The sequence below is a fragment of the Staurois parvus genome, unplaced genomic scaffold (genome assembly GCF_062004578.1).
Source record: "Staurois parvus isolate SC_StPar_1 unplaced genomic scaffold, SC_StPar_1.0 ptg000454l, whole genome shotgun sequence".
Taxonomy (NCBI): domain Eukaryota; kingdom Metazoa; phylum Chordata; class Amphibia; order Anura; family Ranidae; genus Staurois; species Staurois parvus.
This window is the reverse complement of record NW_028318250.1, coordinates 923808-995896: the sequence shown is the minus strand read 5'-3', so window position 1 is coordinate 995896 and position 72089 is coordinate 923808. Positions and strand designations below refer to the sequence as shown.

Genomic DNA, 72089 nt, shown 5'->3' with positions numbered 1-72089 from the left:
GGCAGTGTCTGCATTTTTCTTTACAAACTCAAACATTTACTGTATAAACTGAAAAATGCTTGAAGATTTAGCTTTCTTGTGAATCACTGAAATAATAGTTGTATAAGCACTGTTTCTGAGAACTGCTTCACATCTGTGTTGCATGGAGTTGACCAACTTCTGCCACCTATGAACAGGTATTAAAGCCCAGGACGATTGCACTACATTCCACAATTCCTCTTCATTTCTTGGTTTTATCTCAGAAACAGGATATTTGATGTCACCCCACAAGTTTTCTATTGGATTAAGGTCCAGGGATTGGGTTGGCCACTCTATAACGTTGGTCTGGAACCTAGATGCTGCTTGCTTACTGGTGTGTTTGGGGTTGTTGTCTTGTTGGAACACCCATTTGAAGGACATTTCATCTTCGACATAAGGCAACATGACCTCTTCAAGTATTCTGATGTATTCAAACTGATCCATGATCCCTGGTATGCGATAAATAGGCCCAACACCGTAGTATGAGAAACATCCCCATATCATGATGCATGTACCACCATGCTTCACTGTCTTCATAGTGTACCATGGTTTGAATTCAGTGTTTGGTGGTCGTCTAACAAACTGTCTGCGGTCCCTGGACCCAAAAAGAACAATCTTGCTTTCACCAGTCCACAAAATAATGCTCCATTTCTCTTTAGGTCAGCCACTGTGTTCTTTGGCAAATTGTAACCTCTTCAGCACATCAATTTTTCAATAATGGGACTTTGTGGGGGCTTCTTGCCGATAGCTTGGCTTCACATACAGTGGATATAAAAAGTCTACACACCCCTGTTAAAATGTCAGGTTTCTGTGATGTAAAAAAATGAGACAAAGATAAATCATTTCAAAACTTTTTTCACCTTTTAATGTGACCTATAAACTGTACAACTCAATTGAAAAACAAACTGAAATCTTTTAGTGGGGGAATGTAAACATAAAAAATAATGTGGTTGCATAAGTGTGCACACCCTCTTTTATAACTGGGGATGTAGCTGTGTTCAGAATTAAGCAATCACATTCAAAATCATGTTAAATAGGAGTCAGTACACACCTGCCATCATTTAAAGTGCCTCTGATTAACCACAAATGAAGTTCAGCTGTTCTAGTAGGTCTTTCCTGACATTTTCTTAGTCGCAAACTACAGCAAAAGCCATAGTCCACAGAGAGCTTCCAAAGTATCAGAGGGATCTCATTGTTAAAAGATATCAGTCAGGAGAAGGGTACAAAAGAATTTCCAAGGCATTGGATATGCCATGGAACACAGTGATGACAGTCATCATCAAGTGGAGAAAATATGGCGCAACAGTGACATTACCAAGAACTAGATGTCCCTCCAAAATTGATGAAAAGATGAGAGGAAAACTGGTCTGGGAGGCTGCCAAGAAGCCTACAACAACATTAACCCCTTGGGGCAGGCACCATCCGGCCCTTTAAGGGTTTCAGAAGCTGGGAGGCGGGGCGGGGTTTAGGGTCATGTGACCGCCGTGACATGCCAATCACGGCGGTCACATGATCGGGAAAGGTCCCGATCGAAAGAAGAGATCGGGACCTTTCCGTGAGTACCAGACATGTGTGCTGGGAGCACGCAGGGCGCACTCTCAGCACATATGTTTTTTTAATAGAACGCAAATGTGTGGCCGCTCGGCATACGCTGGGAGGCTGCACATTTGCGTTCGGCTGGCGCCAAGAGGTTAAAGGAGCTGCAGGAATATCTGGCAAGTACTGGCTGTGTGGTACATGTGACAACAATCTCCCGTATTCTTCATATGTCTGGGCTATGGGGTTGACTGACAAGACGGAAGCCTTTTCTTACGAAGAAAAACATCCAAGCCCGGCTAAATTTAGCAAAAACACATCTGAAGTCTCCCAAAAGCATGTGGGAAAATGTGTTATGGTCTGATGAAACCAAGGTTGAACTTTTTGGCCATAATTCCAAAAGATATGTTTGGTGCAAAAACAACACTGCACATCACCAAAAGAACACCATATCCACAGTGAAGCATGGTGGGGGCAGCATCATGCTTTGGGGCTGGATTTCAGCAGCTGGAACTGGGACCTTAGTCAAGGTAGAGGGAATTATGAACAGTTCCAAATACCAGTTAATATTGGCACAAAACCTTCAGGCTTCTGCTTGAAAGCTGAACATGAAGAGGAACTTCATCTTTCAGTATGATAACGACCCAAAGCATACATCCAAATCAACAAAGGAATGGCTTCACCAGAAGAAGATTAAAGTTTTGGAATGGCCCAGCCAGAGCCCAGACCTGAATCCAATGGAAAATCTGTGGGATGATCTGGAGAGTGCTGTGCACAGAAGATGCCCTCACAATCTGACAGATTTGGAGTGTTTTTGCAAGGAAGAGTGGGCAAATATTGCCAAGTCAAGATGTGCCATGCTGATATACTCATACCCAAAGAGACTGAGTGCTGGAATCAAATCAAAAGGTGCTTCAACAAAGTATTAGTTTAAGGGTGTGCACACTTATGCAACCATATTATTTTAGTTTTTTATTTCCCTCCACTTAAAAGATTTCAGTTTGTTGTTCAACTGAGTTGTACCGTTTATAGGTTACATTAAAGGTGGAAAGAGTTCTGAAATGATTTATCTTTGTCTCATTTTTTTACATCACAGAAACATGGCATTTTAACAGGGGTGTGTAGACTTTTTATATCCACTGTATTTGTCTTCAGTTACAGTACTCACAGGTAACTTTCGACCTGGAGCTGATCACTGGCTGAGTCTTTGCCATTTTGGCTATTCTTCGATCCATTCGAATGGTAATTTTCCATCTTCTTCTGCATCTTTTGGTTGCCATTTTAAAGCACTTGAGATCATTTTAGCTGAACAGTCTATCATTTTCTGTACAACTTTATGTTTTCCCCTCTCCAATCAACTTTTTAATCAAAGTACGCTGTTCTGAACAATGTCTAGAATTACCCATTTTATGCAGATTTTTAGAGAGAAATGCACCATACCCAGCATGTGCAACATTTCTTCCATAGGTTCACCACCACGGATTTATACCAAAAATGGTGATTGATCTGGTTGGTGATGTTGGATTGCTATTATTTTGAACAAAACTGTAAGTATGATATTAAAAAAATCCCACACTTCTCTTTTAAAGCAGAACTAAACTGTATCTGAGCACCACAAACTTTATTTTGTCAAGAATTTACTTTGAAAAGCACCCTTCTAAAATTTCCAGCCTTGGTCTTGAGTAAAGGCAGATGATTCATGTAGCATTCCACTTCCTGGAATCTATCTGGCCTTAGGTCAGGCATTCAGACAGAAGGGTGTGCTTGGCAGAGAGAGACCCTCCTTCCTGCCTCCAGATGAAAGAAAAAAATGCCCATGAAGACTCATGGGATATAATATACTATACCTTCCTATCTATTTAATAAAGCTAATAGCATACAGATTAAAAATAGTTAATGTTGATTGAGAGAGTTTGGTTCCTCTTTATAGTGTATGTTAATCTTAACATTGAACTTCTCTTATTTGCTCCCTTTGGTTGCTTAATATACCATTTAAAGTATTTTTTGTTATACAGTATCTGTTTACTAAATGCAAAAAGTACCTGATAATTTTGCCAGAAATCTTTTGAGCTCAATTTCCTGTGCTCAAGGAGGGGTTATGGGCATACATACTGTATTTTGTGAATAATGACTCTCTCTGTGGTTTGCTGGAGCCTCAAAGAAATTGCTTTATAACCCTTTCCAGACTGATACATGTCAATTCATCTGTTCAGCAAAGCTGTTCTTGAATTTCTTTAGATTGTGGCATGATGTGTTGCTTTTTTTTTTTTAGCGTGCTTCACTTTGTCAGACAACTTCTATTTAAGTGATTTCTTGATTCAACAGATCTGGCAGTAATCAGGCCTGGGTATGGCAAGTGAAATTTCACTCAGCTTTCGTAAATGAAATAATCACTTAAAAACTACATTTTGTATTTACCTGGGTTATCTTAGTGTAATATTAAAATTTATTTGAAGATCTGAATCATTTAAGTGTGACAAATATGCAAAAGAAAAAAAAATCAGTAAGGGAGCAAATACTTTTTCACAGCACTGTAAGGAGGTGAGAGAGATGGGGAGAGGCTTGTGTTCCTTGTAATGCATCAGAAATTAAGTAGAAAGGGCTGATAAAACATTTTGGACCATGTTGTCATGTAAAAGAAGAAGAAAGAAGCACATTATACTTCTGGCATACCAACAGTTATTTTTCTGTACTTGCTGCATTTTTAAAGGGATAAAACATGGAAAATAAGCATGTATTTTGGAGATGTAAAACATTTTTTTTTGTTTGGTTGTATGAAATTATGCTTTATGCCCTAATTATTCCACCATATCACCTAAATGGGACTTTTCAGGTACATTAAATTCTATCTGACATAAAAGAGGGAAGTGAACATTGTTCATGAAATGTATTGAGAAAAATTGTATGTATGATGAATCCCAGCCTCCTTCACAACTTGTGACAAATAACTGGTCAATCATACACTACGCTATCACTGATACATGACAGCACTCCCAGCCTTGCTCTGCACAATGATTTTGAAGCTCACGGGACCCCAAGGTAAGTGGCAGCAGACTGAGAGTGATTGTCACTGGGTATAGTTAACAATGCAGATAGCCCTTTAAACCCCAAATCAATCAACAGAAATGCAGAGAACAGCAACTCCTGAATCCATTTAAACTGCTTTATTTCTATATCATAGTGAGTAAAAAACTAACGCATTTCGGCAGATAGCCTTGATCACAGCCACACCCCAAATCACTCAATGCCACCAGATAGCTGATTGGCCTATCAACCATTCATAACAATTTCGACCTTAATAAATGTCTGAAATATATACTGGGGTTGATTTACTAAAACTGAAGAGTGCAAAATCTGGTGCAGCTGTGCATGGTAGCCAATCAGCTTCTTTAATTAAGCTTTGAAAAAATCCTGGAAGCTGATTGGTTTCTGTAAAGAGCTCTCTCCAGTAAATCAACCCCACTGTCACCACAGACAGGAACATTACAGAGATCTACAGTACAGCAGTGCTTTTTAAAGAGACAGGGATTCCTTAAAGTGATTGTAAAGGCTCAAGATTTTGTAACCTTCATGCATTGTATGCAAGAAGTTAAAAACATTCTGTGTGAAGCAGCCCCCCCCCCCCCCCAAAACTTTCCTGAGCCTCATGCCGATCCAGCGATGTCCACGAGAGCCTCGGTTCTCCAGGGACTCCCACTTCTGATTGGCTGAGGCAGCAACTATTGGCTCCCACTGCTGTCAGTCACAGCCAGGGAGCCAATCAGGAGAGGGAGGGGGTGTGGCCAAGCCATGGCTCTGTGTGTGAATGGACACACAGAACCAAAGCTCAGGAGCGTGTCTGCTTGGGTGCCATCATAGCAAGCTGCTAGTTGTGGGGACACCCAACAAGAGGGAGGGCCAAGGAACGCTAGCGGGGGACCCGAGAAAAGGAGGATCTGGGTTGCTCTGTGCAAAATAATTGCATAGAGCAGGTATGATATATTTAAAGAAAAAAAACAAGACTGTGGTATCACTTTAAGTTCTGCATTTCTGCATCAGAGATAATTTTACGATTTTGAAATATAGTTTAATAAGCAAGTAAATCAATGCAAACTAAATACCTACAGAAAAATGTATTACTGGGGAAAAGACAATAATGCAAGAGAAACACAAAAAGGGTTTAAAAGTGAAAATATTTAACAAAGGCCTGGTTCTGCGGTCAGTAAAGTCCAGTCAATGAGCAAGATGGATCAGTGGCTCTCACACATGTTGGCTGATTGTAAAAAGGTGAGCTCTAGACTGCTGATACAGCCCCTCTTCTCTGGTCCATGAGAAGGATGTGGACAGAAATGACCTAACCAATTAAAAGGTCTGTGGAGTGGCCAATGGGATGTCACAGTGTTTAAGACTATACAGCTGCCCTCCTTCAGATACATTTTTCTACTTTTATTAGTATCTTGGAATACCTACAGGTTACATTTTGGTAACTTGTATATTATTGCCTAGCATGAAATTACTGTTTGAATGAATACAAATATGATGGGTTCAGCTGCTCATTTAACCTAGGAGATAGAATGAGCCCAACCCACCTCTGATAACTCCTAGGATAGTAATGTTTGAGCTTAAAATGCTGCTAATTAACTGGCACAGGACTTCAGCTCAACTATTTACCACAGGCAATTAATCTGATACTAATAGCTAGGACAGATATCTGCTTAAAGCGGAGCTTCAGTCGTCTATGTAAAAATTACAAAAACTGTAGCTGCTGACTTTTAACCTCTCTAGCGGTCTGATTATGTCAGTATTTTTGTGCTCAAAGCGGTACATTGTTTTCATTGGAAATATGTTGTTTTTTTATTGTAGGCCTGTAATTCTTAGGAATAACTCACTGAAATCTGTCCGAACAAGAGTCTAGTAAACATCTCGGGTATGAAAAAATTTGAAACATGAAATCATAAATTATAATATAATAAATAATCATAAAAAATAATAATAAAAAAAAATGTATTCAATAATGTAATCAAACCAAAAACACTAAAATTTGAAATATAGCGCCAAGTTCGCACATCACTGAGCTCAGTCGCAGAATCGTTTTCAGTGTCTGATGACGAATTTCCCCACGAATCATTATCATTCAATTCTGCAAGTGGTTCTAATTTACTATCGCTGTTCTCTAGCTGGTCTTAAACCGCTTTTGACCTAAAGGGACGCTTTTTGGACCCCATGGACGTTTCTCAGTTTCCAGGCAGAAAGAACGGTAAAAATACAGGCAGGGCACAGGACAAAGCACTAGGGACAAAATATATGTGAAATGGTTTGATACAGTAATGTAATACTATCAGATTTTAGTGTATTGAGTGAATGTAGAATTTTTACATGTTTGAAATTCCCGCCGGTTCCGTCCCCCGTACGTCCCGACGCTCGCAGGGACCGGAACCTGGAAGACGGATGCCGGTATCGGCCAGAGAACATGGCCGGGGACGCTGCAGGGGGGACATCGCGGGAGTGCAGGACAAGGTATTATTATTATAATACAGTGTTTATATAGCGCCAAAAAGTTTGCTCAGCGCTGTACAATCCAGTGGGGGACAGTACATGAGACAATACAGTAACAAAACAATATACGAGAGGTTCGAGGGCCCTCTTTCGAGCTTACAATCTAGGAGGTAAGTGCTGGAGGGATCCCAGAGCAACGCTGCAGTGCAATCCCAAGTGTAGCTCGGGGTTACCGCTTCTGGTACTGAAAGCTAACCCCGAGCTACACTCAGGAATACCGCCAGTGGGGTTAATGAACAGCCACGCACCTGTCCTGCATTCCAGGGTTGTGCTCGGCCCAGCCGTTTTTACCCTGTGTCTCTCTCTCTCCCTGGCGCTGGCATCATTACTATGGGCACCTGGCTGTCAAAGCTTGCGGCTTCACAGCCATGTGAAGCACTGCATACTGTGAATGGTCCCTAAACACAGTGGGGGAGGGGGAATCTTCCACTTCATATCACCTAGGCAGTCAGAGCATAAGTGGGAGCGAGTATCTGTCCAAATTGGGTACTCGCTCCCCCCTCCTCCCCAAAAGCTCTATTTGACAAACAGGAGCGGGGAAGGAGGCTTTAAAGTACAACTTCCCCTTTTGGGTATTATTAATATTAAAGCCGATCTCCAGGTTTCTTGTCACCTTAAATAATTAGTTTGGACCAAACTGGTCCAAATAAACGATTTCCTCCACTAACTGCTGCATTGGCCCAAAGCCCTGTACACAGTAATGGGTTTTGGCTTTGAGAAAGAGACTTCACGCCTCACACCCTTAACAAAAAAAAGTCGGTCTGAGCTGCGCTCAGCCATTCACAGGCAGCTTTTCTTTCTGTGAATAAATGCAAAGCTTCCTCTGATTGGCAGTAAGAGATCGTGATGTAATCATCTCACCTCTCCACCTCATTTATTCACAGAATACAAAGCTACCTATGAATGGCAGAGCATTGCTCAGACTGACTCTCTTTTGTTTTTGGTGTGAGATGGGAAGTCTGTCTCAAAGCCAGAACCCAGCACTGCGTACTGCATATAGATGAAGCTGCATACAGTTCATACAGTGCCTAGAGCTAATGCAGCAGTTAGTGAAAGAAATAGTTTGTTTGGGCCAGCTTGGTCCAAACAAACGATTTAAAGTGACAGGAAACTCGGAGATCAGCTTTAAGCCAGGAAGGTTTTATGATGGCTATTAGAGCCAGCCTGGGATGTGTATTTTCCTGTTCACGGGGCTAAATCAAAAGATTACCTGTTTGCTGTGCTTTGTTTGGATGTTAGTGAATACGGTTAAGAGGTTCTGCTGTGCTATTCATTTACTGCTAAGGGTGGTTTATGAATTGTAGAAGCTGCCTCCCTGGAATTAGAGAAAGAGGGATCACTGCTGTTATGTGTCCCCTATTCTACAAAATGTAATAGCTGGCCTATGAATTATGAACAACATGGCTGACCTGTGTCCTCTTACACAGCTCCTTGGGTGCCCAGTTCACATTATCATAACAGTAGGGCTATTGAATATTCTGGAAACTACAGAATATGTTCTATATTAACCACTTCACGTCCTCACACTTTTACCCCCTTCCTGTCCAGGCCAATTTCCAGCTTTTAGTGCTATCACACTTTGAATGACAATTGCACGGTCATGCAACACTGTACCCATATTAATTTTTTAGCATTTTTTTGGTGGTATTTATTCACCACTGGAATTTTTTTTTTCTTTTGCTATATAAATGAAAATGTCCAAAAATGTTGAAAAAAAGTGCTTTTCTTACAAAATTTTGCAAATAATCTTTCTTCATAAATCTTGGCCAACATTTATTCAGTTATCTTTTTAGTAAAAAAAAAAAATAACCCAAATTAGTTTATAACCAAAAATTATAATTTTTCTTGTTCAAACAATTTTATTAACAATAAATCAGAGTGGGACAAACCAAGAGACATTGGTAATGTACATTGGACATTGAAATGGCAATAGAACACGAAGAAAAAAACAAAATGAAAGAAAGTCACAGTACAGTTGTCTATGCATTACTAGCGGAAACAGGTAGGTAGTAGTTGACAACAACAAAAGACATTATTGTTCCAGCCAATCAAAATGATGTCTCCCAAATGCGTTGAAGAAATAGGGGGAAGTTTCAAGGGGGGTCAGACAGGGGTGGGGGGAAGAGGAACAACAACAATGACTCCATGAGCATTCGGCATGTGTACAATAACTCCTACATATTGTGTACAAAGGGCCAATGACAGTATCTGTAGCGCATAATACACAAATCAGGGGTGAAGAAGTGATTCGTCAAAATTAGGCGGGAGGAAGCGCTCTACCCAGGGGCTCCATATGCGCAAGAATTTAGGAATCGTGTCGAGAATTGTGGCTTCCACCTTTGCATGTATCATGGCTTGCGTTACTCTGGTTTTGACGGCCACAACACTTAGGGTGGGGGATTTCCAGGATTTCGCTATAACCTGTTTAGCCGCAGTCGTAACTTGCATGATGAGCTTAAATTGTGAATTGGAGATGCCAGGGGGGCAATGGTTGAGTAGGGCGGTCATTGGGTCGGATTGTAGGGTAGTAGTGCTAAGTGTAGATAACATGGCGAAAATTTCATCCCAAAAGATTCGGGCTATTGGGCAGTCCCACCATATATGGTAATGTGTTCCTATGTCTGTACAGCCTCTAAAACAGTTGGGTGAGTAATTAGGGGTAAATTTTGCGATTCTCACCGGGACCAAGTACCAACGGGTTAAGACTTTATAATTCGTTTCCAATGCTATGATGTTCTGTGAGGATGATTTTGTGTTGGCCCAAATATGGTCCCATTCAGACGGATCAAATTCCTTACCTAGATCCACTTCCCACTTGTGGGTATACAGAGGGGGGGACGTGGTAATCGAGGTAGTAAAGAGTGAATATAAGCAGGAGATAAGCCCACGTCTATGAGGGTCTTTGCTGCACGCTCGTTCAAAGATAGACATGGTGTCTGGTCGGTTGATTATTGTAGTGTAGGGGGCGTAAAAGTGTTGTAGCTGCAAGTACCAAAATATCTCGGAGGCTGGGAGGCCATGCGTTTCCCGCAGCGAGGCGAAGGATTTAAACTTATTCCTCTGTAGGAAGTGATATGTACGGAATAAATTAGCAGAGGACCAGGCTTTGAATAAAAGGGGTGTCTGCCAGGCCGGGGGAAAAGCTGGGTTTCGCAGGAACGAGAGCATAGGATTATGTGGAGATTGGAGGAGATATCAGGTTTTCAATTTGTCCCACAAGGATAGGAAGTGAGAGGTGATGGGGTTGGATATAGTGCGACGGTCTATTGGTCTCAACCAGAGCAAGTTAGCTGTGGATAAGGGGTCACATTCAATCGATTCAAGCACAACCCATTGAGGGATTTCAAAGGTTGCATAATATTTAGGTAACTGGGCTAAGTGCGCTGCTAGATAGTATTTGCTAATATCGGGTAGGCCTAGACCTCCGCTGAGCTTAGGGCGATAGAGGGTGGAGCGAGGTATATGAGGGCGAGTATTGCCCCAAACATAGGAAAAGATGCGACGCTGCAGTGTGCGGAGGTAATGAGGGGGGACTGGGACTGGGAGGACTCTAAACAGATATAGAATTTTTGGGAGGATTGACATCTTAATAACTGCTATTCTGCCTAGCCATGCGAGGGAAAGGGAAGACCATTTGGTCAAAAGAGCAGAAAGGTGGCTTAGCATCGGAAGATAATTAGCTGCGTAAAGGTCTGATAGCTTAGGAGTCAGTTTGATTCCCAAGAAAGGGATATGGCACTGTGACCAAGGGAATGGTAAAATCTGCTTCAAGTGTGCCAATTCTATAGGGGGGAGAGAAATGTTCAGTGCTGTTGATTTATTAGGGTTTATTATTAGGCCTGAGAGCTCACCAAACTTCTCGAGAAGCCGGAGTAAGGAAGGCGAGGAAGTCAATGGAGATGTGAGAAAGAGCAAGACGTCATCCGCAAAGAGACATAACTTATGATGTGTGCCCCCTATTTCGAGTCCCTTAACATCCGGATTAGCTCTGATTAAGAGGGCTAGGGGCTCTATAGCCAGGGCAAAGAGCAGGGGGGACAGAGGACAGCCCTGTCTCGTGCCTCTAGAAATCGAGAACTGAGCTGACCTGTGCCCCAGATACCTAATTCTGGCTGAAGGCTCCTGATACAGCGAGAAGATCCAGGTTAAGAAGTGTGAGCCAAAACCCCAACGGTGCAAAATATAGTTGAGGTATGGCCATGAGACGGTATCAAATGCTTTCCGGATATCTAGGGAGAGGAAACAGGCAGGAATATTACGAGACCTGGCTAAGTTAGCTAAAAGAGATGCATGCCTGATGTTATCTCCTGCTTGTCTAGTTGGGATAAAGCCCACTTGGTCGTTATGAATTAGAGAACCAATACACAAGTTAAGACGTGAAGAGAGGATTTTTGCTAGCAGCTTGATATCAATGTTAAGGAGAGAGATTGGCCTATAATTGGACCACTGCGTGTCATCAGAATTCGGCTTTGGGATCATTGAGATGTTCGCTTGCACTGTTTCATGGTTGAAGGTTTGGCCTGATAGTAAAGCGTTAAAAGCGTTAGTAAGGATGGGAGTGAGGAGATGAGCAAATTTCCTATAATAGGTAGCCGAGAAGCCATCTGGTCCTGGGCGTTTCCGTAATTTTAGATTTTTAATAGCGTCTAGGGTTTCGGCAGGGGAGATGGGTCGCTCAAGCGTCGCCAACTGGCACTCTGAGAGTTTCGGAAAGGAAATGGAAGTGAGAAGCATATCAGCTTGTGCGGGGTAAAAAAGTGTGGAAGAGGAGTAGAGCTGTGACAAGTGTTTATGGAAGGTCTGTAGAATATGTTCTGGGTTACTGGTAAGGTTGCCAGAGGAGGTACGAATCCGGATAGGTTTAGTGAGTTGGTCGAGCCTACGGAGAGAGAGGGCGAGGAATGTATTGGGTTTATTCGCCCTAGTATAATATTTATGTCTAGATCTACGAAGTGAGAGTTCAGCTTGATCTGTGAGAAAGAGATCTAGAGCCAATCTAGATCGCTCCAAGGCTTCACGAATGGCCGGCGTAGGAGCCGTCTGAAAGGTTTGATGGGAACGATCATAGGTTTGCTCCAGAAAAAGACGTTGCCTTTTGGTTTTATTTAAGAAGGATGCTTTACTAATGCAGAACCCTCGTAATACCGGTTTATGCGCTTCCCATAGCAGGAGAGGGGATATATCGGGCGACTGGTTAAGAGAAATAGTCTTTTAATGCTGCTTCGATTTCTAGACAGTGTGCTGGGTTTGCAAGCAGGTTATCATTAATGATCCAAGAGGATTCAGTGGGGGATGTAGCTAACGAGGCCATAGCCGTGAGTACGGCGCAATGGTCAGACCAGGGGATTGGAATTATTTCAGAGGTCAGAAGCCGAGAGGAAGAGGCGGTGGTAATGAAAATATGGCCTATTCTGGAGAATGACTGGTGGGGATGAGAATAGAAGGTGTATTGGCGTTTAGTCGGATTGAGTTCCCGCCATGTGTCTATTAAAGAGTAACGTTGTAGTATGGCTTGGAAGGTTTGTTTAGGGGCAGGGATGGGGGATGGTTGAGGATATTTGTCGAGAAAGGGATATATTACTCTGTTAGAGTCTCCGCTAACAATTAAAGTTCCACGCTTATGATGGTCTATAACCGATAGTAGGTGGGAGAGGAATGGTAAGGGGTCTTGGTTTGGGGCATAGTATGCAACAATGGTAACATCCACATCTAGGAGTTGCCCTACTAACAGGAGGTAACGACCCTCTGGGTCCTTGATTTCGGTGCATAGCGTGAAAGGTGTTGTGTGATGGAAAGCAATCAGTACCCCCCTGCGTTTGGTGGTGGCAGAGGCTGTATAGACCTGAGGATATCGAGGACCACAAAACTTAGGAGTGGAGTTGGGAGTGAAGTGTGTTTCCTGTAAACAGACTACGTGAGCTTTAAGTGTTGCAAAGGTTCGGAAAGCCTTATTCCGTTTCTGTGGAATGTTGAGACCCTGTACATTCAGGGTAAGGATATTTAACGAGCCCATGGATAAAGTGCATAGTGGTTTGAATAGCAGGGCACTCTCACTCGGGATGTAGCCTGACAATTACTGTTGGAGATGAGAGCATTACGGAGTGTGTTGCGCAAAGTCATGGAGTCATGTTGAAAGGAAGGAGGGGGAGTACGGTTTAAGACAGGTAACAGGAAAGAAGGGGTGTAATAGGCCATTAGTGGCCAAAAAGGTGGGTTCCCAAGGACACCCTGAGCAGGGTGGGCCAGGGAACAATAGTAGCCCAAGTGTTAAAAAATAACCAATAACACAGGGGCTAGGGTAGAGTGTGCAGGTACGCGGACCGCGAGGATGACGGCAATGTAATTAACAAACGGTGGCAAGGTCCCGGTAAAAATCAAAAACACAGGAACATAAAAAAAAATTCAACATTCAGGAAAATCAAGGATCCCAGACTCAGGCGGCACTAGTAGTGCTGGTGAGACAACATTGGCGCAGGGGTGTAGCATCCCATGTCGCCGGAGTCTAGGATCCCAAATATAAGCTACAATGTAGCACCGAAGGGGGGTGAAGAACAATCCCCAGGTAGGGGGGCAACCAAAATTCAACAAGTAGAGGGAGAAAGGGTAACAACGGTATTTACCGCCTTGGTAACCAAACGAGTACACCGTATGGTGTGTGTGGCATAAAAAGGGGGGGAAAAAGAGAAGAACAGATGTAGGTGTTCAGTCCATGGTATCTTGTGAGGTTAATCCTGGAGACGAAAAACGCCCTCTCTTGTGGAAATTGAATTTACCTTCAGTTGCACGTGCGGGGAGGGACTTCCGCGGCGAGCAGGATGTGGACCTCCGCTTGGCGCTTTCTGAAGGCGTCGCTGGGGGATGTAGTTGCAGGACCCGTAGGGTGTCCAAAAGATCCTCTGGAGTTTTGCAGGTGAAATCTTGGGACTGGTATCGGAATCGCACTGCGAAAGGGAAGCTCCACCTATATTGTATAGCGTGTTGTTGAAGCACCTGTAGATGGGGTTTCATAGCCCTGCGCTTGGAGATTGTTGTGGGGCATAGATCTTGGAATAATTGGTAGGGATGACCTTGGAATTGTAGAGATTCCGCGTTACGGGCAGCTTGTAGGAGTTGCTCCTTAGTACGAAAAAAGTGGAGCTTGGCAATAATATCGCATGGTGGACCTTCTGCGCGTTGTGGCGCTAACGCCCTGTGGACTCTATCCAATTCCAATCTGTCGATTGGGATAGCCGGGGCAAGCTCTTGGAACAGAGCAGTTATCGTGGATTGGACATCGACAATCGTTTCTGGAAGGCCACGGATACGTAGGTTTGAGCGCCGCGCTCGGTTTTCAATGTCCTCCAGTCGTGTTAATAGTTTTGCGTTTTCGTCACGCAGAAGATCAAGGTCAGCCGTGTGTGTCTGAAGCGAGGTGTCAAGACCATCTACCCTCTGTTCTAGGTCCGCTGTGCGTTGTCCTAGCTCACGGATTTCTCTAGATAGCGTGGCAGTGATGCGGTCTGAGGTTTGCTGCAGAGCTTTGTGTAGCATTTTTTCAAAGCGTGATAAGAGGTCAGGAGGTGTAAGGTCAGGCGTCAGGGCTTGTGTAGGGACATCGGTTTCAATGTCAGACTCACCCTCAGACGTGCAGGGATGGCTGGGCTGCGGGACCTGTAGAGCTGCATATGCCCCTGCTGCATGCTTGCTTCCATGTGCTGGGGCGGTGGCCATTTTGGTGGAGGCCTTTGCCAGGGCCTCTTTGATGGTTTTAGTTGATGGGGGTACCTGGTGCCGGGGTGCCCCTTTAACCATTTTGCTGCTTGTCAGGACGGGGGGGCTGTTATAGTGAACTCAGCCCCCCCAGCTCTCTCCCTCTTCAGCCTGTGTGCGGTGGTGAGCTGTGTGCTGAGGTGAGCTGTGTGCAGCAGGGGGCGGGCCTGTGCACAGCTCTCAGCAGGGATCGAGACCTCGGTCAGAATACACTGACCTGGAGCGGAGAATCCACCGCAGACCCGGGCGGATCAGACTCCGGGATGGTTGCCCGGGGGACCGGATCCCCCCAGAGTGTTTCGCGGGCCGGGACCCGCCGCTTCTGGGTGCCGTCACCCAACGGGAAAGCGGAGCCTCATCGGGACATGTCCGTCCCGCCGGCCGCGCATGCACACTTCAAAAATTATAATTTTTCAAAAAATGTTGTTACATTTTTATTTTATTTTCTTTATATTATTATTATTTTTTACATTCTGTCATCCTAGCAGTACCGTGACACTGTACTACTTGTGGGGAGTGATGATTTTTTTTTTTTACACTGATTGCTTTTACACTCATAAAGTCTGTAAAAGCAATGATTTCTCCTTCTCTCTGGCTGCATTCTTAAAGCCGTTGAGAAATACTGTGAGAGCTGTGATTGGTCACAGCTTGTCACATGGTACAAGGCTGTTTGTGAATAGCCTTGTACCATGTGATCTCTGTGATCATTCACAGATTTCACACGTTTTTTTCACAAGTTTTCCTGAAGCCAATAGAAAAAAGGTGACAGGGGAGGGACCTCCACCAGATTGACAGCCTCAGCTCTGTTCCTGTGTGAAGAGGGGGGGGTGTCCCTTCCCTCCAATCACAGAGGAAGTGCTGTGGTACAGCACCAAAAAGGTGATACACTCAAAATAGGGAACATATCCAATTGTGTAAGAGGGAGACAAAGGCATAAGGAAAGAAAAAAATGTCCTCAAAAGAGTCTTCAGAGTCTGGGTACCATAGCTATGGACCCCAGTCCTGGACCTGTATAACACCCTTCTGATAACTACACTTGTCACACTTGTAAAATAGAAAAAATAAAAAATATGGTTGCATAAGTGTGCACACCCTTAAGCTAATACTTTGTTGAAGCACCTTTTGATTTGACTCCATCACTCAGTCTTTTTGGGTATGAGTATATCAGCATGGTACATCTTGACTTGGCAATATTTGCCCACTCTTCCTTGCAAAAACACTCCAAATCTGTCAGATTGCGAGGTCATCTCCTGTGCAGAGCTCTCTCCAGATCACCCCACAGATTTTCGATCAGATTCAGGTCTGGGCTCTGGCTGGGCCATTCCAAAACTTTAATCTTCTTCTGATGAAGCCATTCCTTTGTTGATTTGGATGTATGCTTTGTATCATACTGAAAGATGAAGTTCCTCTTCATGTTTAGCTTTCTAGCAGAAGCCTGAAGGTTTTGTGCCAATATTGACTGGTATTTAGAACTGTTCATAATTCCCTCTACCTTAACTAAGGCCCCAGTTCCAGTTAAAAAAAAACAGCCCAAAAGCATGATGCTGCCACCACCATGCTTCACTGTGGGTATGGTGTTCTTTTGGTGATGTGCAGTGTTGTTTTTGCACCAAACATATCTTTTGGAATTATGGCCAAAAAGTTCAACCTTGGTTTCATCAGACCATAACACATTTTCCCACATGTTTTTGGGAGACTTCATATGTGTTTTTGAAAAATTTAGCAGGGCTTTGATGTGTTTCTTCGTAGGAAAAGGCTTCCATCTTGCCACTCTACCCCATAGCCCAGACATATGAAGAATACGGGAGATTGTTGTCACATGTACCACACAGCCAGTACTTGCCAGATATTCCTACAGCTCCTTTAATGTTGCTGTAGGCCTCTTGGCAGCCTCCCAGACCAGTTTTCTTCTCGTCTTTTCATCAATTTTGGAGGGATGTAGTTATTGGTAATGTCACTGTTGCACCATATTTTCTCCACTTGATGACTGTCTTCACTGTGTTCCATGGTATATCGAATGCCTTGGAAATTCTTTTGCACCCTTCTCCTGACTGAAAGCTTTTAACAATGAGATCCCGCTGATGCTTTGGAAGCTCTCTGCGACCATGGCTTTTGCTGTAGGATGCGACTATAAAAATGTCAGGAAAGACCTACTAGAACAGCTGAACTCTATTTGGGGTTAATCAGAGGCACTTTAATAGATGGCAGGTGTGTACCGACTCCTATTTAACATGATTTTGAAAGTGATTGCTTAATTCTGAACACAGCTAAATCCCCAGTTATAAGAGGGTGTGCACACTTATGCAACCACATTATTTTGATGAAAGAGAATGAATCTCTGCAGCAGCATTCATCCTCTTTCATTATGGTTGAAAGATTTGTGGGGACCTGGAAACTGGTAGAAAGGAAGAATTTTTATGAATATATGAAAGCTCTTGGCTCTGGTATTTGAGCTCATTTCAAGATTTTCCACATCTGGATTGATCGCTGATTGGTGTATGGGAGCCGAGAGATCCATCTTAAGGAATGCCCATATAGAGCCTAGCCGCAGTGGATGTTGTTTGGTCACATATCTACTTTCTGCAGTGGAAAGGTTACATCTCTTGGGAGGGATTTCTGTACAGAACCTATTTATTTCTTGCTTCTGGTGAGTGCATAGTGGTGGAGGATTGTCACAGATGTACCCTTCACAGATGTCATCTTACACCGTTGATCACCATTGATTCATACAATATTGTTGGACATTGCACCTTTTTTTGGACTTTTATTTATAATTCATGTCATATATTTTTTTTTTGCACAATTATTGGATATTAGTTCATGTATTTATTTGCATTGATCACATACATTGATACCAGTGCTGCACCTTTGTATATATATTTGTTTCAGTGGAACAGTAGGGTTTGCCACTTTGTGCTAGCTGCTTTTCTATAATTGTCTGTGCGCTCACTATATATCTTTTTGACACTTTTTAGTAAAAACCAACAGTTTAAAATTCCTTTGCTCCCATTGGACAAGAAAGAAAATAGTCCCAAGCTCAGCTTTAAGCACTAGCTGTCATGGATCCTCAGAGTTTTTTGCCATGAGGTGCCATGTTGAACTTCCAGTGACCAGAATGAGAGCTATAACACCAAATTTAACACAACTGTTCCCCATTCACACCTAAGACTTTGTAATACTAATGAGTCACATGACACCAGGGAGGGAAAATGGCTAATTGGGCCCAATTTGGACATTTTCACTTAGGGGTGTACTCACTTTTGCCAGCGGTTTACACATTAATAGCTGTGTTGAGTTATTGTGAGGGGATAGCAAATATACACTGTTATAATATGAAAAGATATAATAAAATATTTACAAAAATGTGAGGGGTGTATACTGTATAACCTAAAAGACAGGCTTTTTTTTTTTCATTTTATTAAAATATGTTAAGTGTTTGAATACTATAGTTTTATACTTTGATATGAGAGAACTACAGTTCTTGTTGGTTGGTAGCATTTAGCTGGTCCTGGAATGTAGTAAACCCGCTGCAATATTTTGTTTGCACATGGTGTGAATGGGGCCTTACAGCAGTTTCAGAGATGTGTTTTTCAGCACGCATGCCACAAGGGCACAAAGAAAATAGATATTCTCTATGTGCCCTGTTCACACAACACTAGTATCACATGCAGAAATCTGCAACGTGTATGAAACTCACTGACAACTGATGTAAACTGATGTGTCTGCAAGTTTCTTTTCCAGCAGTCTTTCTGCATGATGGCATGGACGAGGCCTCCTCCTTGTCAATTCTCAGTGCTCTTGTCATACTGAATCTAACCACAGGAGGTCTCCATAGCACCATGAGCCTTTCCAGCTTCTTTCTACCCATAACTGACAGCTCTAACCTTGAAAAAAGAAGTCTTGGAACTGCTGAAAGTATACGTTATCCAGGTGCCAAGCTTTTCCATTTATCACATACCATGACAAATTGACTAGAATCATTAAAAAAACAAACAGGACATTTAAACTCTGTTTGTGGACATGAAAATAAAGTTCAAGAGCAAAGTAACCTACAACAACATATATAAAAAAAAAAAAATATCAACAAAGATATGTTTGTTTGTTCCAATTTTCACAGGCCCAATGAAGCTCTTTGAGAAAACAAGGTCCACCAGTAATATAATCAATATGCCTGATTGTGCTTCCACTCTGAAAAGAACTGTGTATGTGTGAGACACAAACACAACATGTTGCTGCCACTATGAGCCACATAACAAGGGCAGCACAGTGGCTAAATGGTTAGCACTTCTGCCTGGCAGTACTAGGGTCGTTGGTTCGAATCCCAACCATGGCACCACCTGCCTGGAGTTTGCATGTTCTCCCTGTGCCTGCATGGGTTTCCTCCCACACTCCAAAGACATGCTGGTAGGTAAATTGAAACCTGTCTAAATTGGCCCTAGTATGTGTATGTATGAATGTGAGTTAGGGACCTTAGATTGTACACCCCTTGAGGGTTAGGGAATGATGCGCATGTACAATATATTATTATTATACAGTATTTATAAAGCACCAATAGTTCGCTCAGCGCTGTACATTACAAAGGGGGACAGAACATGTGACAGAACAATACCAATACAATGCAAAACATGAGGGGATTGAGGGCCCTGCTCTTTGGAGCTTACAATCTAGGAAGGAGGGGATAGTGGTACAGGAGGAGATAGCTGTGGGGGATGGAGTGGTAGGAAGAGTGGAGGAGGTCGGCAGGTTAGCAGGGGGTGGGGTAGGCTTCCCTGAAGAGATGGGTTTTCAGGGTGCGCCTAAAGGAGAGGAGAGTAGGTGATAATCTGATGGGTTGGGGCAGGGAGTTCCAGAGGATGGGTGACACCCTGGAGAAGTCCTGGAGGCAGGCATGGGAGGAGGAGACCGGGGAACTAGAGAGAAGGAGGCCTTGTGAGGAGCAGAGTGTGCGTGCTGGGTGGTATTTGGATATTAGGTCAGTGATGTAGTTCGGAGCAGTATGGTGGACAGCTTTGTACGTCAGTGTTAGGATTTTGAATTTGATCCGTTGCACAATCGGAAGCCAGTGGAGGGATTGGCAGATATATATATATGTAAAGTGCTGCATAAATTGATGGCGCTGTATAAGTACCATAAATAAAAATAAAATATAACAGGTATTGGACTAGTATATAGTATGCGATTTAAACCAAGATACAAAAATCATGTAATGATACTGAATCATAATTTAAAGTATAAGTATAACTAAAGGCAAACCTTTTTTCTTTTTCTATTTACCATCATCATTGAAAGTAAGAGAAAATCCCAAACTCTGGGTGGTTCCCAGAAAATTAATAGAAGGGACATCTTTCAATTGGGACACTAGTTCTGGGGATATGGGGCTCCCCAAAGAATTTCCTTAATTTTCAGGGATTTCCTCTCACTTCCTTTTTGGCTATGCGAAAGGAAGTGAAGGGAAATCTCCATGATGGCAGAAAAAAAAAACAATCTGACGGGCTATAGCCCTTCCTTGCTTTATCCAAAATGAGAAAGAAAAAGCTTGCCTATAGTTATACATAGGCCTATTCATTAACATGAATACATTGAAGCAGCTACAGTAATGGCCATTCATGACTAAGCAACCACTGGGATTACCATGCAACCCTATGAAAGCATTCCCAGCAAGGATTACTCACAGACCATTTGCAGAGCAGAGGGGGTTAATGGGTGTTGGTGACTTGGACCCCAGAGGCCACTACACAACAGTATCCAAGTTATGGCTGCTGGACACAGACAAAGGGCAGCAAGTAATGATCACCGCAAGTAATCGCTGGCTGTGCGGGGAGCCACGAATAACTGCGGTCACCAGTGATCCGTCATTATAGTGAACAGGGTTGGCAGCCCCTCATCTGCAGCTGTGAATGGAAGATTTCTGCAACTACAGTTTGCACAAGCCTTAAACAGATGTGTGAATGTAGACTAAAACCTTGCTCCTGGCCAAGGGAACTACTCCCAGCCAAAGAGGTACCTCAAGGACCACAATGGAATATCCACTGTTCATCCCATGTGCTCTCACATGCCTGGAATGAGCCATTTCTAAATCAGGATAATCATGGAATTGATGTCCAATGAGAGGGTTCAGCTTGTCCTGTATGAAGGGATAACAATAACTCAGGCACCAACACATCGCTTCTCGGCCTTTTGGCTAAGATCAAGTGTAGTATCTGTTCTTATCAGTGTCCAGTGGGGGTGCTCCCGACCATTCTAGCTTTGCGGGGATGGTTGTTGTATAGTACCCTCACTGGTATGATGGGGGTCTGGATGGCTATTACGGGGGGAACAGAAACCGGGGAGCGCCACAAGTTAAGCTGGGGCCCTGGGAGTAATTCCCCTTTGGAACGTCTGAAGGACCCAGTACCTCCTGATTTGGACGGATCTACCTTGGTCTGGCCAGGGGCTGGGAAGGCAGAGAGTCCGCAAACTAGGTGCCCCCTGAGTAGTCGCCTCAGGGGTGCTCTGAGTAGCACTTGGGTGTGGGACCCCACGTTGTGAATGAGCACATGGTCACCGAGTTTAAATACTTTTTGCACTGCGCCTCTAGGACCGGGCCTTTTGGTCAAGTTCTGGGCAATATTTTTGCTACAGGCCTCAGGGTCTGGTCAGTGCACAATTTGGGCACGACCCTTTTTATTATTTTTATAGATTTATTTAATTATTTATTTATTTTTCCTTCACCCCACGTTTGTCACTTTTTACTTTTGTGTGTGTTTTTCACAGGATGGAGGGTGTGGGTCCTCGGGCCTGCCCTGAAGTCTAGGGGGAGGATGTGTGGCCATACGGTTCCTTCCTCCCCTGTCCCTAGGGGGTTTTCTCTTCGGGAGAACCCCCTGGCCTAGTACTGGATGTCCGGCTTCGGCTGGACATAAGGAACGGTGGTCCACCAGGCTGTTTGGCCAGGAGAACCAAATGGGAACTCTGTCCCTGTCAGGAGCTTCGTGCCCCGGGGGATCAGGGTAGCGGTCCAACCCCTTCGGGGGTAGGACAAAGCACACCCTTAAGTGCACTTTTTGTGTGGTGTTTTGCACTTGCACTTTTTTGTGAACACTTACGGGTTTTTTCGTTATAGTTGCACGTTTGCGGACTTAAAAAAAAAAAACAAAAAACTCAGGCACCAACCAGGTTCCTGTATTTACTACACATCCAGGTTAGGCTCCATGTACATGGGACAGTTGGAGAACACTTGTGGAAAACGTAGGTTAAAAAACGTGTTTAGCCGCGTTTGCATACTGCGTTTATGAATCGTTTTTTAAAGATAACCTCAGGAGACCTTCCAAAATGCACTGAAAAACAGTAAAAAAATTAACTATTTCAGACATTTTGAGAGAAATAGAGCAGAAGCAGCGAGAGCAGTATTTGTTGAGATTAGCTGTCTTTTTTTTTTGTGGTGTTTGGATGTGTTCCAGCTCATTTCTGTGCAGAAAGTATTGCAGCAGTGTCTAACATATTTTCTTTCATGCAAAACCTCAAAGTATGGTGTACCAGATCCATTTAAGTACCAGGAAAACGCTTTGCATGCATATTTCATGATGAAAAAAGGCACTGGACAGGATCTGGAAGAGTTAAAAAAATTTTGCAAACGCTTATAAACGTGGTTAGCCACGTTTACAAGTGTTTGAAATGCTGATAAAATCTATTCCTGAACGCAAGTTTGGTGTATTCAAAAAAACAACTGTAAACTCAACTGCCTGTCAATGACGATGTGTACATGGACACATAGGAAAACATTAGGGTGAGTTCTGGTGCTGCTGAAAAAATGCAGAAAAGCTCCTAAACGTGAGTTTATCAGCTCCAATGTACATAGAGCCTAAGAATGCAACAAGATGTGTAGCCATGTGCTGGTATGTAAAGGTATAGGAAGCCCGTATCAACATCACTGGTCCAATCCAGGGTCCAGGCTTCACCTCTCATGGTGAGCATATGCCCAAAGGGGACTTCAGGATCTGGGTGTCATAGGGATGGAGCATCGTCCAGGGCCTGCATAGCAACTGCTATCTCACTCATTACATCACATACCAAAGGTGGGCACTGAACACAGGATCCAGTGCATAAAGCAAACAGTACATGGGTATGGTTCCCAAAATGTTCATCGTGGATAACCATTTCAGAAACTGCTGTTGTTAAGGCAATAAAAAGCCAGAATATGAGGAGTGTCAAAAAAGAAAAACAGATGGTGCTACTTCATTTTTTTTTTTTTGGCTAGTGTTCTTTTTTTATGTGATGGATCTCTTTCTGTTGGAGTGGAAAAAGAAAAGTTGGAAGTCACCCATGCAGTGGGGCCCCTCCCCACTGCAAGGATTAGATAATCATTTTAGTAATAATGTACCGGTAAATACTTTTCTTAATCCTTTCTCCTGTAGGCTTGCTCCTCTTCTGAGTCCAGTCCCCTGAAGGCACTCTATTCCAGTGATCCTGCGTTGTATGGAAGGATGAGGAGGGCCTGCTCACTAGAACTAAGCAAGTCATTCACCACAACTTTTTCCTCAGCACAGTTGACCTTCAAGTTACACACTTCATTGTTATCTTTTTGATCATTAGTTTTTGAGGTGCAAAATACTTTAGGGAGTGCATACCAGTAGCACTGGTAAAATTATTGACAGGCATTATTTCCTAGTCATTCTCTATATCTGTTTGTCCAATTACATTCCATTTAAAGTGATTTAAATGGCAATTTTTTTTCTTGTTTAAATAACAAACATGTCATACTTACCTGCTCTGTGCAGTGGTTTTATACAGAGCAGCCCCGATCCTCCTCTTATTGGGTTCTCCAGCGGTGCTCCTTCCCCCCCCACAGAGCAAGCATCGTACAATGGGGGCTCATGAGCCACTGCTTTGCACACGCGCGCGCACACACACACACACACACACACACACACACACACACACACACACACACGGCTCTGTCCCATCCCCTTCTCTCCTTATTGGCTCACTGGTTGTGATTGACAACCAATGAGGTGGCAGAGTCCCTGTAGAGCCAAGGAGGCTCAGGTAAGTATTAGAGGGGTTGTTGCACACAGGTTTTTTATGTTCATTCATAGAAAGCATGAAAGGTAAAAAAAAAAAAAAACCTTGAGCTTTTACAACCACTTTAAACTGAAGAGGGTTATAGTATTGCTGTAGCCTAGCTCGCATAATATTTTTCAACATTAAATTTTACAACATAACTGCCCACCTGGCACCTTTGTCAAGATGCTTCTTTAATGGTACATTTTCCAAATTATGCAGTTAGGGGGACAGTTTGTGTAATTTGCAGATTTTTTATTTTTTTTTTGCCATTTATTTTTATGTATGCATGCTCGTTTGCAGTGGCCCATTATGTATACTAAAATCCACATTCATGCGTTCTTGAAAAACATTAGGCATGTCCCTATAATTTACTTCTTTGCAGGAAAACAACTTTCATATGAGAAATTAGGGCATTGCTGACTTTGTTCTGAAAAACAAAAAAAAAAAAACCAAAAAAAAAAAACCCTGGCACTTTTTTTGACTTCTATACTTCTAAAGTCACAATTTAGAAATCCCATCAGTATGACCACAAAGAAAGCAGCATTTTTATAAAGACGTCGAAGAAGCTCACAGATTTCTGTCATGGTTGAAATACTTGCCTAGATTTCCACTTGAAGGACAGGTGTGAGGAACTACCTTTACAAGAGGTTCACAAGACTACATGTAAAGCCCATTACACAAGGGCCAAAAAAAAAGCAGCAACCATCTGACTTTCAGTCAGTGTTTACAGTTGTCTTTTCACCAGAAACCATCTGACAATTGGCTTCTGTCAAACAATCATGCTGGAAAGCCATAATTTGATCAGCACTTGCAGCCAATGGCTCAAGTACTGATCAATTTATTCAGGTGGTTGGAGAATCCCTGCAACAACATTGTGCAGTCTAGAGCAGTGGTTCTCAACCTGGGGCTCGAACGACCCTTTCACAGGGGTCCCCTAAGACCATCGGAAAACACATATTTCTGATGTGTAAAGAGCAGCTACTGTGTTGAAAGCAGCTACTCTGTTGAAAGCAGCTACTGTGCTGAAAGCAGCAGTATTGGAGGTAAAACGACACTTCATGAATTATAATTACTGGGTAAATAATTTTATGGTTGGGGGTCACCACAACATGAGGAACTGTATTAAAGGGTCGCGGCATTACTAAGCTTGAGAACCACTGGTCTAGAGCATGAGTTGCAACAACATTGTGCAGTCTAGAGCATGAGTTGCTAGACATAGTGGGGGGTGGTGAAGATTTAACTGGTCTCTAGCACATAAGTACTATCTCACCAAGTCTACCTGCAAGAAATTGGAAAATTCTGGAAGCATGTTGAGGATTAAAAAAATAAATAGAAAAGCAGCACCCAAAATTCCCATTCCACATTAAGGCTCCATGTACGCAGGATACTTCTGAAAGATGGAAACTGACTGCTGGAAAATGCAGGTTAAAAAACATGTTTAGCCGCGTTTGCATACCACACTTATGCGCATTTATGAGCATTTGCATTTAGAAGCGTTTCTAAAAGATAACCTCAGGAGACCTTCAAAATTACCCAGAATGCACTGAAAAAGTAACTATTTCAGACACTGAGAGAAATAGCGAGAGCAGAAGCAGAGAGAAGTATTTGTTGAGATTAGCTGTCTTTTTGTGGTGTTTGGATGTGTTCCAGCTCATTTCTGTGCAGAAATGATTGCAGCAGTGTCTAACATTTTCTTTCATGCAAAACCTCAAAGTATGGTGTACCAGGTCCATTTGAGCACCGGGAAAACGCTTTACATGCATTTTTCATGATGAAAAAAGGCTCTGGACAGCATCTGGAAATGGAAGAGTTAAAAAAAAAATTTGCAAATGCTTATAAACGCGATTAGCCGCATTTACAACGCTGATAAAATCTACTGCTGAACGCAAGTTTTCTGCATTAAAAAAACTACTGTAAACAACATACATTAGTGTACCTGCACACATAAGAAAAAGAGGGAGAGTTCAGGGGCTGCTGAAAAAACCCGCTGAACAGCTCCTAAACGTGAGTTTATCAACTGCAGTGTACATGGAGCTCTTAGGTCCCACACCAAACATGTTTGAGTCCACTGGTCCCATAACACCTTCTGTGTGCAGGGAAACATGCCAAACAGACATCAGAATGGAGCATTTACACAGGAATCAGCAGGGGGTGGGAAATGCATGTAAAACAGCAAGATTAGCATGTTAATTTCAATGTCCAGTGTGCATGCAATTACCCTTTTGCAAGAAATATAATTATTTTCTGGAAATGTGCAACCTGTGGTTAATGGTGTAGTTCTAAAAAAAGTCTGCACTGATTGGCGGACGAAACGCATCAACATATTGACATCATCACACCCGAAAGCAGTGATCCACGTCCCGGACTGGTGAGATTCTCCTCAGACGCTGGGCTACTCATCATGCTTCCTGGCATAGTTGGAGAGCTCTGTGTACCTGCATTGTCAATACGAAGCCCGGATAATGCCCTGCTGGGGTTCATGGGGGACACTATCCAATACTTTCTACCTGGCCAAAAGAGATATTGTTACAGGACAATCCAGGCAACAGTGAATTTCCTGGGCTTCGGTAACCTGGTGCTGGTGAGTGCGGACAATATCCATCCATCTACGACCTCACGCTGACATACACCCTACCAGAAGCAATACCCACTGCTTCTTCTTTCATTCATATATATATATATATATATATATATATATATATAGATCACTAAGAAGCTCATCCACTCCCTCATCATATCACAACTCGATTACTGCAACTCCCTCCTCACTGGCCTGCCCCACAACAGGCTATCCCTGCTTCAGTCGATCCTGAATACAGCAGCCAGACTCGTCCACCTTACCAACCGCTCTGTTTCCACCACTCCCCTCTGCCAATCCCTCCACTGGCTTCCGATTGCCAAACAGATCAAATTCAAACTGCTAACACTGACAAACAAAGCTGTCCATCATACTGCCCCAAACTACATCACCGACCGAATATCCAAGTACCACCAACACACACTCTCCGCTCCTCACAAGACCTCCTCTCTAGTTCCCTGGTCTCCTCCTCCCATGCCCGCCTCCAGGACTTCTCCATGGTGTCACCCATCCTCTGGAACTCCCTACCCAATCCATCAGACCATCACCTACTCTCCTCTCCTTTAGGCACACCCTGAAAACCCACCTCTTCAGGGAAGCCTACCCCACCCCCTGCTAATTGCCACCCTCCTCCACAGCCATTTCCTCCTGTACCACTATCCCCTCCCTCCTAGATTGTAAGCTCCAAGGAGCAGGGCCCTCGAACCGCTCGTGTATCGCATTGTATTGTTATTGTACTGTCTCATGTATTGTCTCCCATTGTAATGTCCAGCGCTGAGCGAACTGTTGGCACTTTATAAATACTGTATAATAATAAATATTTACATACATATGTGCACACACAGTATGCTCTACCTGGCCTGTTAATATCAGAGCTTTACATTCATGGGACACTATGGCATACCCCAACACTGTATAATTCCATAATTAGTTATGCTTTTTGGATATATACCTGGCTTCCATTGGCTCAACATTCGAGATGATCATTATCACATATGGGACAGTATGACATATCTTCAACACTGTATAAATTCCATGGTTATATTTCCATTTTTCTGGACACTGATCCAGCCTTCTTTTGAGACCATTGATAATTTTTTTTCATACTCTCCACAGGGTTTATTTTTACTCTCCTCATGTCCAGGACAATCTAGCCTTTACATGTCATAATATATATATTAAGCTGCTAATTGTTATTGCTTTTTAATAAGCTATGATTTCAGATCATTTGATCCATAGTGATGGCTATACGTTATGACCTGTTTGCTTAGCAACTGTTCCTTAAGGAACATACCTGTACAATCTCACTATAGTCTAAAGCAACAATCCCTATGGTAAACACATTGCAATCCGGATCGCCTTTTTTTTTTTTGTACTGTTTTTAATTACATGTTCAGTGGTTCTGTGTTTCACTGACAACAGATATCATTCTTTTTCCCTGCCATGGGATTTATAAATATGTGGTTTTACACATTAGCTACATTGGCTGGGTGGTTATTACCTATCTCGGTAGTATGCGCTATGCAACTACTTTTGTTTCTAGTTCTAAAACAAACCTAATTTTTTATCAATCACAGACATTTTACCACTAAACTGCTAATGGTTCACAGTAGGGATGCACCGAAATTTAGGCAGCCGAAACAGATCGGCTTAAAATAGCCCTATCAGCATTTTAGCTGACCCAGGTGCCAATACAGGGGACTGTGTGTACTGCAGAGGAGGCGGGTGTTTAAAAGGCAGGAGAGGAGCAGTGTATACAGTGAGCTACCGCTAAATATCATTTCCAGTTTTTAAATGTAATTACCAGACTTTTTTTCCCCTTCACTAAAGCTCCAAGAAGGAGCTGTCATTCTCTCCGCTGCTAAAGGAAACAAAAAAGGGGGCTGGGCTCCCTGGGTAACCCAATCCCCTTGTTTCCTTTAGCAGCAGGGAGAATGACAGCTCTTTCTTGGAGCTATAGTTAAGGGGTGGAAAAGACAACCCCCCCCCCCAATTTAAAAATGACATAGCGGCAGCCAGTGAGGGAGCCTGAGTGTATACACTACCCTTCCCTGCCCCCTCCTTGCATACACAAACCCCTCCCCTCCAAAGAGGACCTGTCATTCATATACGATCACATAGGGGACCAATAGTCCCCTGATAAGCAAATAAAAAAAACTTAACTGTGCGCCACTAGTTCACAGTATAGAAATATATATTTTACTAACATACAATGTATAAAAAGTATTTGGTGATGAACATATATGTCAAATAAAAAAAAAAAAAAAAAAAAAAAAAAAGAAGGAAGGGAGACTCTCACCCCAGGTAAATTTTATTTCAACCATTTCAAAATGACATTAGAGGCACAATATTATATAAAGGCTATGTGTTACTTCATTCAAACCCTTGCCACCCAAAGAGCTAGGAGTTGCATGTACAGTCTGACAAACACTCGGACCAATTTATAAAAACTAGAGCCAAAGAGAAATAGGGCTGCTGCTTAGAGCATCCAATCAGCTTTTGGCATTCCTTCTCTAAACTGAAGTGCGAGAAAACCAAAACCTTAAACTGGTAGAAACAAGCAGCAGCTCCAGTTCTCATAAAATCAGTCTGCCTATACATTATTTTTCATGCGAAAAACCAAAAAAAACCAAAAAAAAAAAAACCAAAAAAAAAACCTTCTTTTGAACACTCCGACATCCGGTAGATATTTTTGTACAAACTCAATAAAACAATGCTTTTCTGTAGCAAACAAACATATGCAAATTGAAAAAAAGCTTGCATTTCAGAATTAGTCTCAGAAGGGTGCAGTTATGTATACATCAGGTTACAATCACTATTCACTAAGTACACCACAGTTACAGTCTGTATGGTCCTTTATTTGTATATCCTTTTTGAGGCTCCTCCCAATATAGGGAAAATAAATTCAACATAAAATTGTAGTGCATCAAACAAGGCAAAAATAATCCTCAAAAACCTCCATGAATGTCCTTGTATCTGAAACCTCGGACAGTGGGACACTAATGGAGATGCCCGAAGCCAAAAAAAAAAAAATTATATATATTTATATATAGATATAGTTAACCTGTTGGATTACAGTCGGTTGTATTGAGAGGAGCAGTCTTCGAACAAAGTCTGTGTAGAGGGAAAAAAAAAAAATCTAAAAAATAAAGTGTGAAGGCAGCCAGCAATGACGTTAAAATTCTCTGGATGACACAATGTGAAGAAAAACTGATATTAATAACATGGCACCTCACAGGTGGCAAGAATGTAGAGCAGCCGTAAACCCAAAATGAAAACTGGTACCCAGACGGCAAAGTGAGCAATTCAAGACACATCTGTAAACAAAAAGAAAATATTAACAATTATAACGAGATATACAGTATACAGGCAATTATTATTGTTATTAAACCCAGGCCCCTGCATTCACTATATCTGGTCTCCCACAGTACACAGAACATGGCAATGCAATTATTATAGTAAATATAAACTGCTAAATACCTTTTCTCATCAGTAGTATATAGCAGTCTTGTAACATCTGTCAGTGCCCAGCCGAGCGCCGCTTAAAGCTTGTAGGAGGAGCTTTCATTCTCCTCTGACTGTCCTATGAGGCTGCATGACCCTAGACCCTCTGTCTGGACAGTGCTGACTGGTCCTGTGCTGATCACATGCAAACTCCACCCCCCCCCCCCCAAAAAAAAACAAAAACACCTCTCTCTAGCAATACACATCAAATTGAGCATGTGCAGAGTGCCTCCTAGGGCTCTGTACTATCAGCAGAAGGATTGGGGACTGTAGAAGGAGAAGATCAGAGAAGACAGGATCAAACAGCCTTTTTACACAATGTGGAGGATAAGTAAGTGTAACAAGCATGCTTTACTGCATATACAGACTGATTTTACTGTTGTGGGTTTAGTAACACTTTAGGGGGGGAAAAAAAAAATGTAAGCGACTTAAAATTCTGACCCCCCCCCCTTCCTTTCTACTGAGAAAGCATGCACACACTTACCCTATCTACTCTGCCAAAATGGATTGGTGCCACACAGCCTCCTACTGACAATCCTTCCAGTCAGGTTCAACTTGTGTGTGTACACCAGCAATCTAAGTTCATTTCACCGAAAAGTCTATTCTGCTAGTCCCAGTGAAGTACAGCTTTTTTTTTCTTTTTTTTGTTACTGGAGTGAATGACGCTTATGGTGCGTTTTTTTTTAAAGGTAGTGAGGCACTTAGGATGGCCATACATTATACAATTTTTTTGCTTTAGATTTACCAAAAACCATATAATAGGAGGTCAAACCCAAACAACACTTTCAGTTGTACCCAATTAGGCAGGCCCTTGCACTACACAGTTGAACTTGTATAGTGTATGACCAGCCTTAGAAATCCCCACAGCAAAGATCTCAGCAGAGCAATGACAGATACATGTACCAAGTAAATATTTAGAGTTTACAGCAGGTAATGCTGTGGATGTTCATTACCTATAAATCAATTAGTTTGAAGTGGACTAGAGGTGTTCTCCGGTCAAAAAAAAAAAAAAAAAAAAATCTGAGATGCATTAGCGATATATAAATAAATAAACGTAGTTGCACAAAAGCAGACAGCCATCTTAAATTAAAGAAAACTCAAAAGGCCTTTGTAATAAATATAGAAAGCTGCCACTGACAACTTCTTTAACAGATGCACTTTCCATGCCCATTATCTCCATCTTCTCTACTTCAAGATTCCACAAAATCACCGACCTAGGTCCCTGACTAAGTGGTCAAGTAGATATACAGATGACCACGTTGCAAAAGGCAAAATCGTAATTCAGCAATGAAAGCACTTCTATTCTGAGTCAATGGGCTCATGTTAAACGGAGATGGAGTGGCATTTGTCTTTATAGCATAGCTCCCGTGTCTGCTCAATAGCAGGGTTACTTTTTTTGGCTCCATAAGATATGTGAAAGCAAGTTGCAGCTTTGTTAAAGCATTTTCTGTAAATGTCATGTCACCATTTAGTCTAAGGTGCAGACTGGAAAGCACACCAAGCCACAGCTCCAGTATGGAAGTAATGAATAAATGGGCTGCTCTATGACCATTTATAGCTTCTTCCAGATACGTAAAAAGATGATGTTTTCATGTGCTATTGAACAAAGCCATTGTAACAGACTTCAGAACCACAGTTCGGACCTTTTTGGTAGCCTTCTGATGCATGACACGGTCACAACACAGACAATTCAATTCCCCTTGTTTACAGTTGGGTCACTTCATACAGCCACTGTGGTGAATAGAACTGAATGAAATGTCCCATTAAGATGGTTAAAGTAGAATATGCTGTTTTTAGCACACTGGCACTGCGTCTGACACAGCGCACACCAATGGCTGCTTTCCAGCACAGCTGATGTTGTGAATGAGCCCCCATTCGCACAGATGCGACTTGTCATGCGATTTGAGCGGGCAAAGCGCATGACAAGTCACATCCAATGATTGACAATGGAACCGTTCTAATCGGCGTGGCTCCAACTTTGTTCCTGCACTACTTTTGCCAGTTTCACGTATGACTTACAAAGTCACTTTGACATGTAACTTAGAAATTGTGCAACTTCACTTAAAAATCGCATGATTTCATAGTCACATTCAGTGTGAACCAGGGCTAAATGTCATTCCGAAAGTCAGGGGAGCAAATAATACACATCTGTGGTAGCCTGCATTAAAATGGACCTTTAGTGAACGTGTACTGCCTGTACTTACCTACCCACCCCGTTACTACACAGTGTGCTGTGTAAAATGTCTACCTTCCTCTCTGTTCCAGTGATCCTCCCTGCCCAGTGCCAAACAGTCCATTAAAATGTCCTCCAAAGTGTGCATGCACACCACGGCCTATTCATCATATGGGTGAGCTGTACTGCGCTAGACAACTGGCTCACGACCAAGGAAGCAGAATCTAGCTACATATTTTTCTAAAAACAACATGCTTCTTATAAAAATTGGTCCAAAACCAGTAAACATTTACTTTAAACCAAGATTATTAAAAAAAAAAACAAATAACTTACAACTTGTAGGCCTTGTTCCGTACCGTCGCATAATCTGATCATGTGTAAATTTCACAAAGGATTCATATTGTTCTAAGTAAATAGAAAAAATATAAAATTAGGCAGCTATATCAAAACAGACACTCCCAAGATTTTCCTTTCTAGGTTTAGAAAATGTAGTGATGTAGTGGGGGGGAATATAAAAAAAAAAAAAAAAAAAAAAAAGGAAGGGTTCCACAATGTGCCAACATATTCTACACTGTCTTTTTCTGTACAATGTGCAGTATATGTTGCGTACAGCACATGACACCGCTACAAGCTCTCATGTTCGATGTTCTATACGTCATAAAGAACTGTCATGTTAGACAAGTTATTCTTGCCACTAGGATTTCTGAAATATACCCTTTTAAATGAACAGGCACGCTTTTTACGAGTTGCATCTTAAAAGAAAAGCCAGAAGTAGTGTCCCATTATAAACGTAAGCTGCCCATACATGGATCGAAATTCGTCCAGTTCAGCAGGGACCGGCTGAATCTCGTTCCACGTGTGGGCGGGCAGGTAAGCTATGCAAAAGTCGATTGACTTCTGTACAACCGGTGTGTTGGGTTTTCCATGAGCAATTAGTGCCAGTGGGAAGTATTTCCCCATCCACATCGAGTGCCTAGATTGGGGAATCCGGTAAATTTTTTCGTTCAACCCACCAGTTGAACAAAAAAAGAAGCATGGATGGGCTGCCTTAGTTAATTCTACAGTCTCAATGTGTTTGTTTAACTAGGCATTCGTATAGTTCTAATCCCTGTACTATTTGTTTGCCTAACCTTGTAATGATGGTGTCACATGTTGTGGCTGCAGCTTGTAGCTTTATAACTGATTGAGTCCCCTATCTACATGTGTTAATCCACCTACTCTGCCCCCTATTCAGCAGCAGGACAAGAAACTTCTAGTTTCAGCTCAGATGAATGCCTGACCATTTCTCTGTGTTTCATCATAAATGCATATGAATATAAAAAAAAACAAAAAAAAAACACAAACAACACACACCTCTTTCAGCATGGTAAGCTTTGTTAAAAGAAATACGGCGAAAGCATTTTTGGCCATACTTCTCGAAGGTCACAGGAGGGAACTTAAGTTTGTGACCCAGTTATCCAATAGCTCACAAAGCAGAGCTGCTGCTCTAGGATCTGGAAGGATCCCAACAATATTGTCAGGATCAACCTAGATGCCTGATCAACAGCTGGCTCAGCCTATCAGCATGCCACGCCGCAGCATGGAGGTGAATATGTGTGTGTTTCTCAAATTCCACACAGCACTAGACAGACCCAGAGATTGTGAGATCGAGTTTCTTCATAGGAAGTGTTGAATCTAGGACTACAGACAGCGGTCACACATTATCCTGTGCAGTGCAATGCCTCACGTTTTAAACAAACGGAAATTTCTGACAAAAGGAATGTGATGATTTACTCCACTATAGATTCTGTGTACAGGGCAACAAATGACACCATAAAAATACATGATCTTACGCAGGTGAACACCACAAGGTGCAGATTAAGTAGTACTGAAGGCCAAATCATTTTTAATTTGCATAAGTTAATGGAAGGGTATAGCCTTTGCGCAGTTTATTTTTGCCATATCTCTAACATTTTATGAGATTTCATGTTCTGTTCCATAGCTACAACAGGAAGTGAAAGGAAATTCCTTCAAAGAGAAGGAAATCCCTGATAGTCACCAGGACAGTAGAAATAATGACCCCATTGGAATATTTCCTTTTCTGGTGACCACCCACTGAAAATTTCTTTCACTTTCAGTGAAAACAGTCACCAGGACAAGTTGAGAGGGTACATCGGGGCTTGACAAATTTTTTTTGAATCTAGAAGCCAGCTAAAAAAAATTAGGAGTCTTTTTTTTTTTTTCTTTAGTGTGGGTTGTCAGCGCCCTGGGACTTCATGCGATGCGATTTTCCATGCAACAATCCACAGCAAAACCGTACCACGTTTTAGGAGCTCTTGAAAATAATCACACCTGAACCTGCGTTTTGCGATCACAGCAATTCTTCTGCAATCCCCAAAACAAGCAGATGTGAATGAAACCACCCTGGTTCACATTTTGGACTAGGACTTTTGTCTTTTTTTCAGCCATACTAACATGTAACTATGTAACATATGCGATACAGGATTCGTTTTGAAATGAACAGATGCGCATGACAGGCTAGATATTTTGTATCCCTATTGAGGTGGTTCATACAGATGCAATCCACACGCATTGTATTTTGAGTGTCATTATGAAAAGGGTGCTGTGTGAGCTTGTAACGGTGCGTTCCAGACTCGCAAGTGATAGAGCAGAGTGGCATGCAGCGATAAGTGTACACAGAGGATTGCTATAGGGTGCCACTTCCCACTGAAGTCTACAGGGCGCCGCTTCCCACTGAAGTCTACAGGGCGCCGCTTCCCACTGAAGTCTACGAGAGGAAGTGTGCGAACCCAGGCTTCAGGACGTAAGCTATAGTCGCTGTGGCGACCTGGGATCTGTTGAGTCCTGGAGTACATAGACAGCAATAAAACTAGAGATATGTTCTAATATTTCAAACTAAACACCACACACACACACACACACTTGGTTTGTCTTCAGTTATACCACAAATGTTTACAATTCCTTGTAGAATGGAAAAAAGAAAAAATGTTTAAGCAAATATGGCAGAAGCACCAACCTTCTAGTTTTGTGTTTAGGATCTGCTCATATTCTTCCCTAATCTTGTCTTCGTGGTCCTTCAGTAGACGTTCACACAGAATTCCTACTTGTCGTAAGCTGAATGTTGGTTGGTCTTTCTTCACCACTGAACCTACAAAGTAATGGAGTTGGGAGACGGTCTCAGTTTTATTTTACCAGTATTCGTAAACATCATTCAAAAAACCCGACATGGAGACTAACACCACCAATGGTCAGAAACTCTGCGGAGTGCCTGCATCCACCAAGGTCAGGTCAGGTAGATGGATTACAGGAGATGGATAGGTAGCCTACTACTAAAGACGAGGCATAAAGTTTTTGGATGGGAATGAATTCTGGAAATGTGCGTGTGATTACAGTGAACTTTGATAGTTGTCCACCTCAGATTTTATGGCAATAACACTTTGTCTGTCTATAAATACTACACAATCTTATAAACTGATATAATAACCTATTAAGCCCTTCTCTATTGTTTCAGTTTTGCTGCAACAAACTTTGCTCAGGTTATGTCTGGCTGACCATTCCATTAGTTAATGATCATAGATGTGCATAATATAACTCCCCCCCCCAAGAGTTATATGCTGTGTGTCGTTAAACTAGTGGTAGATCGAAAATTGGATGGGAAAGCAAGGATTGGCTGAACTTCAATCCATCCATGACCATTCCAGATGTTTGAAAGAAGTTGATCTAATGACTGACTTCTCATGAACATGCTGGATGGAAAAAATTTTTGTTCAAATCAGCGCTGATCAGTTTATTCTGACAGTGGAGGAGTCCCTGCTGTCAGAATACAACACAGCAGGGAGGATTCCTCCGTCCACCTAAAAAAAAAAAAAAAAAAACAAGAACAAAAAACCACACCATGTATGTCCAGCTTCAGAGCCTGCTGTAGACACCAGAATATAATCTGCATTATTAACATTCTTCCAAATACAATCTTGCTTATTGTAAATCTACTGTAGTCATTACCTGGTGAGGATGGAGCTGTGAGAGATGTACTGGCTTGAACCTCGTGTCCATTTTCACTTTGGTTGAAAGCTCCTTCTAGCTGTCGTCGTCTATGGTAGCGTGTATATTCCTGTCTCAGGTTCTGAAAGATTTGTTCTTGAAAACAAAAAACATAAAATAAGCAACTGCTACACACCAACCTACCATACAACAGAACAATAAGCTCTAAAAGAAAAAATATTGTACCCCACATAAGAAAAACAAACATTCAATTTATATGAAATTTTTGCAAAATACTGTGAAAAAGTTTTAGGCAGGAAGAAGAAGTGCGGTAAAGTAATACTGCCTTCAAAAAACATATTTTGGTTATTTCTATCAATTTACAAAATGCAAAGTGAGTGAACAGGAGAAATAACAAAATCCATACTTGGTGCGACTACCCTTTGGTTTCAAGCCAGCATCAATTTTTACACTTGCACACTTCACTTGCACAGTCAGGGATTTTGAAGGATTAGAGTCAGGTGTAAGATTAAAGCGGAATTTCACCCAAAAAGGAGAGGTTCAGCACTTCCTCCTCTACCCCCTTATTCTGGATTTGACAGGGTCCCACTCTCACTTCCGCTTGGATCGCCAAGGTGATCCGAGTGGAAGTTCTCCTTTCCGCAAAATTGAGACATCACAGGAGCCAGAAGACTGAGACAATTCAGATAGCGCATTGTGGCCTGCACATGCACAGCCGGCTGTGAAGCCAAAAAGACTCAGCGCTGGATCCCTGGACAAGCACGTGTGTTTATTAAAAGTCAGCAGGTACAGGTTTTTGTAGCTGCTGACCTAATTTTCACACATTCGACGGAAGCTCCTATTTAACCATTATTATCAAGCAGGTGCTAACAATCAATTTAAAAAAGAAAAAAAAACCCACCACACACAGTCAGTAACCACGTGCCTACTGGACACTTATACCCCCTTCTGGCCCAGGCCAATTTTCAGCGCTATCGCACTTTGAATGACAATTGCGCAGTCTTGCAACACTGTACCCATATGAAATTTTTTATATTTTTTTTCCACACAAATAGAGCTTGCTTTTGTGGTATTTAATCGCCACTGGGCGTTTTATTTTTTGCGCTATAAACAAAAAGCAAAAAAATTTTGAAGAAAAAAAAAAAAGTTTTTCATTATTTCTAATAAAAAATTTTGCAAACAGGTAATTTTTATCCTTCACCGATGTGCATTGATGAGGCAGCACTGATGGTCAATGACTGACGGCACTGCTGGGCACAGGTGGGTGGCACTGCTAGGCACTGATCAGTGCCAATCTGTTTTCTGACAAATTTCCGGTTATTGGCAGTACTTTCCTCATGCTGTGACAGCGTGAGGAAAGTACAGCCGGCAACTGCATTTACCTGGGGATCTGCTGTGTCATTGGACACAGCTGATCATGTGGTAAAAGGCTGTTGTGATTGGCCTTTTACCACATCAAGTGATCAGCTGTGTCCTCCAAGAACTGGACCACCACGCTGTAGCCATCATTCAGCTATAGACCGGTTGTCAAGTGGTTAAAGTGTTACTAAACCCACAACAGTAAAATCAGTCTATATATGCAGTAAAGCATGCTTGTTATACTCACTCTGGAACCTAAGGGGTTAATCCTCTGCATTGTGTAAAAAGGCCGTTTGATCCCGTCCTCCCCTGTCCCCAATCCATCTGCTGACAGTACAGAGCCATAAAAGGCCCTCTGCACACGCTCAGGTTAGTGTGTATTGCTAGTTTTTTTTTTGTCTTTGGGAGGGTGCATGTGATTAACAAGGCCAATCAGCACTGTCCAGAGTGTCAGGGGTCATGCAGCCGCATAGGACAGTCAGAGCAGAATAAAAACTCCTCCTACAAGCTTTAACCAGCGCTCAGTCAGACAAAGAGAAGTCACAAGACTGCTCTAACTTCTGATGAGAAAAGGTATTTAGCAGTTTATATTTACTACAACAACTGCATTTCCATGCTCTGTGTACTGTGGGAGATCAGATATAGTAAAAGCAGGGTCCGGGGTTTAGTAACTCTTTAACTGAAACAAACAGCTGTGTAGTAGGCTTAAAACTGGGTGAGGAACAGCCAAACTCTGCTTCTAAGGTGAAGTTAGGAAGACAATTTCATGTCACAGGTCATACACCATGGCGAGAAGGAGCACAGCAACAGCACACAAGGTAGCTATTGATCAGAAAGATCTCTCCTAGGCAAATATTTAAAAACAGATGGGTTTCCAGATGTGCTGTTCAAGCTCTTTTGAAGAAGCATAAAAGAAACAGGCAATGTTGAAGACCACAGATGCTGTGGTTGGCTAAAAAAACAATGCAGCAGATGAAAGATACATCATGCTAACTTCCTTTCGACATCAGATGTCCAGCAGTGCCATCAGCACAAAACTGGTGGAAACCAGTGGGAGCCAGGTACTCTCATCTACTGTCTTGAGAAATGTGGCCAAAATTGGTCTACATGGAAGAATTTCGACAAAAAAGGCCTTACCTCCGATGGAGAAACAAGGCTACGTGACTCAACTAGACACTACTGGCTATAGAAGTGTTTGAGAAGTGCTGAAGAGTGAACAATAATGAGAGTCTCCAGGTAACAGCGAAGCATAGTAGAGGTTACTTGCAAGACTGAAGCTGCATTTCAGCTAATAGAGTTGGAGATTTGGGCAGGATCAATGGTGTCTTCAGTGATGAGAAATACAGGCAGATACGTATCCATCACTCCATACCATCAGGGAGGCATGTGATTGGAACCAAATTTATTCTGCAGCAAGACAACAACCCCAAAACACACAGCCAATGTCATTAACCTCTTGCCAACTACCTGCCCGCAATGTACTGCAGACGGACGGCAGCTACGGGTACATTGCTCTGGCTGTACCAACACAGGGGGGCACGCAGCACTCCCCCGCGACTACTGTGTCCATGGGACACAGCGGAATGAAGATCACGTTGAACGAGACTCGGTGGTCATGTGATCGCTACGCGATCACAATATTAGCAAAGCTGTTCTGAATCAATTTGATTCTTAACAGCTCTGCTTCTCTCCCTGGTGAGCTGTGATTGGCCCACAGCTCTCACATGGTACATGGGGCCAATCACAGCACCCTGTGCTCTGCTCTAGCCAAATCACATAACTATTTTGAACGGTCATGAACTTAACCCATTTATGACAGTTCAAGTGCAAGCTTTGCAGGCAAGCAGTGGCTCTAGCAAACGTCGCACCCTTATGTCACTTTCGATCATGGTGTGTGAACATGCCTGCGCCCCATCCCCCCCGCTGGTCCAGGGAGAGAAGAGAACACCACAATGTGAATAAAAGCACTACATTTTACACACACAAACACACATACACACACATTAGATTAGCACATTTAACCCTTTGATTGGCCCATCACCCAGCCAGTGCCATTAGTACAGTGTCAGTATATAGAATTTTTCACTGATTACTGTACTACTGCCACTAGTGACATCAGATAGATTCAGGGTCAGTAAGCTCCCCTTCCAGCCCGGGTCAGTTACTGATAAGATTGCCCGCACACTATCACACTCACTCTATAGCTCGCTGATCACTGCCATACCTACTTTGCCACTGCCTACTTTGAAAGGGGTAATTTGTTTTTTTTTTTGTACTGCCCTGGCATTTTAGCACCTCAACAAAATGTGATAGGCAATCAAAAAGTAAAAGCTGCGTAAATTCCAGTATATAAGCCATAATTTATAGACGTTATTTCACACAAACCAATATACATGTATTGGGAGGTTTTTTTTTTAATGAAAGTCATGCAGCAGAATACATTTTGGCCTACATTTATGTCTAACTAAGTTTGATATTTTTTTAGAACCAAAAGCAGAAAAAATATTTTTTCCTTTCTTTTCAAGATTTTCAGTCTTTTTTCATCTATATCACAAAAAAAGATAAAAAAACAAAACAAAACAAAAAGAGAGCTCTAATTGTGGGGAAAAAAGGACATAAATTTTGTTTGGGTACAGCGTTTCATGACCATGCAATTACCAGTTGAAACAGCGCAGTGGTGAGTAGCAACAAAAAAAAAAAAAAAAAAAAAAGGCCTGGTCAGGAAGGGGGGGGGGGGGGTAAATCTTCTGGAGGGCAAGTGAATAAGACTATCTTCAGAGCAAAGAACAAGGAGTCCTGGAAGTGATGATTTGACCCCTACAGAGCTCTTAACAACTTAAAGTGGAGCTCCACCCCAAAGGGGACGTTCCGCTTTAAGTCTTTGTCCCCCCCCCACTCCATTAGGGATTGGCAGCTTTGGAGTCTTCTGGAACACGTTGACAGGTCCATTCACAAAGTGCAGCACTTCTCACGCATGCACAGTGGGCACCTGCAAGCTGTCACGGCTGGGTGCCCACACTGAAGATGCCGGTGCCTGGGAGAGAAGACAGCTGGTGAAACCAGCGGTGGTGAGGACACCACTGGACCAAGGGACAGGTAAATGACTATTTTAAAAGTCAGCAGCTACAGTTTTTGTAGCTGCTGATTTTTTTTTTTCCCAGCTGGAATGCCGCTTTGATCAAGTCTGTCTGGGATTACAAGGACAGACAGGAGGATTTCAGGCAGCCTACATCCATAGAAAATCTGTGGTTAGTTCTCCAAAATGTTTGGAACAACCTACCTGCCGATTTCCATCAAAAACAGTGTGCAGTATTCTTAATTTACAGCATGTTTTTTTCACACCTAACATTTTTGCACAGTAATGTAGAAGTGAAATTCTAAATACACTATTAGATTTCTGTGTGACAGTCTGCCTGGCCATATTTGATAAATGCCAATGGGCCACATGTAAGAAATTGCATTGTCAGACCTCTTGATTATTGTGTGACCAGGCACTGTACAAAGGGCGTACCTAAACTTCTGGCTTTAAAAAGATAATTCCAGGATTCCTTCAAATAAAATTTGCCCAGCTTGGACTACGCCAATGATTTGCTTGCCAGAACAGATTGGCTGCTGTTTAGGCTGTAATAAACCGTAGTAGCTTGTGCTGTGTACAGTAAGCGGTACCGAGATGTAGCAATGGAAAATTCTAGGATTCTTTCAGGAATGGTTCACTATATAATTAGCAGTAAATATGTTAAACAGCTCAAACATGTATAAAACTCTTTCCTTCTGGTCGAGCAGATCACGCAGATAAAAACACACCAGATTGAATAAAAAAAAAACAAAAACATTTTAAAACAATGTATTGACATGTGCAAGATCAAGATGTACCGGTAAAAACTGAAATAGGAGAAGGGTGATTTGTGACAGGCATATTAAGTTGCAGGCTCCAGGGCTTTACTACCTTGAAAGTCACTGACCCATCAACCAGCATGTAGTCAGTGAAGTCCAAAAATAACCAAAAACGCTTGTTTCAGACCGGAGACTAGATAAGTAGTGAAGATGAAATAAAACCATGTCACATGAGTGACTGCTATCACTGCTAACAAATCTGCCCGTGATAAGATCCCTTGTTTGTGTGGAATCAATTCCTTGATAGCCGAGTCAGTGAGATCTTGCTCCCTCACTAGCAAGATCGGTTCTCCACCATTATAGACGATTCCATAGGGGAAATGGAGAGCTCGCCTGTGTGATTCTGCTGCTGGCAAAATGTGTCCAGCACAGGTAGTTGCCGTATGTCTATCCTCTAGATTTACATTAACTCAGGAAGATCAGAATCTATCGCCCAAAACTTAAAAGAAAAACTAAACTCACTGATTTAACTTCTATCCATAACCATACTGTTATCACAGCTTTATATCATCACCTATATATTAAAATGGCTGTAAACCTCCAAAAAAAGAACAAAGCATATCCTTATATAGTGTGCACTTGCCTCAATCCCTAGCACCTGGCGTGGTTCCGGTCTGCTCTCTCCTTCCACTGCTATCTGCATGAGTCACTGCTGACAGTTTTCCTCGACACCAGGCAATAGGTGGTGACAGCCAGACCCCTCGGTGATTGAGAACCTATGATGTGCATGTGCCCAAAAGACTGTGTGCATTTCCATTCCCTCCATTCAGGTGTCAGACTACACTGTGCTACATGTTGTGGAAAGAGTGACATCAGATCCCCACCCCGATTCCAGAAGTTGAGAAATACCCATCTGATCTGTGTACTGTAGATACAAACACAATTCCAAAAAAGTTTGGACACTGTAAAAATCTACATACACACAATGTAGTGATTTACAAATCTCAAACCCATATTTAATTTACAATAGAAAACATGTGAACTGTTTAAACGAAGAAACATACATTGAAAATTGATGGCAGCAACAAGACTCAAAAAAGTAAGGACAAGGCAACAAAAAGCTGGTACAGTAAGGCTGGCCATACACTATACAATTTTCTGGCCAATTTCCTTTAGATTTACCTTCAACTATGTGGTGCAAGAGCCTGCCTAATTGAATACAATTGAAAGTGTTGTTAGGTCTGACCTCATATTATATGGTTTTTGGTAAATCTAAACCAAAAATATCAAGAAATTGTATAATGTATGGCCAGTCTAAGTGGTACTAACAAGGAAGAGCTGCAAGAACATTTTGCAACAGGTCAGTAACATGATTGGGTATAAAAAGAACATCTTAGAGAGTCAGAATGCCCCAGAGGTAAGGAAGGGCAGAAGTTCACCAATCTGTGAAAAGCTGCGCGTCTAAAAATGGTCAAACAATTTCAGAATAATGTTCAACGTAAAATTGCAAATACACATATCTACAGTACATAATATCCTCAAAAGATTCCGAGAATTTAGAGAAATCTCTGTGCACAAGGGACAAGGCCGAAACACAATACTGGCTGCCCGTGATCTTCAGTGCCCTTAACCGCTTCCCGACCATGGTGGCACATGTGCGGAAAATCACGTATATATACACGTGATTTTGCACTTCCAGGTAGGGGCCGCGCGTGAGCGCACCCTACCCATGCCACCATTCGCGGCCGTCAATCACCGGGTCCCGGCCAGTGATTACTTGCCAGCACCCAGTCATTGCAGGGGATCTCAGACGGGGAGGAGAACTGTATGTAAACAATACAGTTCTCCTCCCTGTCAGCTCATTCACACTGCTTTTGATGGCTGTGCTTACAGTGAAGCACATGGACAGTACAGAGTGAAACAGCACACAGCTAATCCTTTGATCACCCCTCATGTTAACCCCTCACTGTCCAGTGCCATTAGTAGTGTCAGTGCTTTTTTTTTAGCACTGATCACTGTATTGGTGTCATTGGGGATGTCAGTGACACCAAGTTAGTTTCCCCCAGTGTCAGAATGCCCACCGCAGTCCTGCTATAAGTCGCGGATCACTGCCATTACTAGTAAAACAAAAAAAAACAAACACACACAACCATTTGTAAACGCTATAACTTTCACGTAAACCAATATACATGTATTGGGACTCTTTTTTTTAGCAAAAGACATGTAGCAGAATACATTATGGCTTATATTTATGACGAAATTTGCTATTAAACATGTCCAGTAAAAAAATGTAAATCAAAGTCAAAAATATTGTTTTTTCCTCAAAATTGTCAGTTTTTTTTTAATAAAATAAAAAAAACAAACAAAAAAAACACATACAAAAAAAAGGAAAAAAAAAAAATGCAAAGGCGATCAAATACCACCAAAAGAAAGCTCAATTCGTGGGGAAAAAAAAAAAAAAAAAAAAAAAAAAAAAAAAGAAGAAGAGGGAACCCCCACTGAGGTGACTGCTTTATCACAGGATGCCAAGCAGCTAAAATGCTTCTTTAAATGAATTGAAATAAGGACCACTCTGGCACACAAGTCCCCAATTACATCATTAGATGTTCCATTAAGATCTAAAAAAAAAAAAAAAAATTACTGGACGTACAGATAGTGAAGGAAATAAGTATTTGATCCCCTGCTGATTTTGAATGTTTGTCCACTCACAAAGAAATGATCAGTCTAAAAATCGAATGGTAGGTGTATTGTAACACTGAGAGACAGAATAGCAATAACAAATTCAAAAGAAATGCATGTCTAACAAATTATGCACTGATTTGCATGTTCATGAGGGAAATAAGTATTTGATCCCCTTCACAAAACATGACTTAGTACTTGGTGGAAAATCTCTTGTTGGCAAGCACAGAGGTCAGACGTTTCCTGTAGTTGGCCACCAGGTTTGCACACATCGCAGGAGGGATTTTGGCCCACTCCTCTTGGCAGATCCTCTCCAAGTCTTTAAGGGTTGGTGGCTGACATTTGGCAACTCGAACTGTCAGCTCCCTCCATAGCTTACTACTATTCATGTGATCACTGATTGGCCAATCAGTGATCACATGATCAGGACCTCACACAGAGATCCCGTACAGCGATCAGTGTCCGGAGTCCCAGGGAGCGCACACAGGCAGGGAAGTGGGAGGACGTTTATAAACTGCTCCCGACTGGCTGTTTATGTACATAGGCCAGACAGGAAGTGGTTAAAAGGCATATTTTTTATTTGTTTTGGATAGAGTAAAGGATTAGAACACCTGTCAGTTTTTATTGCGGTTTGTTCCCCCCTTAAGGAGACTCACCCTTTCCATTTGTCCCGTTTACTATTATCATTGAAAGTGAAATTAAATATCAAATTTTGGGTTGTTCCCAGAAAAGTAAGAGGGGAAACCTTCCAATGGGGGCACTAGTTCTGGTGAGAAAAAAGGACGTTCGATCAGCTGTACTCCAAACAATCTACTTTATTGAACCAAGTAAAAAAAAATACAGACAGTGGAAATACAGTGGGGGACTGGCAGGTAATTGCGTTCACGCTAAAGACAGCGCTTATAACTAGTTCTGGTGACTTGGAGGACCCAAATTCCCTAAATTTGGAGGGATTTCCTCTCATGCCCAATTTGGCTCTGGGACAGGAAGTGAAGGGAAATCTCCAAAATAAGAGACAGATGGAAAAAAAAAAGAAAATCTGACAGGGGTTATAGCCCTCCCTTGCTCTATCCAAAATGAGAAAATAAAAAAAGTTTTGCCTATAGTTCTACTTTAACCCCTTGGCACTGGCACCTCTCAACCCTTTAAGGCATTTGTGGCACTGGGAGGCGGGGCAGGATTTTGGCTGTCCCATGATCGGAAAGCTCCAGACCGCAAGTAGCAATCAGGACCTTTCCGTGAGGCGCCGGTAAATGTGGCGGGCATGCGCTCTGGGAACAAGTTTTGTTTACATTGGGTATGCAAATGTGCAGCCCCTCCACGCCAAGGCCTAGCCACCCACCAAGAGGCCATATTTGCGTACACTCGGCGCCAAGGAGTTAATATTCAAATTATTGTACAGCAGTATATGCACACGTTACCACGTGCAATACCAGAATGCACAGCAAAAGCACTCCAACGCACCCGAAATAAGGAATCTACAGTACACCACACAATGTCCTCTATGTTGTACTGTGGGAAATACGGCCTGCCCCATTTTAGCATGCGTTGTGATGCGTTTCAGTTCATCAATTTTAAGCAAGTTGTTAAAAAACAATGTTTTGCAGCACAGAGTTGTGGTATGAATGGGCCCCAAAGCAAACCTCTGCAGGTAACGCCTTGATGTCACATTAAAGGACATGAAGATGCTAGACATTGCTATAAAGAATGGTAGTAGCCTAAAAAGATTAGGAACCTCTGTTCCAATGCGTGTGGGGCCAGTAAAAAGCCTTTTATAAGCGTCAGTTTCCTAACTGATATTGTGGAATGTTTATGACCAACATTTATCACAAAGTTAATGTAGAGGGTCCAGCTGTGAAAACAAGATTGGAGAGATGGAATCACCATTATCACCACCCCATACTGCTACACCAGCTACTCCCAATAAGCCATAGAAAATCTGTACAACCTATTGAAAGCTGGATCACATGAAAGAGGGGCTAAGCTCCAGACAATAACCTGACAACATAAAAAAGAAAAAAAAAAAAAGAAGAAACGTGAACATAATCAAGAAACAACCTACCTAACTAAAGACACGCAAACCAACAGATCAAAAATAGACAGCCATTCACAAACTCTGCACCAATACAATCAACCATTTGATATATAAAAAGCAGCAGTGTGCCTAAAGTATAACAAAATCAGTGCTATTGTATAGAAAGAATTTTTATTTTCTCATTTCGGGTGTAGTAGAAGATAAAACAAAACACAAAACTAAAAACCAAAGTTTTGGACTACTATGAGGAATGCTCCCACCCTAAAAATGAGGGAAAAAGAAAATAAAAAAAAAAAAAAAAAAAAAAAGCAAAGCTGGAAAAAATATTTCTTAAAGCGGAGCTCCTCCCAAAAAAGGGGAAGTTTCGCTTTAAAAGGACTGCTCCCCATTAAGGATTGGCACCTTTGGGGGGAGCGGGTACCCGAATTTGACAGGTACCCGCTCCCACTTCCGGTCCGATCGCCTAGGCGATCGGAAGGTGTCCTCCCTCCCTGTAGTCTTTTGGGACACGTGACAGGTCCCAGAAGACTACAGGACCATTCATGAAGTGTAGCGCTACTCGTGCATGCGCAGTGGGTACCCATCTATGAAGCCACAAGCTGTCACAGCCAGGTGCCCACACTGAAGATGCCGGCCTCCTGGAATACAGGACGTCCAGTGAAACAAGCTGCGGGGGACACACCACGGGACTGAGGGACAGCTAAGTGGCTGTTTTTTAAAAGTCAGCAGCTACATTTTTTGTATCTGCGGACTTTTATTTTTTGACAGTGTGAGTGGAACTCCACTTTAAAACAGACTATAGAGGCCTCTGGGTTTTTTTTTGTTCAACCATCGGGTTGAACTAAAAAAAACCTGACCAGATTTCCCCATCAACACACTAGATATGGATGGGGGGGATCACTTCTGCTGAGCAATTGCTATAGCCGGCAGTGCCGACTGAGCAGCATTTATCAGTCTGGTTGTACAGATATTGAGCAGTAAGACTACTGCACAGTCACTGACCCCATACATGGATCACAATTTGACCAGTCCTCACTGAATCAGCCGCATTTCGATCCATGTACTGTTCAAAGCTTGCTGCCTCAACCTCTGCAACATCTCCAAGATGCACCCCATTCTAACCAATGACACCACAAAGCTCCTAGTCCACCCCTTGGTCATGTCTCACCTTGACTACTGCAACTCCCTCCACAATGGCTTACCTTTACATAGGCTATCCCCTCTTCAGTCCATCAGGAATGCTGCCACCAAAATTATCAGTCTCACCAGCCATTCAGTGTCTGCTACCCCTCTCTGTCGATCCCTCCACATATATATATATTCTCCATCAGCCTATCCCCCACAGTTATTACCTTTTGCATCTCTGGACCCTCTTTCTTAGATTGTAAGCTCTAAAGAGCAGGTCCCTCTAATTCCTATTGTATTAAAGTGTTACTAAACCCAGGACCCTGCATTCACTATATCTGGCCTCCCACAGTACACACAACATGGAAATGCAATTATTTTAGTAAATATAAACTGCTAAATACCTTTTCTCATCAGCAGTTACAGCAGTCTTGTGACTTCTATCAGTGTTCAGCAGAGCACTGGTTAAAGCTTGTAGGAGTTTTCTTTCTGCTCTAGGAGGATGCAGAACCCCTGACCTCTGTCTGGACAGTGCTGATTGGCCCTGTGCTGATCACATGCACTCTCTACGTCTTGAAACCTGTCTGCTTTGAAATATGCGCCTGGGAGAGACCTTGCTGATGAAGAATAACTACCTTGTGTGTTGTTGCTGTGCTGTCTAATCATGGTATATGACCTGTGACGTGAAATTGTCTTCCTAACTTCACCTTAGAAGCAGAGTTTGGCTGTTCCTCACCCAGTTTTAAGCCTACTACACAGCTGTTTCTGTTAAAATAGTTACTAAACCCCGGACCCTGCATTCACTATATTTGGTCTCCCACAGTACACAGAACATGGAATTGCAATTATTGCAGTAAATATAAACTGCTAAATACCTTTTCTCATCAGCAGTATATAGCAGTCTTGGGACTTCTATCAGTCTAGCTATGCACTGGTTAAAGCTTGTAGGAGGAGCTTTCATTCTGCTCTGACTGTCCTATGACCCCTATCTGTCTGGACAAGGCTGATTGGCCCTTTGCTGATCACATGCACCCTCCCAAAGAAAAAATAAAAAAAACCTCTCTAGCAATGTGTAGAGTGTCTCCACGCAATATGTCTTATCAGGAGATAAAAGGGTGCACTGGAAGAAGGGGAGGATCAGAGGACAGGATCAAACAGCATTTTTACACAATGCAGAGGATTAACCCCTTAGGTTCCGCAGTGAGTATAACAAGCATGCTTTACTGCATATACAGACTGATTTTACTGTTGTGGGTTTAGTAACACTTTGAATTGTATTGTGATTGTACGGTTTGCCCTTATGTTGTAAAGCGCTGCATAAACTGCTGCCTCTATATAAATCCCGTATAATGATATTAATGTATGGCTAGCTTAAGTTCTCCTTCACAGCAGACATTGTGCGTTCATTTGAGGTGTAAATGCACATCACTGTAAAGGGTAATGCAGTTTTTTATCCCCACCATTCCTTTTATAAGCCTTAATTATATGGGCTGCATGTACTTTGCAATGCAATTAGGCATGAACTGCACACAAATGCAACATCTCCTAATATGTTCACTGCACATCAAGCAGCATCTGAATCTACAAGACAAAAGGCCTTGTTTTTACATTATTATTATACAGGATTTGTAATAATGCTGGGGCTCATCGGGGCTCCACCTGGCCACGCTGCCAGTGTGAACAAATGTTATATATATATATATTTTTTTTTTTTAACTGATGTACAATATTAAACATAAAACATCCTTGTTCACATGTACAAACATGCTAGCTAAATCAGAGCAAACAAATGTCAACTGCATCAAGCATGTTGATTTTTAGATGCCAATGTACAGCACTGAAAGCATGAAAGGATCGCTGAACCAGTGTGATCCATGATTCCACGCAAAGTAAATTATACATCATACTGCATGGAAAAGAACAGCATCAAGTCCCTGAATACAATCCTGCATTAGATGTGCACCATACACTTGAATATGATGAAATCAAATTGATGAGAAAAGAGATTATTTTGTATAACCATTTGTTTTCACAATCATTTTCTTGACACGTGTTGAAAAAAAAAAAAAATCTTGATAGGAGCAGAGAAGGGTTAGAACTTGCTGCGTGTATCCCCCACTAGGGAATTTCACAGTTTGATTACCAGGACATTCTCACACATAAATGGGAGAAAATCCTTATTCGCAGTTGTCACCATAACAGGAAGAGGGGAAATCTTCCAGTGGTGACAGCTGATAAGGGGTAAATGAAACCCCTTTTGCATAGCTGTCTGTTCCTCCTCTTTACTGTGTGCCCCTATAGCAAGCCACTTGCTATGGGGGCACACATATGGGGGGCAGGAGCCATGAGGGTACACATGCAGGGGCACACCCGCTTCTCCCCATGCGATTTGACTGACAGCAGCAAAAGCAAGAGGTTCCCGCTGCTCTCAGTGATTCCTGTAAGAGAAGGAAGAGGGGAGAGAAAGACTGAAACCAGGTACAGCCCTAGATCAATAGAGGACGCAGGTGTTTAAGGTGGGGGATGGGGGGATACGATTAGAAAACGTTTTACCTTAATGCAGAGTATGTGTTGACCAAGAAAAAAAACAAACAAAGCAAAAAAAAAAACCAACCGCCTTTTGCCTTTACAACCACTTCAAAGGGCTCAATCACACCAGTCTGCAAGCTAAGCCCCCATTTACAGTACACTATATTGCCAAAAGAATCAGGACACCCCTCCAAATCATTGGATTCAGGTGTTCCAATCACCTCCATGGCCACAGGTGTCCATCAAGCACCTAGCCATGCAGACTGATTCTACAAACCTTTGTGAAAGAATGGGTCGTTCTCAGGAGCTCAGTGAATTCAAGCGTGGTACCGTGATAGGTTGCCACCTGTGCAATAAGTCCATCTGTGACATTTCCTTGTTACTAAATATTCCACAGTCCACTGTTAGTGGTATAATAACAAAGTGGAAGATACTGGGAACAACAACAACTCAGCCACCAAGTGGTAGGCCACGTAAAATGACAGAGCGGGGTCAGCGCATGCTGAAATGCACAGTGCACAGAAGTCGCCAACTGTCTGCAGAGTCAATAGCTAAACACCTCCAAACTTCGTGTGGCCTTCAGATTAGCACAATAACGTGTAGAGATCTTCATGGAATGGGTTTCTATGGCTGAGCAACTGCATCCAAGCCTTACATCACCAAGTGCAATGCAAAGCGTTGGATGCAGTCATGTAAAGCACGCCACCACTGGACTCTCTGGACTTCTCTGTTTGGAAATCTGATGGACATGTCTGGGTTTGGCGGTTGCCAGGAGAACAGTACTTGCCTGACTGCATTGTTCCAAATGTAAAATGTTTGGTGGAGGGGCGATTATGGTGTGGGGTTGTTTTTCAGGGGTTGGGTCTGGCCCCTTAGTTCCAGTGAAGGGAACTCTTAAGGCGTCAGGAGCATGAAATTGTCCAAAATGTCATGGTATGCTAACTTTATGGGCACAGTTTGGGGATGGCCCCTTCCTGTTCCAACATGACTGCAGACCAGTGCACAAAGCAAGGTCCATAAAGACATGGATGAGCGAGTTTGGGGTTTATTTCCATACAAATGTGCTTCTGGAAGAATGGTCAAACATTCCCATAGACACACTCCTAAACCTTGTGAACAGCCTTCCCAGAAGAGTTGAAGCTGTTATAGCTGCAAAGGATGGGCCAACTCAATATTGAACCCTATGGACTAAGACTGGGATGCCATTAAAGTTCACGTGCATGTAAAGGCAGGCGTCCCAATACTTTTGGCAATATAGTGTATGTTGTGTCCATTACTTAAGATAAAGAATTCCATTATTCTCAATAGGCCAGTTCACACCTGAGCATCATGTCACTTGTTGCCTGAAGCTTGAAAGAGTACAGGAGCTTTTCTGGGGCAGAATCGCATTTACAGCTCTAAAGACTTTAATGGAAGCACTTGAAAAAACAAACTTTTCAAGTGCTCCTACTTAAAGTCTATGATGCAAAAATGCATGATTCTGCTCCTAGTGTTAAGTCATGGGAACAAACAATATGGGAAAAAACACACACACCCCCCCTCTTAATTGCCTGACTACATTCATATGCTAAGGAATCATTCACATGGGAATGCAGCCTGGAGCAGCATGAAGAGCCACTTGTTTGTATTTTTTATGCTAGTACTGAGCTACATACAAGTAACTTATGTAAGTGAATGGCCACACAAACAGTGGAGTGCCTGTGTAAATAAGGGCTCTAGCAGTGTATGTTGTATACAGGCAGTGTCATGCATTGTTATGCCATAACAACTGTTGATGGTTTTATTTCTCTTTTCTAAAGCCGGCCCTGCATGGGTTGAATTCCAAAAGAATTTTCTTTTAAAAATCTTTTCTAAAAATTTTTGTTCGAATTTCGCACCATTACTGGGCCATAGAAACGGCCCATTTTCATGCGACCATTGAATTTGAGTGATCGGGCATGTTGGAAATTTTTTTAAGAACAAACTAATTTCTAATCAATGATGGGAGAAGCACGCGAGAAATATAATCGAAAAAGAAATGAGCATGAGCTGTGACCTTGAAAGAAAAAAGGCTAAGAAAAGCACAGTGGCTAAATGGTTAGCACTTCCGCCTGGCAGTAATAGGGGCGTTGGTTCGAATCACAACCACAGAACCTCCTGCCTGGAGTTTGCATGTTCTCCCTGTACCTGCGTGGGTTTCCTCTGGGTACTCCGGTTTCCTCTCACACTCCAAAGACATGCTGGTAGGTTAATTGGATCCTGTCTAAATTGGCCCTAATGTATGAATGTAAGTTAGGGAGCTTAGATTGTACACCCCTTGAGGGTTAGGGACTGATGTGAATGTATAATATATATGTAAAGTGCTGCGTAAATTGACGGCGCTATATAAGTACCTGAAATAAATACAAAGAAAATTCTTAGCCACAAAAACATTTTTTTGTAGCAGCAGGAGGAAGTTGAAGGTTTGGTTGGTTGAATGTTGAAATCAATGGTAGCGCCATTGGGTTACAAATTTTCTAAAGAATATTTGTTCAGCATTTGAACAACGTATGGCCTGCATAAGAGTTTGCTCACACTTTAGTCTCCAATAAGCAATCTGCCTTTGAATCATTCCTCGGAGAGCATTTGACAGGCAGTGAAGTGTTGTATTTCCTCCTCACTGCTTGCTTTAACCCTCTGAACCTCACACTAATGTGCTGCACCGTCTGTGGTTGCAGAGCAGCCCCATCCACTTGAATTGATCGAGCTCGGCAAGTGCTACACTCAGCAAGAGCGACAGGGGTATAATTCTGCTGTGCCCATGAAGAAAAGCATTGTGGCTATAGCACATGTACACCCCTGGCTGCAGTGGTAGAGAGGGGAGTGATAAAAATGCAGCTCAACTGCAGAACTTTACCACCCTGAACTGCTAGTGTGAACAAATCCTTAAAGTGGACGTTTAGTCAAAACCTAACTGACTCTAAACCTACTCTCAGCCACATTTCAAGCCTAATCTAGCCCAGGAAAAATAAATAAATAAATAATCGCCATACTTACCTGTTCTGTATCCTCTGTGTGTGCAGGAGAGGCATCCAACAACAGAGGCTTCATACTAAGTCTATGGGTGACGTCATTTCCCAGCCGTAGTCGGTTTTCTCCTGCACTCAGCAGTTGCGCAGAAGACTGGACCAGACCGGCAGCAGAATAGGGAAGTATAGTGATTTTTTTTTCTTTACAGGGCTAGACAGATTAAGCTTAGAAAGTGGCAGAGAGTAGGTTTACTGTTGGTTAGGTTTTGGCTTCCACTTCCACAGGAACATCACTCCTATTTCCACCATCTCCTTCTGACCCCCAGTTCACATCTGTGCAGTCATGCGGGCCGCGTTTTGCATGGGCATGAGAGCCCATTCATTTGAATGGACTCCCGTGCCACGCAGGGAAGAAGTCCCTGCACTTCTTTGGAAAACGCAGCCCGCACGGGAACCTCAGTTCCCAGTACGGTTGCAGTTTCCAGTGCGGGCGGCGTGCAATTAGAACGGCACCCGTCTGCGGGTCCAAATTTCTCTGTGCGGGTGGTGCAGCTGCACGGATTTCTGTGCGGATCCGCAGCATCACCACCCGCACAGATGTGAACCTAGGGTTAAGGACAACCACATGACACATATGCACCGAAACGGATCATCACTGGACTGCTTTAACCCTCTGAATCCTGCACCACCCCGCCGGGGAGAACACAATAGCTCCGCAGGAGGAATGACAATTGATCGATTCACAGTCAGTGTTGATGGGGGTAAAAAAAAAAAAAAAAGGACGATTTTCATTCCTGCAACTTAGGGTGCAACAAAGAAAAAAAAAAAATTGCATCTATGGCCTGCCTAAGGCCCCTTTCACACTGAGGGTCCGATCAGGTCCGCCCTTCAGTTTTTCCGGCAGATCTAATTGGATCTTTTATTCACCCCATGGACTGGCAAGTGTAAACAGACTTACCACCTACCTCCAATCTGGGAAAAAAAAAATAAAAATGAAGGGGATCTGTTTCCCTCCAGCTGGGTGGATCAGATCAGAGGGCAGTCATGTGTACTCAGACAGTGAAGTCCTTTTAGACCTGGCCACTGATAGAACGGAGCGGACTGTGTGTCCACTCTGCATAAACTGAGCAGACATGGACCTGACATCCGCCAGCTCAGCTCTGATCATCAGACCAATCTCCGGCTGATCTCAACAGAATCACCCCATGTGACAGGGGCCTAACATGTCCGTTTTGCCCAGGCCAAAAACAAGTGCACATGGGAAGGTTTTCCCTACAAAAAATAAAAACATCTGATTATGTGAGAGGAGGGGGATAGGCGTGTGATAACAGAAAGTCATCGAAATTGTGATGGAAATGGCACAAAAAGATGCTTCATTCTAGTCTATGCACTGCAGCAGGTTGTGATGTGGTGATGTGCCATGCACAAAAAAAATGCAGAGTGCTGTATTTTTTATACATCTAAACATAACATCAATTTTTTTTTTACAACCCTCTTGCAGTGAGCCTGCGCCAATCGAGGTGGTTAACCAGACATGATGTGAATGAGCCCCTATTTTTCAAGACAATGGCGTGCCCCATCTACTATACCTGAGAGGGTATGGCAGTGCCATTCTGTTGGCTGGACATTCCCATTTGTATTGATCTATGGCACAGTACAGGATAATATGAGTAATAAATGCAGGTGATGTGGCCCCAGTGTGGGTCTGGAAGGCCCCTATGATGCAATTGTCTAAAACAATTGGCCAGATTTCCTAAAGCAGTGGAGACCTTTCTCACCATGTATTGTGATGATGATCCAATGATCAGAACTCGGCCTAGGGTGAGGCGATCGGCCTAGGATGGGGCGATCGGCCTATGGTGGGGCGATGAACAATACTACCCCCCACCCCCTTCCCCTCCAGAGTCATGGACACACAAAGACAGACGGATACGTACCCGGAGTGAGCCGGCGGTCCCCACCCAACGGAGGCAAAGGAGACTGCGGGCCTAGCGGACTGTCGGGCCTCAAGCCGCACCTCTGGGGAGTCGGGGTAGCAGGGGATCCCGGTAGAGGGGTGCACCGACGACGCTTCGGAGACTGCGGGCTCATCAGGGCCTCGAACTCCATAGAGCGCTTCAATGTGGCTCCGCAGGCCATGGTCGCCCTGATCGCTCCCAGTCAGATCGGACAGAAATCTAGCGGGTGGCCGTGGGGGGAGGAGGAAGAGGGCCGGTACAAGGCGCCGATCGGTATCCTTAGCTTCTCCTTTCCGATAAGTTCACACCACAGCAATGGCGACTCCTCCCCGGCAACCGGCCAAATGCCGCGATGGTGACGTCACGAACCGGCCGGAACCACTCCACCTACGACGGGGGAAGCTCGATCCTCCGCTCTTGCAGCCAGCCGATAGAAAACCGTGTGAGCGTGGGCTGCCGGATGTGTGTGTGTGCTGTGGGAAGAGTCCGAGTCATATGAGAGGGACAGGGGATAGGCTCACAGTTTATGTGGTGTCCTGTCTGTGGCTGGGAATGGCATGTTCCAATACAAATGCTAATTCCTCTGAGGCAGAGGTCACAGGGGGCTTCTCAGGGGAGATAGGAGGACATGGAATGGTCAAAATGTGTGAAAGGGTGCATGGCCAGGAAGTGGGGAGAGGACGGGGTGTCTAATAACGAGGGAGAGGATGTTGTGGAGTACCCAACAAATGGGGCAAAGAGGACAGGGTGTCTATGAGCAACAGGAGGGTTGAGGAGAGAGTGTAGAGGACCAACAAGTGGGATGAGAAGGGGTGTCTGTGACCTACAAGTGTAGTGAGAAGGGGTGCCTGTGACCTACAAGTGTGATGAGAAGGGGTGCCTGTGACCTACAAGTGGAGTGAGAAGGGGTGCCTGTGACCTACAAGTGGGATGGGAAGGGGTGCCTGTGACCTACAAGTGGAGTGAGAAAGGGGTGTCTGTGACCAACAAGTGGAGTGAGAAAGGGGTGTCTGTGACCTACAAGTGGGATGAGAAGGGGTGTCTGTGACCTACAAGTGGGATGAGAAGGGGTGCCTGTGACCTACAAGTGTGATGAGAAGGGGTGTCTGTGACCTACAAGTGGGATGAGAAGGGGTGCCTGTGACCTACAAGTGGAGTGAGAAAGGGGTGTCTGTGACCTACAAGTGGGATGAGAAGGGGTGTCTGTGACCTACAAGTGGGATGAGAAGGGGTGTCTGTGACCAACAAGTGGAGTTCGAAAGGGGTGTCTGTGACCTACAAGTGGGATGAGAAGGGGTGCCTGTGACCTACAAGTGTGATGAGAAGGGGTGTCTGTGACCAACAAGTGGGATGAGAAGGGGTGTCTGTGACCTACAAGTGGGATGAGAAGTGGTGTCTGTGACCTACAAGTGGGATGAGAAGGGGTGTCTGTGACCTACAAGTGGGATGGGAAGGGGTGCCTGTGACCAACAAGTGGGATGAGAAGGGGTGCCTGTGACCTACAAGTGTGATGAGAAGGGGTGTCTGTGACCTACAAGTGGGATGAGAAGTGGTGTCTGTGACCTACAAGTGGGATGAGAAGTGGTGCCTGTGACCTACAAGTGGGATGGGAAGGGGTGCCTGTGACCTACAAGTATGATGAGAAGGGGTGCCTGTGACCTACAAGTGTGATGAGAAGGGGTGTCTGTGACCTACAAGTGGGATGAGAAGGGGTGTCTGTAAGCTACAAGTGAGATGAAAAGGGGTGAGGATGAGGTGTCTGTGACCAACACATGGGGTGAGGAGTGGTTTTATACCTAATAGAGGTGAGAGAACAGGGTGTCTAACCAACACGTGGGGAGACAAGGGGTGTATGCCCAACAACCAGGGAGAAGAGGGGATGTATACCCAGCAAGGGGTAAGAGAAGGTGGGGTATATTACCAAAATGTTGGTAGAAGAACAGGTGTCTGTCTGACAAGTGGGGTGAGAAGGGAGTATATACCCAGCCAGAGGAAGGACTGTCTATGACCAACAAGTAGCATGAGGAAGGGATGTTTCGCCAAAGCAAGTGGGGAGAAGAGGGGTTGTATACTCAGCAAACAATGAGAGGGATGCCTTTGTCCACTGGGTGGGGAGCAAAGGGTGACTATGCCCAACAAGTGAGATGTGGAGCTGGTGTCTATGTCTAACAAGAGGGATGAGGTGAGGTTGTCTAATACCAGCAAGTGGGCTGAGGAGGCATGTATTTGACCAACAAATGGGGTGAGGAGGGGGTGTCTAAGCCCAACAAGTGGGAAGAGGTGAGGTTGTCTAATACCAGCAAGTGGGCTGAGGAGAACATGTCTATTGGGATGAGGAGTGGCTGTATACCTAATAAGAGGAAAGAGAACAGGGTGTCTGACCAACAAGCGGGGAGACAAGGGGGTGTATACTGTACAGGAGGTCAATGATGGTTCCTGGAGGGTAGATACACTATACTGCCAAAAGTATTGAGACGCCTGCCTTTACACGTACATAACCTTTATGGCATCCCAGTCTTAGTCTGTAGGATTCAATATTGAGTTGGCCCACCCTTTGCAGCTATAATAGCTTCATCTCTTCTGGGAAGGCTGTCCACATGGTTTAGGAATGTGTCTATGGGAATGTTTGACTGTTCCTCCAGAAATGCATTTGTGAGGTCTGGCATTGATGTCAGACAAGAAGGCCTGGTTCGCAGTCATCGCTCTAATTCATCCCAAAGGTGTTCTATTGGGCTGAAGTCAGGACTCTGTGCAGGCCAGTCAAGTTCCTCCACCCCACACTCGCTCATCCATGTCTTTATAGACCTTGCTTTGTGCTCTGGTGCTCAGTCATGTTGGAACAGGAAGGCGCCATCTCCAGACTGTTCCCTCAAAGTTGGGAGCATTAAACTGTCCAAAATGTCTTGGTATGCTGACGCCTTAAGAGTCATTGCATCATTGGCTGTAATGTGATAAGAACAGTTGACACAGGTGGAAAAAATGCATGGGTATGTAAACAATGAAGTAGACAGATAAAATCGGTCACAAGCATCAAAATTAGTCACAAAGGTTAAAATTGAAAAGTCTCTGCTATGCAATAAACAAAAATGTATGCAAAGAGAAATGGATCTCAAAAAGTGCAAGAAACTGCATAACAATGTTATTAAGCTATTCATTTGTAGTGACAGATGTCATTATTGTTGAACTATTTATATAAAGTGACCGATATATTTATCTAGAAGAGAAAAAATGAATGAAAAAATATGGATGTACCTATGTGTGTCAACCTAGGTAGGCATGATTAAAACTAATGAAACTTATTGAGAAAAAATTAAAAACAAATGAAAATATAGGCTTTAGAACAAAACCAAAAATAATAAAAGAAAAGACACTCACAATCATGATGGAAATATATTAGGGATTTTATAGGGGTCTTTTAATCACCTCCTCTTCCCTTTCCCCTCAGATGTAATTTTCCATTCGTGGATCGTTCACTTGTATGCTGTTTCCAAGTACCTGGCCTTTTAAAAATGCGCTCCCCGTCCTGCAGTAAGCTCACATACAGACAAGTATCCCCATAGTGTAGTATGTAAAAAATAGGGTTATATTAAAATAAAATTGCACTCACATAAAAAGAAGCAGTAGTGGCATAAATACAAATAGTGGGGCCGCGGCTCCCACGTCACTTCCGGTTTCGGCTCTCCCAGTGCCACGGCTCCGTCTACACACATATCATCACGGTCACGTGACTTCATCAATTTTTTGGAAAAATGTTTATCATCTAAATATGTATTAATATATGTGATAAAAATGCATAGATGTATAAATGCAAGAAAAAATGAAATTCAATGGAACATCCTACAGAGGGAAGGACAAATTACTCATAATAATGAGTAATGTCCCATTCAAAGTTTAATCCTCTAGGTATAAGGGTGTTCAGTTTAAAAAAAAACCAAAATACCTCCCTCCTGCACAGAAGGGAGAATCGGTCACCACCACAGACAGATCAGTCTATCCTTTCAACACTTTGAACTCTAAAGCATTGTACATTCTGTTGATGGAGAGAATGGAAGTGTCTAGCCAAACTAGTATTTTTGTTAGTCCTAATATCTGAGAAATGGTCCCTCATTCTGTCACTTAATCGTCTTGTGGTTCTACCCACGTATTGAATGTTACATAAATTAAAAGTGACTATATAACAAATTTGGTGTGAGAAAAAAACATTGGAACATGAGATAATGGAGAAGGGTTGGAAATAAATAAACTGGGAGATATATGTTTTCTATGGTGCATGCCCTTCTGGCTACAAATCTGACACCTCGACTCAATATCTCATGGTAACTGTCTTCCCCATGTAAAATGGGGAGATGTTTAGATATGGTGCGTTTGGTATCCTGAAATTGTAGGCTATAGCGTGTGGAGAATACAAGTGGACTGGTAGATCTGGCTTGCTTAGGATGGCATCGTATGAATAAATTGGTTCTTGATAAACTCCTGGCATATATGTGGGCCTGTCTAATGTTAGACTTTTTGTAGTCACATTTGCAAATTTTGTTTCCACTGAGATTTGTAGCTTTCCTATCAAAATCAGCAAAACTGTATCAATTTCATCTGATCCTGATGGACTGACCACGTGGAATGGCCTTGATGGTGTGTGTAGGGTGACAAGCGGATGCACGTAAAAGTGCGTTTTTAGAATTGTGTTTTCTTTATGCTCGCACCATGACGGTCCCAGTATGAGTGGAACCAGACAGAGTAAGATCAAGATAAATGATAAATAGATGTCCCCTGTCCTACTGAGGAAGCCCTGAGAGGGGGCGCAACGTGTCTAGGAAGGAGGAGCCGGAACTGTGTTACCATCCCGCCACTATCTTGCTAACGGAGCAGTGAGCTGGATGTGGACACATTTTATGCGTTTTATACCTGTATATACTTCATCTGATCCTGATGAATCATACATGGGAGAGAACCTAGCACTCATAGTTGTGATGTAACAAAAGAGAAACCCCTTCCAAAATGAATCATTTTTATTTAGAAGTGTATACTGTAAAGGTCCATGTGATGTTTGTGTGAATGGAGACCTAAATCAAGGGAATATAGGGATCTAATGTCACAAGTTAGCCATTTCATGTTTTCATCCCAGTGTGAGCCTTCAAATATTTGCACAGTGTGTTTTTTTGTCATGTAAGTGAGAAGGGATTCTGTTGACCAAGGCCTGTAACAAAGAATCCATTAGGTTACCCGATGAAGGGGTCTACCTAAGGGTGGAACATCAGCTTTGTGTGTCTTTGGAAGATGGTGAAAAATAGGTGTCACCAGATGGGGTGGCACCAGCTTTTTGGCCTCTAAATCCTTAAGGATCCCTATAGATACAGCCTCACTAATGATGAAATTGAGTTGTTCTTTATCGAGAGAGGTGGGGTCAAACAGGAGATATGCATAAGTGTCTTCATCAAAGAGTTGTCACAAAACCTTATTGAGATAATCAGGAATTAACTATGACCACAGCTCCTCCCTCATCTGATCCCGTGATTTCAATTGTGGGGTCATCCTGTAAGGTTTTTAACCACTTCTGGATCAGCGATGTACCCGTACATTGCTAGACTTTCCGTGGTTGCAGATGCAGGCATCACCCCAGTACTGTTTTTTAGAGCCAGCGGTCAGCTCTCTTGTACAAACAATTGCAGCGGCTACTAGCTGCTCGATTGCTTGTACAGGCAGCGGGAGTGGACGTTCCCTACATCCCACTGCTTTCTTGGGATCTCCCTTCTCACCGGACAGCTGGACAAATCCAGAATCGGCATTGATCAGCTCTCCTTTATTGTAAACCAGAAGCAATGACCTGACATCACTCTCTCAGGATCTCCCATCCCACTGGACAGCCGAACAAAGGTTTAATTCGAACAGTTTGGTGCCATTTTTAACATTTTTTTAAAGTATTCAAAAATGCCAACCATGGAGTTTTCAATGCTTTCAAGTTCAGAGTAGGGATTTAGTGTCTCATAGACCCCAGATCTTTCCATAAAAATTCCTCTCACGTGTCTGTTGCTGGCACAGGGGATGTTTACATTGCTTATGACAGCAGAAAAAGTGATTACAAAAATTAAAGTGACAGTGTAAAAATGAAAAAGAAAAAATTATTAAAAAAGAAAAAAGTGCGAACGCATGTGTTGTCCTGCATGCACCCAAACAACAATCATCCCACACATGTGAGGTATCACCTCGATCGTCACATCATGGGCAGTAATTCTAGTACTAGTCCTCCTCTGTAAATCTAAAGTGGTAATCTGTAAAGGCTTTTAAAGCCTAGCCGATGAATAGTAAAACTTATGCCATTTGTCACCGTTGCATGGGCGTACGCAATTTTAAAGCGTGACATGTGTGGTATCTACTTACTCTGTGTAACATAATCTTTTCATATTTTATTAAAAAAGTGGGTTATGTATTGTATGTTTTTGCAATAAAATTCAAAAAGTGTATTTTTTTGCAAAAATTGCATTTGAAAAACCGCTATGCAAATACCATGTGACATAAAAAATGCAAAGGCCGCCAATTTATTCTCTAGGGCCTCTGCTTTAAAATATATAATGTTTGGGGGTTCTAAGACATTTTCTAGCAAAACATACTTACTTTAAAATCTAAAGAAAAAGTGCCAGAAATGGCCTGGAGCTAAAGTGGATAAAGTGGTCCTTTCCGATGTAGAAAGGTTCTGGTGGTGTGTGGTAGGAGCATTTGTCGATTTTGACAAATTCACCAAATCTTGTTCAACTAACTTCTGAAAGATATCTAATAGACTCCTCCTAGTGTGTATGAGGTTAAATTCTGATTTAAGGGAGAAGCACAGCCAGAGCTCTTTTGGCTATACTTCTCCAGTGGCTCACAGGAGTGCAGTTTGTTCTGACATGCATTTTCAGCTGACAACGGGCTGAAGCATGCTGTAGGCTGACCTCACTCAGGCAGTCCAAGCTCGGGAAAGATCCTGACTTTAAAGTTGGGATCCACCCCAGAGTCTGGAGCAATGTCTGGCTCAGCCTCTCAGTGATCTGCTCACAGCAGCGGTGAGAACTCTGCGGTCATGTGATTGCTGAGTTCTCACACTTAGAGGGACCGATGCAGTATCATAGGTAAGTATGATTTGCGGGGAAAAAACAAACTTCTCTTTTAAAGGTAGGAGAGATGGCGAAATGTTCAGGAGTCTCAATTTTATCGTGTATGTGAAACCCAGAATAAACCAATATGCCCAAGGTGCTCCTATTGTGTATCAAACAAAAATCTTGAAAATCAAAATCCATATGTGAAAAAAAATTGCCAGACATAAAATCCTGAGGTGGACAGATTGGTGTTCCAATATTTAAATAATGCTTCTTGAGAGTAAGTTGACAAGGAAAGTTATTAACATCTATAAGCATGGAGAAGAGATTAAAGTCAGATGTAGGTGCAAAATTCAGTTCTTTCGAAAGAATATTAATTTCCTCCTGTGGCAAAGTACGATTAGAAAAATTTAGAACATTCCAAGTGTAAACCAAATGTGTCTGACTGAGCCCATGATGTTTTTTGCCTCTTACCTTTTTCTGTTTTGTTGTATGTTCTTGTTTAACCTCCTTCTTGGTGGGCGGCCTCTGACTTTTTGATGGATTAGAGTCATCATTGTCTGAGTTTTTGTCTTTAGTACCAGTAGTTGAAGTTGATGGGATAAAAGCTTCCCCTTCAGTTTCAGAAAAGCTAGCTCTCTTAGGTGTACTCATGGTCGCTGATGGTGTTCACTGAATGGAATGTTTTGATCCTCCAAATCTTCTCTTTCTAGATTTAGAATTGTGATTAGAAACTTTCTATCTATAAACAGTTCCTTCAGTTTAATCTAATTTATTTCTAAGAAACGTAGATCTTTTGGTCTGTGTGACATCTCAAGTGTCTCTATGGTTTTCAGGAGGTGCTCTTCCTTTTGTTTAAATTCAGATAAATAGCTATAATTTTAAGGTTTTGCTGTAAAAGACTCATCTGTCATTACTGTGTCCATGTGTGTCTCTTAAATTTGATTAGGAGTCTTGTTAGTCCTTTAGAGGCTTCATCAAAAATAAAGTCCACTGGGGCTTGAAATCTTCAACCTCTACTTCAAAGGAGGGAAGTTTCTTGATTCTGAGCCCCCTGGGGATCCTGTTAGTTTTGAGGTATTCTTCTAAGGAAGCCACATCTCAATAAAAGCAGGATTCAGTGGACATGAGTCTTTCTAATTTGCAAAACAGACCATTTAGCCCTGGTTCACATATATGCGGCCGTGCAGGCCACGGTTTGCACGGGCACGAGAGTCCATTCTTTTGAATGGACTCCCGTGCCCCGTGTCACGCAGGTAAGAAGTCCCTGCACTTCTTCTGAAAACGCAGCCCGCACAGGAACCTTGATTCCCAGTATGGTTGCGTTTTCCAGTGCGGGCAGCGTGCCATTAGAACTAATGGAACCTGCCCCCATGTCCGCATTCCTCTGTGCAGGTGGTGTGGCTGTATGGATTTTCATGCAGATCCGCAGCGGCACCACCCACACAGATGTGAACTTAGCCTTAACCACTTGCCAACCGCAGATAGCCGAATGACGGCTACACTGCGGACGGCCAGTTCTGGGAGGGCATCATATGGCGCCTCTGCAGCGGTGACATACGCCGCTCAAGGGCTTTGCTTTAAGGTAAGTTTTACACAATGTGCTAGTATGCGATGCATACAAGCACATTATGACATTACCTTGCAGGGGAAATTCTTTTCTACGGTTTATTATCGCTTTAAAATGAGTTTATGGGAGCCCCCCTTTGAAAACTTTCACATATATACCAGAGAACAAAGAAGACCCTCAAAGCTTCATCTTGGACAGACTGGTGAATGTGCCTAGAACTTAAAAAGATTGTCAACTCCAGGAATCTCTGATGTTTGCAGAAGTTGAGGGGCTCTGTTGATTGAACTAAAGGTGTATTTATCCTGTATATCATCTGTACTCCACCTTTACCAGAGTTAAGGAAATTTCTTTTATTACTATACTACTTGTGCATTGTTTTAATTATTGCACTTTGTACACACATCTGAAATGGTAAACATATGAATCTGCCAAAAAATAAATGTATCAAGTAATTTAACCCTTTGTTACAGCGATGCCTCTGGTAAAGTAGCATTAACTGAAGGCCTAAGAAGCCCCGATAAAAATATACCATCGGTCCACCAAACTTAAGACAGTTCCAGGTTGTAGACTGGGTCGTTGTGCTTATACCCACCGTGGAGAGTAAGTTCTTGACCACATGGCAGGGGCCATTTGAGGTGGCAGAAAAGGCCAGTGAGGTAAACTATAAAGTACACCAACCTGGGAAGCGGAAACCTTATTAAGTTTAATATGTGAATTTGATGAAAACTTGGAAAGACCAGAAGGTAGCTGACATAGTCCCAGTTGCTACCACCCTATCAACTGTAAGTCACAAACTCAAAAAAGAGATCCTACAGAGTAAGGAGATCTTTTCAGGGCTGCCAGGTCTTACAAGTGTGATTGAACATGACATTGTCGTAGAGCCTAATGTAAACGTCTGAGTAAAACCATATGGCATTTTTGAAGCACACAAGAAAACTGTATTGGAGGAAGTTAGAAAAATGCTAGAACTCTGTATTATTGAGGAATCACAGAGTGAATGGTCAAGCCTGAATGTCTTGGTCTTGAAGCCCAATGGGCTATGACTTCAGAAAACTAAAAGAAGTATTGAAGTTCGATGAATATTTGATGCCCTGAGTAGATGAAATTATAAAGGGGTTACGTTCAGCCTGATATTTTACCACATTAAATCTCACCCAGGAGTACTGGCAGATACATTTAACCAAGGAAGCCAGAGAAAAGACAGCATTTTCCACACTTGAGGGTCACTTCCAATATAAAAAAAAATGTCTTCTGGATCACATTCTGCCCCAGCTACTTTTCAGAGGGTGATGAGTAAAACACTACGTCCTCTTGGGAAGAATACTGCAATTTTTCTCAATGGCATTGCTATTTTCAGTACAGACTGGAAGTCTCATCATTCTCAAGTTCAGTTTGTGTTGGGCTTACAAATTTACCATAATATATTTTTTATAGAAGTCCTTTATCCCTAGCAAGCCTTATATTTCCTTGAAGGCAATTTCATAGTGAAACCTTTATTTGTTCACATATCAAGTCTGCTGTACATGAGATGTTCTGTCTCTCCAATCTAAGCATTGATAGTGTGATCTCTGTAACTTTACAGTTGTGATGAGATTGTGATAACTTCAACCTCAGTTGGATACCACAGTCAGTGACTCAATCGATAAGACATCTTATAGATCTTGTGAAGTTTATTCCATAAACTGAGAGAATCTTACAACAATGCACATTCTATAGGTCAAAAGATCATAATGTTTCCTGCTCCATGACATGAGGACTAGAGCTGCAATGCCTTACTGGGAAAAGGGGTGGGCTCTCTATACAGCATTAACTAAACCAAAGGAAAGGGAGGAGCAGAAACAAAATATAGAAACACTTAAAGGCACATGACAGTCATGTGAAACATGACATGCGGGTAGGACTTTACTGACCAACAATATTTGACATCTTTTGCTTTTAATATACTGTTTACTTTTTGAAACAAGTGAAGGCTGAAATTTATATCCTTTTGCAGAATAGACATCTGTGACATCAGTGGTCGCTTGCAAGCTCCATTTTTTCCATATGGGAATAAGGAGGGGGAGTCATGGCCTTCCAGGTTGATGACCATGACGGCAGTTACCATACATGTTTTAAGTTACACAACTTTTCTTCCACAATAACTGTCTATGAATTGTAAGTAATGGATGATAACTCTAGATCAGCAATGGGCAAACTACGGCCCGCGGGCCGTATACAGCCCGGCGGACCTTTTAATCCGGCCCGCGGAGCTAGGCTCCTCTCACAGTCCGCCCTGAAGACCGGTGTAGCATGAAAATCTGTCTCCTATTAGGATCTGTCCCCCTCGACGTATCTGCGCATGTGCCAGGGATCGCCGATCGGCTGCTAATGCCTGAAACTGGCACATGCGGAGATACGTCGAGGGGGACAGATCCTCATAGGAGACAGATTTTCATGCTACACCGGAACGGCGCGGGACACGGCGAGAGGAACGCGCGGAGCAAAGGTAAGTGAATTGACACAGGGGGGACTTGGGGACTTAATATGGGGGATGAATTAATATGGGGAATGAATTACTATAGGGGGGATGAATTACTATATGGGGGATGAATTACTATAGGGGGGATGAATTACTATGGGGGATGAATTACTATGGGGGATGAATTTCTATGGGGGATAAATTACTATATGGGGGATTAATTACTATGCTTACTATGGGGGAATATTACTATACTTACTATGGATGACACATACACATAATTCATCTACTCTTGGTCCGGCCCCCGGGTCCAATATATGAACCCATTGCGGCCCTCAAGTCAAAACGTTTGCCCACCCCTGCTCTAGATGCTATTTTGTATATACATTTTTATACAGTGTACTTAACCCGTGATGTTATAATTTTAGATTAATTTTGTATAATTAAATATGAATCAGGTTTTATATAAACCTTTCTAGTATTAGTGCCTTAAAAGTCCTTTTTGGGAAACAATAACCTTTTTGCGCTATATTTTAGGAATGTGGCACATTTAAGAGTACACCCACTATTAATTGTTTCTTGATAGTAAGTTGTCATGTCAGAGAGTCAAGGAATTTCTCCATCATCAAGAAATTTGGTTTAAAGCTGAACTCCACGTACAAAAATTTTATTATACATAAATTCCTCAACAGTCACAAAAGGATATTAATCCTTTTTATGAAGGAATATGTTGTTAAATCTGTTGATAATTTCCTTCTTGGAGCTAATCTCTGGCTACAAAAACTTAAATATACTGTATTCTTCAATAGCTGCAAAGGATATTGCTGTACATAGCCTGTGCAGAGAGCAGAGCTGTAGGAGTGATCAAGCAGGCTTAACTAAAGGCTTCCTACAGAAAACGAAGAGAAGGTGGAGACAAAACCAGTCACTCTGGAGAGAGCACAGCAGGGACTGGTCTTTATTATAGAAACTCTTGCTTCCCCATTGGATTATTGCACAGATCTGGAAGAAATACACAAGATATACCAAGATTATTATTATACAGTAATTATATATCGCCAATGGTTTGCTCAGTGCTGTACATTATAATGGGAGACAGTACATGAGACAGTACAGTTACAATACAATACACGAGGGTTCGAGGACCCTGCTCCTTGGAGCTTACAATCTAGGAGGGAGGGGAGAGTGGTACAGGAGGAAATAGCTGTGGGGGATGGAGTGGTGGGAAGAGCGGAGATCAGCAAATTAGGTGAGGGGGGGTAGGCTTCTCTGACGAGATGGGTTTTCAGGGTGCGCCTGAAGGTGAGGAGGGAAGGTGACAGTCTGATGGATTAAGGTAGTGAGTTCCAGAGGATGGGGGAAGCCCTGAAGAAGTCCTGGAGACGGGCATGGGAGGAGGAGACCAGGGAACTGGAGAGAAGGAGGTCTTGTGAGGAGCGGAGAGTACGTTTTGGGTGGTAGATGGATATCAGGTCGGTGGTGTAGTTTGGGGCAGTGTTATGAACAGCTTTGTACGTTAATGTTAATATTTTGAATTTTATGCGTTGGGCAATCGGAAGCCAGTGGAGGGATTGGCAGAGGGGGGTGGCGGATACGGAGTGGTTGGTAAGGTGGATGAGTCTGGCCGCAGAATTCAGGATAGACTGAAGCAGGGATAGCCTGTGTTGGGGTAGGCCGGCTAGGAGGGAGTTGCAATAGTCAAGTTGGGAGATGATAAGGGAGTGAATGAGTTGCTTTGTAGTTTCTGGAGTTAGGAACGGACGTATTTTGGAGATGTTGCGGAGGTGGAGTCTGCATGAATTTGTTAGCGAATGGATATGGGGCTGGAAAGACAGATTGGAGTCTAGAATGACACCTAGTACTCTGGCTTGCGGCGTGGTGGGGCTGATGGTGGCATTGTTGGTCCTGATGGAGAGGTCGGGGAGGGGCTGGTGGGAAAACTAGGAGCTTGGTTTTGGCAAGGTTTAATTTGAGGAAGTGGAGTGACATCCAGTCTGATATGTCGTTCAGAAGGCTAGTGATTTGGGCGGAGACTGAAGGAGTGAGGCGAGGGGTAGAGAGATAGAATTCAGTGTCATCGGCATAGAGATGGTACTTGAAGCCGTGGGAGTGTATCAGATTCATGTAACAATACACTTTATCCCAGAGACCAATTTTAAAGTGGTAGCAAACACTCTTTTTTTATTTTTACTTACAGGTAGGCTTATAATAAAGCTTATCTGTAGGTAAGATGAATATCTCCTAAATATGCACCGCTTAATGCGGAGTTCTACCTTAAAAAATAAATAAATAAAAGTCAGCAGCTACAAAAACTGTAGCTGCTGACTTTTAAAATACAGACACTTACCTGTCCCTCGGTCCAGCAGTGTTTTCACCGCTGATTTCACTGGCTGTCTGCTCTCCCTGGCGCCGGCATCTTCAGTGTGGGCACCCGGCTGTGACATCTTGTGGTTTCACAGCCAGGTGCCCACTGCGCACGCGCGAGAAGCGCTGCACTTGTGAATGGCCCCGTAGTCTTCTGGGACCTGCCATGTGTCCAAGAAAACTACAGGGAGGGAGGGGGGAGGACAACTTTCACTTCTGATCAACTAGGTAATCGCAGCGAGTACCTGTCAAATTCGGGTACCTGCTCCCCAAAGCTGCCAATCCTTAATGGGGAGTGGGGGACAAAGGCTTAAACCGGAACTTCCCCTTTTGGGTGGAGCTCCGCTTTAAGAGGTATTCTAGCAAGCAGGAGCCAGTGGCATACCCGTGCCATTCCTTCAGAGCTGTGTTGTGGCAGAGACTCCATTCACACATGCATGGAGGTGACGTCATTGTGGCTTGGCCATTAAAGCGGCCGCAGCCCACGAACCTGGAAGGAAGGCTGGATGAAGATTGAAGCCTCTGCAGTAGTGAAGGCTTCATGTTATGGTAAGTCTTTCATAATGTGCTGGTATGCAGTACATACTAATACATTATGAAATTACCTTGCAGGAGGAAACTATTTTTTTTGTTGTTCCTTAGAGTTTACTACTACTTTAAGGCCTCATGCACACAGGACGTGAACCAACACTGAACATCAGAACTCCTGGCAGAAGAAAAGCTGCTGTAAACAGTGCCTGAGCCACATATTGCAGACATGTTCAAGTGTGTTTTAGGTTCCTTTGAGCTTTAATGGTTTCATATAGCAAGAATATTAAAGGAGAAGTACAGCCAAAGCTCTTTTGCCTGTACTTCTTCTTTTGACCAGCTGAATGACGGCAGCAAACGGCAGGCTTCAGCCCTCTGTCAGCTGAAAAAGGGTCACAAGAGTGCATGCAGAGTGCAGTGCATTCTGCATGCACTCCTGTGACCCTTTTTCAGCTGACAGCGGGGTGAAACCTGCTGATGGCTGCCATCACTCAGCTGGTCCAGGCTGGGGAAGGATCCCGATTTTAAAGTCGAGATCCACCTCAGAGTTTCTGCAGAGACTGAACCAGCCACTCCCTCCCCCTCCACAGCCCAGTGTTTCAGTGAGAGTGGGGGGGACAGAACAGAGACAGTCACCGCTCTCTGCTCAGAGCAGCTGTGAGAACTCAGGGATCAGCTATCATGCAATCCTTAGTTCTCATCCTTAGAGCCATCGGGGGAGAGTATATAAGTGGCATGTTATTTGTAGGTTTTAAATATGGCTTCTTGCAAACACCAAAACAATATGTACAGAATAGAGATAGATTTCCTATAGATGCAGCTGGTGCACATTTCTATAGCCACTAGAGGGCAGTGTGCCCTCATTCCAGCTTAAAATACTTTATTAGAAGATTGCTAGAAAAGTTGGTGGATTCAGTGAGCGAAAAAGGAAATGCTCAGTCTATGAAGTGGTAAAGTACTAGGTGTGGGCAAATTTAAAAAAGGACCCCTGTCCAATCACTTCATTATTCATCTGTTTTAAATGAATTCATCCTGGTCTGCTGGTCTCCTGTAAAAACTAGCACATTATCATTTAGTCTAGAAGAAGGAGCATATTTTTATGTAATCAAGCTTTATTGCATTGTACAGTGCTGTGAATCTAACAAATCTAACAGTTTGCTTTCGGCTACACTCAGTCTAACCCCTGGTTCACATATATATGCGGTTGTGCGGGCCGCGTTGGCCATTCATTTGAATGGACTCCTGTGCCCTGTGACACGCAGGGAAGAAGTCCCTGCACGGCTTTGGAAAATGCAGCCCGCACGGGAACCTCGGTTCCTAGTACGGTTGCGTTTTCCAGTGCAGGCGGCGTACCATTAAAACTAATGGCACGCGCCCGCAGGTCCACATTCCAGTGTGTGGGTGGTGCGGCTGCACGGATTTTCATGCGGATCCGCAGGGGCACCACCCGCACAGATGCAGCCAAAAAACAAAACAGAAAAATCAGAACAAGTAACATAACTTACAATCAGTAGGTTGTGTCCCTTGTGCACAGGCTACCTCTGTGAACTACAAAATGTCACATCTCTATGTTATGTAGATGAAGGGGGTGTTTGTAGTCCAAATCAGAAAAGCAGCTTATAGTAACTTAACTGCTGCTGTATGGAGCAAGTACAGCTGGTAAGCCTTGTCATCCGTGTACAAGAAGTGTGTTATTGGCAAGGTTACCTGGTGAAAATAAAGGAAAATAATTTTAAAGAAAGAAAATGCAGCCACCACATTGTAGGACCCATTAGCTTAACCACTTGCCCTCCAGATGATTTGCCCCCCTTCCTGACCAGGCCTTTTTTGTGTTACGGCGCTGCTTTACTTTAACTGACAATTGCGTGGTAATGTTGCACCCAAATGGAATTTATGTCTTTTTTTTTTTCCACAAATAGAGCTTTCTTTCGGTGGTATTTGATTGCCTGTTCATTTTTTATTTTTTTGCACTATAAAAAAAAAAGACCAACGATTTTGAGAAAATAACTATATTTTTTACTTTTTGCTATAAAACATGTCCAGTAAAAAAATTTTAAAAATCAAATTTCAGCATAAATTTAGGCCAACATGTATTCTGCTTCTTTGCTAAAAAAAATCCCAATACGTGTAAATTAATTGGTTTACGTGAAAGTTATAGCGTTTACAAATGTCGGTACTAGTAATGGCTGCAACTTATAGCGGGACTGCAGCGGGCATTCTGACACTGGGGGGAACTGACTTGGTGTCACTAACATCCCCAGTGACACCAGTACAGTGATCAATGCTAATAAAGAGCACTGACACTGTTCTAATGGCACTGGACATGAAGGGGTTAATATGGGGCGACCAAAGGGTTAACTGTGTGCTATTTTACTTGATGTACTGTGTTTGTGCTTCACTGTAATGCCATGCAAAACAGTGTGCGGAAGCTGAAAGGGAGGAGAACTATTTTGTTTACTAGCAGTCCCCCCCCCCCCCATCGGAGATCCTTGGCAATCGCTGGGCGCCGGCAAGTAATCACCGGCCGGGACCCTGTGATTGACATCCGCAGCCGGGAATGGCAATGCCTCGCACATGCCCCCTATCCAGAAATGCAAAATCATGTATATATACGTGATTTTGTGCACAGCTGTAACAGTATTTCTGTTATAGGGCTGAGCTACAGAGGTTAAATATAGTATACCCCAATTTTATTCTTGGGTCTAGATACATTTAAGACCTTTCACATGAATGTTCAGCTCAGGTTTTGGAATTGTTATCTATAGACTCAATTGCCAAAATCAAAAGATGGCATAGTAACTGGGCAGCACAGTGGCCACACTCCAAAGACATTCTGGTAGTTTAATTGGCTCCTGCCTAAATTTGCCCTAGTATGTGTATGTATGAATGTAAGTTAGGGACCTTAGATTGTACGCTCCTTGAGGGTTAGGGACTGATGTGAATGTGCAATATATATGTAAAGCGCTGCGTAAATTGATGGTGCTATATAAGTACCTGTAATAAATAAAAACTGTGAAATCTATAGACTTCTCTCAAGAGGGAATTGAAGGGAGTGGGGGCTGACAGCTAGTTCAGACCAGGGGCAGACTCACCATTTGGGAACTCGGGCACTGCCCAAGGGCCTTGGCCTAGTAGGGGGCCCCATGAGATGCCCCTGGTACCTTTTCATAGGCTTTTTTGGGTGTGGTTTGAGTGTGGGTGAGGACACAGGGGCCCCATGATCCACTATTGCCCGGGGGTCCCATGACTTGTCAGTCCGCCCCTGGTTCAGACTTATCAAAATCTTATTACTCAAAGGTATGTCCAACTCCCAACTATTCTCCACAGCAGTGGTTCTCAACCTTTGTGCCACCATGGCTCGGTAAATTCATTCAAAAAGCTTTCTTGCCCTAAATGTAACAAAAATGTTAATGCTCATTGATTCTAGGATTGTGATAGATAGCATAAGATTGTATA

General features: G+C 42.9%; 1 protein-coding gene and 1 pseudogene across 1 annotated transcript; one reads left to right on the top strand and one right to left on the bottom strand.

Moving 5' to 3' along the window:
- Nucleotides 1–20999: 20999 nt before the first annotated feature.
- On the top strand, nt 21000–21159 carry LOC149452928 (U2 spliceosomal RNA; annotated as a pseudogene).
- A 7592-nt stretch (nt 21160–28751) lies between these two features.
- Nucleotides 28752–55091, bottom strand: AKIRIN1 (akirin 1). The gene is made up of 5 exons (XM_089688780.1): nt 54623–55091; nt 36138–36272; nt 35152–35283; nt 32469–32540; nt 28752–29775 (listed from the first exon to the last, which is right to left on the bottom strand). The coding sequence occupies exons 1-5, from the start codon at nt 54822–54824 to the stop codon at nt 29765–29767; spliced, it is 552 nt and encodes a 183-aa protein (XP_089544906.1). The 5' UTR covers nt 54825–55091; the 3' UTR covers nt 28752–29764.
- Nucleotides 55092–72089: the final 16998 nt, after the last annotated feature.

What these genes read in the sequence shown, in the direction of transcription:
- AKIRIN1 (XM_089688780.1), bottom strand. Translation starts at nt 54,824, where the DNA reads ATGGCCTGCGGAGCCACATTGAAGCGCTCTATGGAGTTCGAGGCCCTG. An exon ending in CACAGCTCCATCCTCACCAG is followed by an intron (nt 35,284 to 36,137) that starts GTAATGACTACA and finishes ATTACTTTGTAG; the next exon opens with GTTCAGTGGTGAAGAAAGAC. An exon ending in CCTAAACACAAAACTAGAAG is followed by an intron (nt 32,541 to 35,151) that starts GTTGGTGCTTCT and finishes CTATTTACTTAG; the next exon opens with AACAATATGAATCCTTTGTG.